This window comes from Cavia porcellus, unplaced genomic scaffold (assembly GCF_034190915.1).
Source record: "Cavia porcellus strain 051 isolate PalLab524CR breed Dunkin Hartley unplaced genomic scaffold, mCavPor4.1 scaffold_17, whole genome shotgun sequence".
Lineage (NCBI taxonomy): Eukaryota > Metazoa > Chordata > Mammalia > Rodentia > Caviidae > Cavia > Cavia porcellus.
The window spans coordinates 30,434,914-30,507,002 of record NW_026947500.1 but is presented as its reverse complement, the minus strand read 5'-3'; the positions used below and the strand labels follow the sequence as shown (position 1 = coordinate 30,507,002).

At 43.9% G+C, this 72,089-nt stretch overlaps 1 pseudogene; it reads left to right on the top strand.

The window, feature by feature from the left end:
* The first annotated feature begins 30,348 nt into the window (after positions 1-30,348).
* Positions 30,349-36,339, top strand: LOC101788830 (eukaryotic initiation factor 4A-II-like; annotated as a pseudogene).
* The last annotated feature ends 35,750 nt before the right edge of the window (positions 36,340-72,089 follow it).

Here is a 72,089-nt window from a genome sequence, read left to right as displayed (position 1 = left end):
ATCTTAGGGGAGCTAAGGTTGGGAGGGCCCACATGCCCGAGTGAGTGGGACCAGGACTGGCTTCTTGGGAGGGGCAGCCCGTGGGCCTCAGAAGGCAGAGCCCAGAGTCTGCTGACTCTGAAAGGGGATGTATAGGTGACGACTGAACCCCTGCCCTTCCTGCTGTGTCTAGGAAATGTGACCACGACCCCTGCCCACAGAGGAACAAGCACAGTCCTAGGCTCCGTGGTGGGCACATGGTCCAAGGGAGCAGCTGAAATCAGGCTCACGCCCACAGACCTGCAGGCAGTTCTGAGGCATGGACGGGATTGGCCCTGCTCCTTGTTGTCCAGTGGCCCTGAAAGGGTAGCACCAGCAGAGAGAAAGGGTCCAGCTTCAGTGCCCCTTCCTGATGGGCCCCAGTGTCTCTACCTGTCCACCAGACATCCTAATGCTGATGTGGCAGGCCGACAGGTTGGGTAATAGGCCTTGCAGGGCCTAGTGAGTGCCAGTCCCAGGCTGTCCTATGTGGTGGGCACATGGCGTCCTCCCAGATGTCCTTCTAGACCTTGCCTGAGGGCTCTGAAGAGCAGCTCTGCTTCTCAGCCTCTCCTGCCACAGGAGCCCTGGTCTATGTCACTCTGACAAGTGGCCTTACTGCTCCACCCGAGGACAGGCAGGGCTCCAGGCAAGGTAAAGACACGGGAAGGCACGAGTGGATGGCTTTCTGGCTGCCTTGAGAGGACAGGGTGCAGGCTAGACAGTACTGGGTCCAAGAGGGTCCAGGAGGAGTCTGGGTGGGCACATCTTGAGCAAAGGTGAGGGAAGGAAGGATTAGAGCAGGGCAGCTTGGGGTGCTCAGGGAAAGGGCAGGGACAGAGTGTGGGCAGGGAGTGGGTAGCACCCAGGATGCCAGCCCACCTGGTCCTCAGAGGTGCTTCAGACTGAGCCACTGACAGAACGATTCACCATCCAGATCCAGTGTCTCCTGGTGAAAGCAACAGTCTGACCCAGGGAAGGAAGGAGCCCTGTGAAACCCCACAGGGTGTCCTGTGTTGCCAGAGCAGCGGCACACACCCAGACCTGGAGCGGACCATGCTGCCCCCACCCTTTGGCTCTGCCCTCTCCTCTGCCTTCCTGTTTCGAGCTTCCTCCTCCCAGACTGCAGCCAGGAGCAGCCAGCCTCTTCCAGGCAATTCTTGTGAGTTGGCGCCCCCATGTGGTCCACTGCAGCATAACCTCACTTCCAGTCCGCTGGCTCAGAAAAAAGGCTTCAAGGCTGGAGAGAGGGACCCAGCAGGTTGCTATGCCAGGCAAACCGTGCATGGTTGTCTGTGGAGGGCTGTCAGTGCCTCTTGGGGACCTGGGACACACTGATATTGGCTAAACTATGGTGGATGCGCACGGCCCCAGTTTCTGTTACACCAGGGCTCTTAGAGAGCTGGCAGATCTTCTCAGTCCTTGGAGGCCCTGACTTTCTTGGCCAGCAGGTGAGGTTTGCTGGGGATTTGCAGGAAACTTCAGAGAGCTCACGGCAGCTCCCAGACAGCAGGTGGAGCAAGGACTTCCTCGGGTCTCCGGAGGCCATGAGAGCCCCAAAGCTCCCCAATGAGGGCTTTTTGGGTCTCCTCAGCCCACCCACATGGACTGGTCATGCAGTAACTCTTAGGTGCTCTGGTCATGGGCTTACCTGCAGAGGCCATGTGGCCATTGAAGCTCCAGATTCAGACTTCAGTCCTTGACAAGGCCACTCCACTGTTCCCACCCTAAGCCACTCTGGCAGCCTCACAGCAATTGAAACAGGCCCGGAACATAGTGGGACCCCACAGGACGTGGCCATCTCTTCCCCTTGGGAAGGGACACTTTGGGGAGGAGGAAAGATGGAGGGGTGTGCCCGCCCTGCCTGCAAGCAGGTAGCAGAGCCAGCTGGAAAAGGCACACAGGGCATCGACTCATCTGGCCTCAGTGGGGCAGGGCCAGGTGGGGCCTGGGCAGGTCTGGGGTCTCGGTGGCTCTGCCACAGCCTAGCAGCTCTGGAGTCTACCACGATGGTCCTCACCATGGTCCCACAGAAACCTGGCGGCGAACGTTTTGGTGGGATGGGAAGGACTGATGTGAGCTGCTCCAGAACTATGCCACCTATGGGGACCTCAGGACAGCAGTCTCCTTCTCTCTGCCTCAACTCTTTTTCTCTCTCTCTCATGTTTCTCCTTCTCTGTTTCTCTGTATCTCTTTCTATCTTTCCTGTCTGTCTATATCTCCTTTATCTTTCTATCTGTCTCTCTGTCTCTGTCACCACCTGTGACTCTATCTTCTCTATCACTATCTTTGTATCTCTCTGTGCCTCGATCTCTCTTTCTCTACCACTGTCTCTGTCTTCCTGTATGTCTCTATCTCTCTGTGTCCCTGCTTCTCACACTTAGGAAGGAGGAGGACACAGTCAGGACACACCTGGCCTGCCGTGTGGCCAGACGGCCACACAGTGGAGCCCGTGCCCCAGTTTCTGAGAGTGGTGCCATGGCAGAGGGATGTTGGCTCCCCAGGGGAAGGGAAAGATGGATCAAGGAGGGGAGCTGTGGAGGACGCAAGACTCTAGCAAGCTGTACTGGATAGCCCAGTCTAGCCTAAGGGAGGGACAGGGCCTTGGGAGGTCCTGCGACTCCTGCAGGATGGTGGAGGCCTAGACTAGCCTGGGACAGGCGGTGGTCTCAAGGTACAGATGCTTCAAGATAGGACCAGTACACTCCCACCCAAGAAAGCCCAAGTTGGGGCCCATGGGGTGTGGTTGGGGGGCAGGTCTCCAGATCTTTCCTGCAGTTTCACCTCAGGTCTGGCTGTGGGACTGCAGCTGAGATGCTGACCACATAAAGCCTGGGTGCTCGAGGCTCCAGAAACACGCACACACACCCCACACACAGATGCACGCACATGTAAGCCACATGTGAAATCCTTGGACCCAGTGCCTCAGCTATGACACACATAGCCACAAACCTGTGTGTCATAGCTTCTGGTGCACACGCAGGTGAGATCATCATAGCACCCGTGTTCCCACGGGGCCAGATCATCATGGAGGGACACCTCCCATGAAGCTACAGCTATCTCTGCACATGTTCCCCTCCCCTCCAGGGAGGAAAAGTGGACCAGAGCCTGATGCAGTGATGGACGCTGCCTGGGTACTGGCACTGGGCCCAGGGCTCTGGCTCCCCAGGGCCAGCTCGGATGTCACTGTTGCACAAACCCCTCATCCCTCACCTGCCTCACACAGGCCACTCTCCTTTTCCTTTTTCCCAGGGCAAAACCTAGCTCAGCAGGAACCCCCATGCCCACAATTGCTGGGCCTGGCCTGCATATCTGGGGGGAGAGCAGTGTGAGTTTTCTATTGGCTTGGCTTCAAGTCCAAGGGGACCCAGAGGGCAGAAGGGGCAGCTTCCTGGGGGCCACCTGGAAGCCAGAGCTGGCCAGAGTCCTCACCGGGGACACAGAGGGTCCTCTTGAAGCCCACTCTGTGCACAGGGGATCCTGTCCTTCCTCCTCACACTACTCTGGAAGAGGTCATGGCTCTCCTTCGTGGTAGTAGGAGAAGTCTATCACGAAGTCACTCAGCTCAGCCTCCAGAGCTTTCCCAGCCAAGAGAATGAGGGGACACTGCACAGAGCCCACAGCCTGTCACTCCTTACCACAGTCACGCAGGGAGCCTGGGGACAGTGGCGAGCATGGGATGGAGCAGTCAGCAGATCCTAGGGCAGAGAGGCCTCGCAGGATAGGTAGGTCCTGGTCCACTGGTCAGGGCATCTTGGCCCATAGTGGTCTCTCTTCCCAAATCTACTATAATGCATGGACAGATGCTTAGAGGCCCCTTCACCCCACATCTGGGATTCTCAAAGCCAGTTCATCTGCCCCTCCTCTGCTTAGTCCTTCCTGCAGAAGGCATGCTCTTACCTGCCGGGTAACCTGTGCCCATCAGGGACTTAGAGGGCTGAGCCTGGAGACAATCCTGCCTGGGCTGAGGGGGACCACTGGATAGGACCTCAAGGCCACTGGGCTGGGCAGATCTCATGGCTGTCACTGGCACAGACTTGCTGCCAGACTATTCTTACAGGCATTCATTGAGCACCTACTGTGTGTTGCCCTCCTCCAAGTTTCTTTTTTTTTTTTTAATTTTTTTATTTAAAGAAAAGGAAACAAAAGAATACATGGAGATTTTAAAAAAGGGTAGAAATGATACAAACTTACAGAAAAACAAACGGTAAGAAATTGCTGGTTGATAAGTTACACATTGTCATCTTAGAAATAGCTGTTCATGTTATAGAATTAAAGCATTTAGAATGACATTCATAAAGTGACACTACAAACCCTTCTGCTCTATGATCGAACAAGAGCTCAGTAAAATGGTTATCAGCCCTACACATTTGTTTTACTTCTCAAAGAGGGTAAGATTAAACATATCAAAACAGAACATAGCAGTTAAAAAAACAATTTAAAGAAATACAGATTTCGTAGCAAGCCCACTGGAGATCTTCATTGTCTATCTAACTGTCTCTAGTTTCTTACAAATAGTTGTCCCCATCTTCACCCACCTTATATACTTATTGTATATTATAGAACTAATCAAATCATTGGAGACTTTTTAGGTCCTCAAGTACCAAATTAGGGAAGACAACAGTAACTACCAACGCATAAAAAAACCCATGTGTGAATTTCTATATATATATATCTATCCTCTCTGTGTTATAGGAATACCAAGTCATAGCAAGACAGCAAAACAATTTCCTAGAAAAACATGCAATGGATAAGACATATAAGACTACTATATAGATGATCTTCTGTAGTTACTATGTTTTCTCTTGTTATTTTCAATAGATTTGACCACCACACTGGCTTATTATAGTTAAATATAGTATCACCTATTTTTATAAAAACTTAACTTTGACAGCATTGTAGGATTTGGAAGCTGTTACTAATTAATACCAGTATGGATATTCTTTACATCTTGTCATCCTCAGAGTAGTTGCCTCTACTTTTAGAGTTGATACTGACAAGCATACCAATTTCAAATAAAATCAGCCATGGCCAACCCATAGTCTTATGATTCAGATTCAATTAAGATCAGTCATAGTACGACAATGTAAGTATTATAGGATTTCAGTTTAAGTTAATAGGAAAGTAAGGATAGTTACCATGGTATAACCTGCTATTTTTTGGGTCAAGATGTCTGTGCCCTCAAATCTGACATGAGTGGATAGACCAGTATATATTAAATTCAAACTAAATATGTCCATAAGACTACTATGTCTTTTAAATCCTTATACACCATTAACAATGACCTCTGCCTTTTTCTTTTTTTTTAAATAGAGTTTCAGCGCTGTCTATACTAAAGACTATAGCTTACCGTCTCTGCCTCATGTCTGCTACTCCACTTTTCTACTATATTTTGTCCACCTTATTCCCTCATTCCACTGTCTGCCCTGTTCACTGAGGCCTCTCTGCCACTGTTGCTGGAATCCTGGTATCTCTTCCTCTTTTTCTCTGTAATGTCCTTCAGCACTCTCTGTAGGGTTGGATTGGTGGCCATGAACTCCCACAGTTCCTCCTTGTCTTGAAAATATCTTATTTCTCCATTAATTTTGAGAGAGAGTTTTGACAGGTATATGAGCTTCGGTTGCATATCATTTTCTTTCAGGACTTGGAATATTTCTCCCCACTCCCTTCTTGACTTAAGAGTTTGTGTTGATAGGTCTGCTGTTATTTTGATAGTTTTCCCATTGTAGGTAATCTGCATCTTTTCTTTGGCTGCTTTTAATATTCTGTTCTTTTGGTGGATTTCTGGAATCTTTATTATTATATGTCTAGGCGTAGATCTGTTTTGGTTGTAGGTAGCTGGTGTTCTGTATGCCTCTTTTATCTGGATATCATTTCTTTTTGCTATATATGGGAAATTTTGCTTTAATATATCTGTGAATATTCTTTGTATTTCATTTTTGGTTGCTCCTGCTTCCTCACTCACATTCTTTATTCTTAAGTTATGTATCTTTTTGTCATCTTCTAGTTTTTGAATTGCTTCATTCTGGTTCCTTATTATTTTTAAGAGGCTTTTTCTTTCACGATCATATGCCATAAATCTCTCTTCAAGTTTCAGTAGGCTGTCTTTAGTTTCTGTCAAGGCATTTTGCCAGTGTTCAATGGAGTTTTTAGTTTCCTGGTATTCTCTTTGGATTTGTTTCATGCATTCTAAGTTATGTTTAAATTCTTCTTCAGAAATTTTTCTTTCTTTTCTGATTTCCTTAGTTCTTCCATCTGTGTTCTCTTGGGCAGGGCTTGTCATTTCTTTAATTAATCTCTTTATATCTTGTCTCACTTGAATCAGGAGTACAGCTTTAAATTCTTCTATGAGATCATGTAGGTACTTTTTAATTTCGGCTGATGCTGTGTTGAGCAATGGATGGTTACTGTGCTTGTTCTCTTTGGTGTTTACTTCTCCTGGGCTTATTTTCTCATGTTGGGCAGCTGGAGATTTTTTTAAATTTTTATCTCTTGTCATGTTTCTTGTTTCTTTCAGACTGTCCTGGGGTTCTCTGGCCCTCTCCGAATTGCTTAGGGCCTTTCAGAAGCGTGCTGACTTGAGTTTTTGCTGTCCTCCCCAATTTGCTGTTATCTGGGGTAGGCTGGGATGCAGGGGCGGTACAGGCTAGTCTCCAGCCTCTGTGCCAGTCAGTCCGTAAATTAGGCTGTACTTTCTGGATGTCACTGAGTTGTGACTATTTTGTATTTGCTTGCTGGGCCCCAAGCAGAGGCTTGGTTTAGCCCCAGTATCTCCTGCCGGTTCTCTTTGTACCAGAAGCAACTGACTAATGTCACTATGGCACAGGGTCCTGCCCAAATCTCAGCTGTTCTTTTCCAGACCTCTCTGTGTCAGGAGCACCAGCACAGCAGAACTGCCCAAACTCAAGATGTCTCCCACCAGTTCTCTGTATGAGGCTGAAGCCAACACGTACTCAGGCTCTGCCCAATTCCAAGATGCCTTCCACTAGCCCTCCCTACAGGGGGCTCAGTGACGCCACTGAGCTGTAGATTCTGCCCAACTGTAAAATGGCTGCCACCAGACTCTGTGTTATTGATGTCCCCGTGGTGGTGGGCACTGTCCCGTTCCAAGATGTTCTCTGGCCAAGCCCAGCAGCCGCGGGGTCCCCAGTACTCACCAGGGTCCATGCCGCCCACCTTTCCCACACTCCCGGTACAGCGTGGATCGGTCAGAAATCCGCGCAGCGTCTGGTACAGTGCGGAGTGGTCAGAAATCCGAGCTGCGTGCACTCCCGGCACAGTGTGGAACCGTCAGAAACCCGCGCGGCGTGCACTCACGGCACGGCACAGAGCGGTCAGAAATCCGCGCTGCGTGCACTCCCGGTACGGCATGGAAGGGTCAGAAATCCGCGCTGCGTGCACTCCCGGTACGGCGTGGAAGGGTCAGAAACCCGCGTGGCGTGCACTCCCGGCACAGTGCGGAACAGCGTTTGGCTTCGGAGCTCGAGTCTTTCACGATCACCTCTGGTGTAGCGGGGCAGTCAAAAGCCAACACAGCTTTTCCTGCTGGGTCCATGGGTTAAATTGTTGATTTAAAGGCGCGGGATTTGCTGCCTCCCGTTTTCAGCCTTCACAGTCTCAGCACGACTTTAAATCCTCCAGCTGCACTGTCTTGGTTAATAAGAATCGCTATCCATTTGTCTGGCCCTCTCCATGTTGTCATATTCTAGCTTCTAATATGATTTCTCCGGAGAGACTCTCCGCCCGATCCTCTAGCAAGCCGCCATTTTCTTCCTCCCCCCTCCTCCAAGTTTCAGATGTGTGAGGTCAATGTACCATGAGTGTCTGGCTTGAGTGGACTGTCCACTCTTCTGTCCACTCCAAGGTGGCCAGCCAAGGTGGTTCCTCAGTCCCCACCGTCCCCAGGCCCAGCAACATCCCCTCCTGAGCAAAGTGGGATCCAGGCTCCCCTGAGAAGCCCAGGATTTCTATCCCTAAGGCAAGCCAATCCCCCCACCCAGCTCCTCTTTGTCTTAGCCCTGCCCTGCCCAGCCTACATCCTGCCCTGGCACCTTGCTGGAGCAGGGTGTGCAGCAAGGTGACTGTTCTGCCTGGAGAAAATGTCCCCTGTGCTAAGCAGTATGGACCCGTGTGGAGGCAAGGTGAGGTGGGGGCAGGGCAGAGTGTTGGTGGGGTACCCATAGTGGTGGGGTGGGCAGGGAAGGAGAGCTGTGGTGGCATGGCTCACCTCCATGGCGGTCTCCAGGAGTGAAGATGCTGTCTGCCCACCTAGGATGCTGAACAAACACCATGGTGCAGCAGCTGGCATTGTTTCTCCAAATCAGGGGCCAGGCGTCTGAGGGCAGGCTGCAGGCAGCTGGTCCTGGTGAAGGACTTACCAACCACCTCTGGCTATACCTTTACTGTGGTCTCTGCCATGCACTCTGGCATCTCTTCTGACAAGGACAGCAATCCTGGGCCACCAGGGTCCACCAGAAGCCCTCACTTTGACCTTGATAACCCTCCTCACACCATGCCATTTCCACTGCACCCCACACTTTTCTGACTGATCAGCTGTTTCCTTACCTCACTCCAGAGGGAGCAGGGTGCAAGGCCCTGAGGCCAGGGAATGGCCACAGGAGTGAGCTCACCCTGTATCCTGTCCTAGACGGTGACCACACACTCCCCCAACACAGCTCTCCAGTCATCTCAGGTGCCCCACACCTGTGTGCTCCTCTTTCCATCCTCAGGTACAAACAGCACCTATCGGACATGGCCACAAGGTGCAAAACAAAAGTGAACTAACAAAAATTAATCCACGGTAAAATGAGAAATATTTCCAAAGCAACTAAATTAGTAAGTGAAAGAGTTGCTGGCCCAGACCAGACACTTTAACCAGGAGAAGCCTCAGCCAAATTAAGGAGCTCCTGCCTCCCCCGCCCCTTAGAGATTTACCTGTAACCCTATACCCCCATCCCTAAGAACCTGCCTCTGGTGCCAAATGTGTGCCAATGGGCTACCTGTGCATCCCTAATGCCCCCTGGGGTCCACCCCAGACAGAGGCTACTTATGGGCCTCACTCCACGTGTTAGTGTGTGTGTGTGTGTGTGTGTGTGTGTGTGTGTGTGTGTGTGAGTATGTGTGTTCCAGAGAGAGACCACCGGCCCCGGGGTGGAGATGCTGCGCCCCAGGGGCCGGGGGGGGGTCTCTCCCTGCATTCCCAAAATAAAGGTTACTTATATTTTATACTTCTTATCTTTGCAGCCACCGCCACCCACTCCTTTCACAGCCGTCCACTCTTACTCCACTCCACTCCACTCCTTCCAGTCCTCCTTCCTTCCTTCTCCTTCCTTCCTCCCTCTCTACCCCCTTCTCAGACCTAACAGTAAGCGTTCAATTGCCTGAGAATGCTTCTCTGTATATGTCTCTTTCAGGCTGGGCATGCGCACTCACACCCCAACAGTTCATAAGAAGCTAGGAGAGAAGCTGTGGCTTGAGTCCTGTCCATACACTCAGCACAAGCCGTCAGACCAAGTGGCTACAGGGATGGAGAGACAGCTAAATGTATCAAGAGGCCAAGTGGACATGGAGGCTTAGGGAAGTAAATACATTCACAGCTGATCAACGGATACATTGAGATGTAGAAGGAGAGATGGATAAAGAGATGGATAAATGAAAGGATGGATGGATGGGTGAGTAAATAAATGAGCGATGGATGAGAGACGGATGGATGGATGGATGGATGGACAAGTGGTGCACAACAAGCCCTCATAAGGGACTCTCAGGGTCCCATCTGGAGGATGTGAGGGACAGTTTGGTATCTGTGTCTTCTTGTCTTCTAGCCAAACTGAAAAGTCACCCTCTCACCGCTGTTAGGAAAGTCCCCTAAAGTGGAGGGGCTCCCCTGCCCTCTGCTCCCCACCCCTCGGGGTAGTTAAAACCTGTGAGTTTTCTATCCCACCATCCTCTATCATATGGTCCGTCTTGTGTGCCCACTAGGCTCTAAAAATTTGTCACCTGCCCAGAGGAGAGGGTGAGACCAGACTATCCTTCCTCAGGGGCTGCACCCTACCTAATGATCCTGCCCTCCTGATGGGGTTCAAAGCTTGTGGAGGGAGCATTCCTAGGCACTGCGGGCAGTGTGGCTATAAACCTACTAGACCCTGGGTGCTTATAGGAGCCGCACAGCCAGCGCAGGCCATGCTCAACCCAGCAGGGGTATGGGAACAAGAGCCCTCGTTTCTGGGGCGCAGGACATGCTAGGGTAAGTGCTGGAGTCCCTCTCAAAGCTCTGGCCCAAGGGCTGCCTAAATCAGAGCAGGTCTTTAGTCCTGAGCCTGTGGGTTCAGTTTGGAAAGGACGGCCTGTCCAGGGCTGGAGGAGTGGGCTCTGGCTCGGTAGAGAAGAGGTGGAGTGTGCAGGAGGCGTGCACAAACCACCCACATGCCCGAAGCCACATTTCAGGCCTGAAGTCCTAGGCATGGGAGGCAGAGCTTGGCAGTAGGAGCTTGGGGACATGTTTGTACCTGGACTGGGCAGGGAGGTCTGGCATCACAGTGCATACTCACAGCACTGGTGATGGGTTCAGGCACGTGTCAGCACTGAGTGTACCCTGTGTGCAAGCTCCCTGATCTGTGTGGGTGTGTGCAGGGGTCTCTGATAAAGCCCAGCCTTCAAGAGTGACTCTCTGGCTGTGAGACACCAAGGGTCCCACCCAACCCACCATAGACTGGTGCCCTCTGGGAGTCTTGGACAATGAAGGAGGAGCCACCTGAGAGGAGGGACTACAGCCAGCCGCGAGGCCTCCTTTCTGGACTCAGATTGCAAGTGCTCATCCAGGGAGAAGATGTCACATTGCCAGAGTCCTGTCCTCCTCGTAGATCAGCCTCCTGCAGGGGTCTATGGTCCCAGCAAATAAAGGCAGGAGGCCTTTTGTAGCCCAAGGACATATTCTCTCAGGTTACTGCCCTGCTGAGGCCAGTCGTGGTGCCATCAGTTTGGAGAGGGGCCAAAGCATGGGGCCGGCCTCACCTTGTCTTGGGAAGCACTTGTGTAGAGTTCTTCACACCCTCTGGGTGGCGCTGGAGTCCAAGAGGGCATCCAAACCCATAGCCCAAGGAACTGCCTTGGGAGGGCCCCCTCCAACCGCCCAGACAGAGGCTGGAGCTCTGTGGCTGGAAGGGCAGAGGGGCTCCTGCAGGGTCAACTGGTATGGAAATATCTAACCCTGAGCCATAAAGAGGCCACCTGCCTTTTTGATTCTGTGATTTTATAGCAAAATGAAGAGATAAGTCAGCTTTGATTCTGGCTCAGTTTTATTAGCTTATGTTTTTATTTCCTCTCTTGTTCGGGGGAACAAAGGGATTTATGGCTGTCTCCCCATCTCTTTGTCAGCTACAGGCGGGGTGGCAGGCGGCAGCTCTGATAAGGGGCCAGTCCCAGCTTCCTGTACCCACTAGGGGTCTCATGCACAAGGGAGTTGGGATAACTGTTGGCTGGTGGGGACAGTCACTGGGGGACACTGGTCCTCCAAGCCGGCTGAGCTCTGGTTTCTCTACGACCCCACTGGTCCTAGACCGAAATGGTTCCCTGACAGAGGCTCTTCCCCACATCCTGTGCCTCTCCTAAGACAAGCGTACCAATGGAGTCAGTGAGACTGTGGGCAGGTCACAGGAGTCGGCATCACCAGCTGCACCATTGCCCTGGAAGTATCATAAATGGCCCCATTGATGCTGCTAGCCCCCTGCCCTCCTAACTGGGGTGACATCCCCACACACCTACAGGTGAGAACACTGAGGCTCAGGGAGGGAGGGTGCTTGTCCAGGGTCTCTGCCCTGGCCGGTCCCAAGGGCTGCAGGCTGACTCAGCTCCAGGAGACCTGGCAGACCCCAGGATGGATGCTAGCTCATTTCAGCTATAAGGGGCTATAGGACTGTGCCCGGCTTCAAAGGCACACCCGCCTGCAGGTCGGGGACATGAAAGTGCCCCACCCAGAGTGGCAGGCAGCAGAGACAGGCACGGATCCGCCCAGGGCTCCAACCCAGGGAGCGGCGGGAGGGCCAGCCCCACCCGCACGAGGCGGAGGTCCCCGCTGTGACTGAGGTACTTCCTAGAGCTTCTGCCCTTGGGCCTCTTTGGGACAGCATGGGTTGCCTCCTTGCTGGGCAAAGGCCTTACTCCCTGAGGGTAGCACCTAAAGCAAGGGCAGAGAAGGCAGGGACACTCCGGGGCCAGGTAGCACCCTTCTTCCTTAGGACCACCAGTTGTGATTAAGACCAAAACTTGTGTGAGAGGCCCCAGGCAGGATGTGAACATAGCCAAAATCCCTGCCACAACACCCTACCCTTCCCAGTCCTACCTTCTGGACAGTGCCCCTGTCCCTTTCACCCCACAGGGGCCCAACTTCACCCCCTGAAGAACAGCAACAGAAATGAGGTGACTGCCAGAGTTCCCCCTGGCCTGACCTCACACTGGACAGATGACAGACCGGGGCTCTGGGCCATCTGCCGGCCTGACTTGCTCTAGCTGGCAAGGGGTGAAGGTGCCTGGGGGTCCAGGCCCCAAGCCTGCCATGCAGAGCATTGCTGTACAGACAGGCCTTGGAGTACCCCAACTGATGCCCAGCACCAGGTGTGACCTATTACAGGGGTCACTGCCCTGCACAGCCCCACCTGATATTAAGGGTGATGAACTCATGAGGTCTCACTGAGAAGGCCAGGCCGTACCCTGCAACATACTGCCTCCGGCCCGCACTGTGCGAAGGACACTCCAGCTTCAATTCTCTCCCTGGGCCAAGGAGGCCTGGGGCTCCTGGACTCCATTCCTAGTGTATCTGATGGAATCCATTGGGGTGGGACCTACAGCTCCGGGGACTCTGGAGATTCCATGACAGGGTCAGCTGACCAGAGGGCAGGCCCAGATGTGGGGGTCTCCCTGGTAGGTGCAAATATAAGCAGGAGGGGCCTCGCTGGAGTCTAGCCAGGAGCAGGGTTCCCTCTGGCAGCCTGATTTTCCAGGGCGGGGGGGGGGACAAATCACTAATTGGCGTCTGGGGTGGTGCTGCACCTGACCCAAGCTGGCCCCAGGGGCTAGTGATTCACCGAGAAGCCCACGCCCTGCTGGCTCAGTCTCCCAACCTCCCTGCCTCCCCACTTCCCAGCTTCCTGCCTCTTCCACAGCTGACACCATCCCTGGAAGCTACCGGTCTCCACAGTCAGACACATTTTGCCACCCTTCCCTGCCCTGAGGTCAGGGCTGGACTGTGTATGCCCACAGTACAAGCAGTCTGGGGACAGCCATGATGTTGGTCCTCAGGGCTGCCTGACAGAAAGGCAGTGGAAGGCTCGCAGCCCCTTCCTGGCACCCTTTTTGCAGCTAGGAAGACTGAGGAAGGGGCTGCCCAGGCTTTGCCAGCACCTCCTGAGCCCCACAGGCATCAGAGATCAGGATCTCCTCCAGAAACACCTCCCGAGGCCACAGGCCCAGACAGGGAGGAGGGCTTGTTGGGAGTCTCCAGAAGCAGGGCTCACTCTGGGTGTAGATCATTGATTTAGCTGAGACTCTTCGCTCATTTGCTGTGTTGGAAGCCAAATTTCATGTTATGCTGCCCTTGGTCAGTGGCCTGACTAGAATTGGGCCACCCATCCTGGAGATGACCCCTCCACATCCCAGCCCCAAGCCTCAAAGAGCCATCGAGGAAAGGGGCGATGTGTCCAGGTGGTGTCTGGAGACCACTGCTGGCACCTGCAGCTGAGAGCCAACAGGCAGACTGGGCAACACCCAGGGTGGGGAGCAGCCGTGGAGACCCCTTCTCTAGGGCATGCAGCATTGTCCAGTCCTGTCCAGGGATTTGATAGCTCTGAACAAAAGGAAATCAAGGAGGCAGGTACTGATGTGGGGATAGTAGCCAAGTCATTTCTTTCTGAAATGTACAAAAAGCAACACATGAAAGTCTGGCATTCAGTCTTGCCGAACACTTCCAATAAGCATGAAAGAAAACTCTGAGCCATAAGAAAGCCCCAGTTCATTGGTTAATTTGTTCCTTTTCTCTCATCAGGACAATAATATCATGATAAAAATGTGAACGTCTTGGGTTTGATGAAATGTGATGTGATTCTTAGCCTCTTGTGAACATCCCACATCTTATACATCTTGTGCTCATAACTGCTTCTGAGGCAGGTCCACCTGCTCTCCCCAGGTCCACATGGTGCCTGTGTGTAGAGAGCTTCCTCACACAATGCTGGAAGTCTCCTAAAATTCTTCCCACCAAAGTCAGAAGCCAGCACTTGGGAAGGGTAGAGATGGGGACTTCCTGAATGTCAGCTCCATGGCTGGGGAAGCATGCACATTCTCTTCTAAAAATGTCACCTGCCGCTGGCATGATGTCACTGTACACCTGTCTGTCAGTCAATGCCTGTGGAGCCCCAGTTCCAATGCCCTGTGGCATCACTGAAGCTCCCCTGCTTACCTGCAGAAGCCTAGGCAGTGCAGGCACACAGCTTCTGTCAGTGGGGGAGGATGGGCTCCCTGTCCCCTTAGAGCGTGAGTAGGGCCATAGCCTCCCAGTGGATACCTAGCACCTACATCCAGGGCCAGGCCTGCTTCTTAAGGGTGTAACTGTGAGCCAGGCTGGTCCTCACAAAGCCACCATCTGATGGAGGGAGCCCAATAACTACCAAGTAAATATTTCTCATACAGAGATGACAAAGTTGGCATACAGATAACATTCAGCAGGGACTGAGGAAAATGCCGGGCTCTGAGATTTCCATGGGATGCTCTCCTTTGGTCCTGGTGTGTGCCTGGCACCTCCTTGCACCAGAAGCAGCAATCCAGAGGCCCTAGGGTGTGAGTGTGATTGTGGCTGGCAGGGAGGATTGAGGAGCAGGTCAATAGGATACAGCCGGGCCAGAGAGGGAGAGCTAGGAGGCCCAGCTACACCCCAGTCAGCTCTTAATTCCCACAGACCCAAAGGAATATCAGGATGGTGCATGAGTTCCGGCACTCCTGGAGGTTCTAAAAAGTACTTGAGGTCTTTCAAAATGCAAATTCTGGGCACCCCTGTCTGCCTCACGATCTGTGATCAGGCCTGGAGACATGTATTTTCCCCTTCCAGGAGTGTCAGAGCTGGAAGGGCAGGTTAAACAGGACCTGGACCTCAGAAGGTCCAGGAACAGCCGTGAGATGGTGGAGGGAGGGATGGAAGGGTGTGCAGGGGCCTCTTAGCCCAGTGGACAGTCCAGCCTCACAGTCCAGCCTCCCTAGTGCTCCTGGCCATGGTGGCAGTGTTCAGAAAGGTCTCAAACTTCTGGAGACTGAGCTGGACTCTGCATGGAACAATCAGCCTGCACAGCGAGTGGGTTACAAACAGAAAGCAAATATCTCCATCTGATAAAAGCCATTTATGACAAGTCTATTGTCAACAATAAATTAAATGGGGGAAAAACTGAAAACCTTACCTGTAAAATCAAGAATGAGACAAAGATATTCACTATCACTACTCGTGTTTAATAGTCCTCAAAACATTAACAAGAGCAATCAAGCAAGAAGAAGAAATAAAAATGAGTATGTATAGGAAAAGAAGAAGTAAAATTAGTGAGATGATTCTCTACATATAAGATCTAAAAACATCCACCAAAAGACTCTTGGAGTTGACAATCAAAGGCAGTCATGTAGCAGGATACATCAGCCCAGGAAAATCAATAGGATTTCTGTATACGAATGAATCACCTGAGGAAAGAAATTAGGAAAAAATACTCAGGAGTTAATCTAATCAAGGAAATGAAACACCTCTACACAAAAACTACAGTATTCTGAAAAAAGGAAATCAAAGAAAACATAAAAAAATAGCAAGATATCCCCTGGTCCTGGATAGGCAGAACCAGTGTGGTTAAAATGACTATACTTCCAAAACTGATAACCAGACTTAATGCAATCCTAATCAAAATACTAAAAGCATTCTTCATAGAATTAGAGAAAACAGTCCTAAGATATGCAGTCAAAGCAGCCCTAGGTAATAAGAGGAAAAAGAAAGGCATAAGAATCCCAGACTTAAAGTTATATTACAAAGCTACTGTGATAAAAACAACATGGTACTGACTCAGAAACACACATGAGACTCAATGGTACAGAATCAAGGATGTAGAAACAACCCCAAGCACATTCAACTATTTGATCTTTGATAAAAGGACCAAAAATATGCACTGGATGAAAGATAACCACTTTAATAAATAGGAAAATTGGCTATCCACAAGCAGAAGACTGAATCTAGCCTCGTACATCTCACCATATATTAAGCTAAAATCAAAATGGCTCTAATAGCTAAATGTCTTTTAAAAAGACACATAATCTCCTGAAAGGTAAAACTCTTGAAGACAGGGCCTAGGCAAGGACTTTCTGAACAAAACCCAGGTTGCGCAGAAATTAGTTCTGAGAATCAACAAATAGGATCAGTTGAAATTAAAAAACTTCTGTACAGCAAAAGAAACAATCAACAGAGTGAAAAGACAACCTACAAAATGAGAAAACAAATTTTTTCTAGGTCTTTCTCAGACAAAGGATAAATATCTAGAATATATAAAGAACTTTAAAAAAATTAGACCTCCCCCAAATAAAAGACTCACTTAAAAAATAGACAAATGAAATGAAAAGACACTTCACAGGAGAAATACAAATGGCCAATAAATACATGAAGAAATGCTCGATCACTGACCATTAGAGAAATGCCAATTAAAACAACACTGAGATTCCATCTTACCCCAGAAAGAACGGCAATCATCAAGAAATCAAGTAATAACAAGTGTAGCCAAGCTGTGGGGTTCTTCTAGGCTGGTGAGAGTGTAAACTACTGCAGCCTCTATGGAAATCAGTATGGAGATTCCTCAAAAAACTAAAGCTAAAAATTCTATTTGACCCAGATAGTCTCTTTCTAACTACCTTTCCAACAGAGTTAAAGGCATCCTATTATAATGACACATTTATGCCCATGTTTATAGCCCAGTAAAATTCATAATAACTAAATCTTGGAAGTGGCCTATAGGTCCATTAACAGATGGATGGATAAAGAAAACATAGTATTTACACACAAGGGTGTACTACTCTGCCCTAAAAAAGGATAACCTTGAATCACTTTTGAAATCATAATAGTAAGCAAAGTAAATAAGTCACATAACCTCAAATATTGTATGATTTCTCTCATATGAGAAACCCAAAATACAAATAAAGAGCAAAATAAAAGATAGGAAATAGGGAGATCTTTCTCAAATGGGAGGGGACTAAGAGATGAAAAGAAGGGAGAAGGATGGGGACAACAGGAGGTGAAAAAAGGAATTAAGATATACATATAAACTTTACACAAAGAATGTAAACATCACGTACTGTAAACATGTACTAATAAAAATATTTTAAAAATCAAAATATCCTGGGATATTTTGAGGAAAGAAAATGGGACCACTGCCCCTGTCCCCCTGCACCACGAGCCACACTGAGGAGAAGCTGACAGTTGGTCGTGCCTCACACCTAGGCTGCCTTCACAATCCAGAAATAATCCACCCTGGGACTGCCCTGGTAGGTGACGTGGAGCTGGGGGCTGCCTGTCTCCGCTTGTCCATCCGGAGCAAAGCTGTGGGCCTGGCCCTTTCTCTTTCTAGAAGAGAGGTCAGCAGACAGCAGAGGGGCAGAAAAAGGCCTGGGGACAGGGAGACAGCCAGCAGACAGGCAGGCTGGCAGCCAGCCCCGGGAAGGGCCAGGACATAGGAAAGGCCGCTGGGAACAGGCCAGGGGTGGGGAGGCAGAGGCCACCCACAGACAAGGAAGGACAGCAGAACCAGGGCACTCTGACAGGTGTGGGGACACAGGTGGGCCAGGATGGGCAGAGGATGAAGTATCAGAGCATCAGTGAGGACAATGGGTGAGTGGAACGGACCCAGAACAGAGATGGAGAGAATACAGATGGTGTTGGATGGATCCTGAAGGACAGGGCTTACTAGGCCCTCAGAGGGCACTGGGCCTGCAGACTGTAGCCTGAAAGAAGCCAGGGACACAGAGGGACAAGGAGGATAAGTGTGAGAACAGAAGGGCAGGGCCAGCTGTGTGGCAGGGGCCAGGCCCGCTTTAGAGGGGAGGGTGCTATGAGACCCCTTGTGCTCTCCAGGCACGGCTGACCCCTCCATGTGCACCTGGACGGCTGCTTCCCAGCGCCCTCAGTCCAGGCAGGGTTTAAGGCCTGGTCACAGCCTCATGTGAGCACGGTCCCTGGTCAGTGGTGACGGAGAGCTGGAGTCCCAGGCAACTGGCCCCAGCCAAAGGCCCAGGCCTTTTCTGGAGTCCCCAGGTGTGACCTTTCGCTGGTGGCCTACCTGCCTCTGCCCACACCCTTCTCACTCTTCTCCTTATCTACACTCAGCTCTGCCCAATGTCCTGGGCATAGCAGGGCCGGCCCTGCGCCGCTCATTCTGTCTCATGTCTAAGACCACAGAGGAAGAAGGGTGCAGAGTCTGTATCCCGGACTCCTTGTGCCAGGAGGTTTCTGAGAGCAAAGGAATGAGTTCTACAGGTAGGTGGAGAGGGGAGCCTGGGCCAGGTCCCCCAAACCAAATCGCCTTCAGAAAAGTGCCAGGCCCTCTGCCAGGGAGTAGGGAGTAGCAGCTACCTGAGGTGGGACAGACACACTCTCTATCCTCATGGTCAGCATTCACGGCCGGCTACAGGTGTTCCATGCCCCTTGATGGGCCACCCTGGCAGGAATGCCAGGCCTGAGCAGGTCTGCTCTCTTGCCATCCCTGTGGCCAGGCCCTGCCCTGGAGACTTTCCAGCCTTACTCCACCAGCAGTGGTCCCAGCTCCAAGGACCCCACTGACACTCCCAACCTAAAGAAAATGAGACCTACTGGCTCACTTCTGACCAACAGACATGGCTGTGACATCACTGCCACATTCAGGGTACAAAAGGACGGCAGCTTTACCTGCTTTCATTTGCCACCCAGAGGCTGGTGTGTTTCATCTGCCTATCCAGGCCCCTCTCTGTGTGTCCCTGCAGTGGCCCCTGAGGGCTGTGGCACCATTTTGTTCATAACCCATGCTTAGAGGTCAAATAAAGGCACATGAGCCAGCACGTGTTCAGTGTATCTGAGAGTCCATGTGAGCAGAACTGGGCTGTCTGCACACCAGGGAGTGTGTCCATTCCATCCAAACACGTTTGGGAGGTAGACAGGAAGGGGTAGCCCCGTAAGAGTCTCAGGACCTCTCAAATCCTAGGGCTAAGATCCCAGACAGTGCAGTCCACAGACTTGCCGTTGCTCAGCTGGCCAAAGGTGCTGGCCCTGCTTGCACCAATGCCCCTGACCTGTGACTGAGGTGCAGGCTTGGGGCCTCAGTGGTGAATCAGGACACAGGGATGAGGCTGAGGTCAGAGTGAGGGCCAGGACAAGTGCCTGGGCAGCCCCATGAAAGGATACTCAGGACACTGCCAGTAAGCGGAAATAACTTTCCTAAGAATTCCTTATTTTTTTTTAAGGGACCTGCTCAGAGCAGGTATACAAGGAGTCACTGTGAATACAAATGTTCCACTCATACTCTCCTCCAAGGGCCTGCTCATGGGGTCCACTTGGGCTCCCAGCAGTCCTGGAGAGACTTGGGTGGGGGAAGCACCCACCTTGGAACACCCAGCACTTGGGCCTCCTGGGAAGACAGTGGGATCTTGGCCAGTGGGCCGCTGGCAGGGAAGGCATGGCCAGCACAGGGTGGTTTATGGCCACCTTGCCAAGTGCCCCCAGTGCCAGCAGCTGGCCTGGCCTCTGCACCTGTCTCTTTGTTTGCACAAATCCTGTCCTTAATAGAGTTAATCATGGAGCTTTGAAGACTGTGCCAGGGCCCTGCAAAGGCCTCCCCAGGCTACCGAAACAAACAGGCCATTGTCTGTGGTCTCGTGGCAGGCTGGCCTGTTAATGGTTAAACCTAGGACAGAGGGTAGTCTCTGTCTGAGGCCAGGGTGGGGTTGAGGGAGGGGGTTGGTGGGTACAGAAGCACCCCCACCCCCAGGAGGCTGCCCTCCTGCCCTGGGGCCCCCAGTGGGCAGCAGAGGGAACTCCTCCATCCCAGAAGTATCCTCCCCGCTCTGCAAGGTGCCTGCCCCTCTTTTCATGGCTGGCTGCAGAGCAGTGGCAAATATTCAGATCCTAGAGACCTGACTTCTTGCTATGCACTCCCAGGCCAAGGGACAGGAGTGGACACATGGTCCAAACCTAGTGGCATCTCTGACTCACAGGGAGGGTGGATATAGAATGTGCAGCCTCTGTGTAAAGCACCCTGCTTTCACCACACAGCACTGCCAACCCCCCAGCCGCTCCCCTGTGGGTGCACAGCCGAAAGACAACAGGGACAACAGACAGTTGCTCACCTGCATTCAGGGCAGTATTAGCCATGAGAACCAGACAGTGGACACCACCCATGGGTGGAAGAATAAACATCCATACTGTGAAATATTACTCTGCCAGCACAAAGCAGCAGCAATGGCACACATGATGATGGGACAGGCCTCAATACATCATCACGCCCGGGCAAAGAACTCAAGCACCAAGACCATTACTGCAGGATTCAGGTGATGCTTCCAGAATGGACAAATCTAGAGGCAGGAACCTGATTAGTGGTTTTAGAGGGGAGCGGCTGCCGATGGTGTTGGAGATTCTTTTGGGGATGATAAAATCTTCTGAAAGGAGACAGAAGTGATGTATGCACTGAGAGGCCAAACCCACAGGCTGGGGACAAGAGCAAGGCAAGAAACAAGGCAGTGGTAGCAGATGCTGGAGCAGGTTTGAGGGGTATCCCTGTCCCAAGCCCCCCACTAACCCCCACTAGAGCAACCTGCTAGCCTATTGGATGCCAGAGTCAGGGAAGAGTGCCTCCTGCCTCACTCTGACCCTCTGTGAAATGGAGACATGGGAGCAACGTCTGGTGCTTCCCAGGGCCCCCACAGTCCTCCCCACTGTGACCTCGGACCACTCAGAATGAAGTTGCTTGTCTGAGGCTCCGTGGCCTCTTCTGCCCCAGGTCAGGGTCCCTGGGTTTTGCTTACGCTTTTCTATGATGTCTGTCATCACAGTCCCTATCTTCCGGTGCCAGCCCCATCCTCTGAGGTCCTACCTGGCTAGACTCTGACCCAGAACTAAGGCTCCCTCAAAGTCCCCAGGCTGCAGCCTGGTTCCTTCCAGCTAGTGGGTCTACTTCTCCCTGAAGGACCTGAATGGAGCCTTCTTGGAACCTCCTGGCATCAACCCCCTCCCCACTTCTCACCCTACACCTTGGCTCCTTTCTTCTCTACCCGAACCCCCCAGGTTCCCCAGCCATTGAGGCCATTACTGGAGAGTGGCACACGGCAGGTGGGCTGGAGGCCACAATGGCCCCTAGCCAGCTCTCCCGCCTTCTCTCTTGTCTCCCTTTGCTGGCCTCCAACCTGCCCTGCCCAGAAGCTGTAGACCCTGGAGCCCAGGACCCTCAGGCACAAGGGGATCTTCCCCCTCTGCAGCCCATGGCCCTCATCTGGCCCAGAGGGGTTTTCTGTTTGTTTTAACCAATACCTTTATGTTCAGAGCACTTTTAAGTTTATTTAGGTTTATGGCAAATGAAACAGAAACTACATTTTCATCCTCCTACCCAGCCATCCCTCTTTCTAACATCCCACAATGGAGGCAATTAATGAACCAATTTGATGCACTTTATATATACATATTTGTTAAATTACTATGGACAAATATACATAATGAACCATTTTCCCTCTTAGCCACTTCATGAAAGAGATGCTGAACCTATCTAAAGAAGACACTGTTAAAAAATTGGAGGAAATAAACAAAATTATAAAATCTCTGGATGAGCAATATACAAAATAGAATACATAAAGCAGATGCAAAGAGATATACAGGAAATAAAAAATTCCATTGAAATTTGTAAAAACTGCCTCAGTGAAAGTGAAGAAAGAATTTCAGACCTCGAAGACAAGATTGCAGCTAGCGAACAGGAAAGGAAAGATCTTCTAAAAATAACAAGGAATCAGGAGATAACAATTCAACAGCTGCAAGTTGATGCAAAGAAAAAACAACATACAATTGATAGGGATAAATGAAAAAGAAGGAGACAACATAATGCCTGTCAACAGGATATTTAGAGAAGTAATGGCTGAAAATTTCCCAAGCATGAGAATGGAAACAGACATCAGGATCAGTGAAGCATATAGAACTCCAAATAGCCATAAGCAAAACAAAACTACACCCAAACATATAATAATCACCATCCCAGAAATCCAATATAAGAATAGAATATTAGAAGCTGTCAGAGAGAAAAGACAGATCACCTATAAAGGAAAACCTATGAGAATCACAGCAGACTTCTCACACAAACAATAAAGTCAAGAAGGGTATGGAGTGAAGGACTTCAGATCCTAAGGGAAAGTGATTTCCAACCTAGACGGATGTACCCTGAAAAACTGTCCTTCAAGATGGATGGAGAAATAAGATACTTTCATGTTAAAGAACAGCTAAAGAACTTCATGATCACCAAGCCAACCCTGCAAAGAATACTGAAAGACAGTTTAGATACACTTAGGGAAAAAACCACTAAGCAAAGCAGACAAACAGAATGGAAAGATAAAGATGCAACAGCAGAAATATAGCATGTCAACAACAAACCAATATATAACAGTTATAACCATTAATGTAAATGGTCTCAATGCACCAATTAAAAGAAACAGAATGGCAGAATGGATCAAGAAAAAACAACCAACCATGTGCTGTCTACAAGAAACCCATCCAACCCAAAGGAATACTCACAGACTGAAAGTCAAAGCATGGAAAACAATACTTCAGGCAACAGGAACCCCCCAAAAAGAGTAGTAGCTATTCTGTTTGCAGACAATGTGAACTTCAAACCAAGAATGATCAGAAGAGATAAAGAAGGTCATTACATACTGGTTAGGGGAAAACTTCAAGAGGAAAAGATAGCAATCTTAAATTTATATGCACCAAATTCCAGAGCACCCAGTTACATAAAGCAAGTATTACCAGAAAGGAAAAACCAAGTTAGCAATAACATAATTGTAACAGGAGACCTTAGCACACCATTGACACCAAGGGACAGAACAACCAGACAGAAAATCAGCAAGAAATAACAGAACTGAATCACACTTGTGAACAAATGGACTTGATAGACATACACAGAGTGTTCAATCCAACAACATCAGAATACACATTCTTCTCAGCAGTACATGGGACATTCTCTAAAACAGACCATATATTAGCCCACAGGACATATTTAAATAAATGCAAAAGAGTTGAAACAATCCCATGCATGTTATCAGATCACAGGGTCATAAAATTAATTAATGATAAAAGATACTACAAAAATCCCAAAAACACAAGGAAACTGAATAACACACTCTTGAGTAATCAGTGGGTTACAGGGGATATTAAAGAAGAAATTAAACAATACCTACAAGCAAATGAAAATACAAATACAACTTACCAGGATCTGTGGGATGCAAGGAAAGCTGTCCTCAGAGGAAAATTTATTGCACTGAGTTCCCACATCAGGAAAACAGAATGAATACAAATAAATCACCTGATGCTACACCTCAAACATCTAGAAAAAGAAGAGCAAGTCAAGCTCAAAGCCGAAAGAAGGGGGGAAATTACAAAAATCAGAGCAGTAATTAATGCAATAGAGACTAAGGAAACAATCCAAAGAATCAATGAATCAAAGAGTTTTTGAAAGAATAAATAAAAGTTTTTGGTTTTTTGAAAGAATAAATAAAATTGATAAGTCCCTAGCCAGCCTTATTAAAACAAAGGGAAGAAAAAGCTCAAATTCATGCAATGAATGAAAAAGGTGAGATCACTATAGATTCTGTAGAAATACAGAAGATCATCAACACCGTTTTTGAAAACCTCTGCTCTCATAGGTTTGATAACACAGAAGAAATAGACAGATTCCTAGAAACATATGAAGTACCAAAGCTAGGTCAAGAAGATGTAAAACTGCTGAATCACCCAATTTCTATTAATGAAATTGAAAATGTAATTAAGTCCTTACCTACAAAGAAAAGCCCAGGCCCAGACAGATTCACTGCAGAATTCTACAAGAAGTACAAAGAAGGCTTAATGCCAACACTCCTCAAACTCTTCAATGAAATTGAAAAGGAAGCAATCCTTCCTAAGTCATTCCTGGAAGCAAATATTACTCTAGTACCAAAACCCAAGGAAGACCCAACTAAAAAAGAGAACTATAGACCGATCTCCCTAATGAACACAGATGCAAAAATCCTCAATAAAATATTGGCAAACAGGATGCAGCAAATCATCAAGAAGATTATACACCATGACCAAGTGGGATTCATCCCAGGCATGCAGGAATGGTTCAACACATGTAAATCAATAAATGTAATCCACCATATCAATAAAGCCAAAAGTAAGAATCACATGATCATTTCCATAGATGCAGAAAAAATTTTGATAAGATCCAACCTTCATTCATGATAAGAACCTTACAGAAAATTGGAATAGATGGAATAGATGGTCTTTACCTCAATATAATAAAGGCCATCTATGACAAACCAACAGCCAGTATCATACTAAATGGCCAACAACTGAAGGCCTTAACCTTAAAATCAGGCACAAGACAAGTATGTCCCTTATCACCACTCCTATTTAATATAGTACTGGAAATACTAGCCAGAGCAATTAGACAAGAGAGAGAAATAAAAGGGGTAAAGATAGGAAAAGAAGTTAAATTATCATTATTTGCAGATGGCACGATACTCTACATAGAAGACCCCCTAAACTCCATTGAAAGACTCCTAGATATAATAAATAAATTCAGTAATGTAGCTGGATACAAAATCAATACTCAAAAATCAATAGCATTCCTATACACTAACAACAAAATTACAGAGAGAGAAATACGAGAAACCACGCCCTTCACACTAGCAACCAAAAAATTGAAATATTTAGGAATTATTCTCATGAAAGAAGTGAATGACCTATACAGGGAAAATTATAATACACTGAAAAAAGAAATTGAAGAGGATCTCAGAAAATAGAAAGACATCTTTTGCTCATGGATAGGAAGAATAAATATTGTGAAAATGGCCATTCTCCCAAAACTGTTATACAGATTCAATGCAATCCCAATAAAAATACCATCAACATACCTCATAGATCTAGAGAAATCACTCCTAAAATTCATCTGGAACCTGAAGAGACCTAGAATAGCAAAGACAGTTCTAAGCAGCAAACAAGGCAGGAGGCTTCACAATCCCTGACCTGAAGTTATAGTACAAAGCAACTGTAGTAAAATCAACATGGTACTGGAATAAAAACAGAGCCGAAGATCAATGGAATAGATTAGAAGATACAACCACAACTACAAACACACTCAACCACCTTATCTTTGATAAAGGGGCCAAACAGGTTCACCGGAAGAACGACAGTCTCTTTAATAAATGGTGCTGGAAAAACTGGCTCTGCATATGTTGCAAACTAAAAATGGACCCATGCCTGTCACCATGTACTAAATTAAAATCTAAATGGATCAAAGATCTGAATATTAAAACAGAAGCTAAATCTATTGGAAGACAAATTGGGTAAAAACAAATTGAAGACATAGGGGTAGGTAGAGAATTCATGAACAGGAATCAAACTGCACGGGAAATACTTCCCAGAATCAATAAGTGGGATCACTTCTTATTAAAAAGTTTCTGCACCTCAAAAGAAATTTCCAGCACAGTGAAAAGAAAACCCACAAACTGGGAAAAAATCTTAGTGAACTGTCCCTCAGACAAAGGACTTCTGTCTAAAATATATAAAGAATTAAAAAATCAGATCACCAAAATTCAAAAATCCAATCCAAAAATGGGCATCTGAGATTAATACAGTTCTCAGATCAAGAAATACAGATGGCAAATAAGTACATAAAAAATGTTCATCATCATTATTCATTAGAGAAATGCAAATTAAAGCCACACTGAGATTCCATCTCACTCCTGAATGAATGGCCAGGATCAAGAAAACTACCAACAACAAATGCTGGAGAGGCTGTGGGGAAAAAGGAACACTTCTGCACTGTTGGTGGGAGTGTAGACTGGTGCAACCATTGTGGAGGTCAGTTTTGAGATTTCTCGAAAAGCTGGGATTGGAAGTCCCATTTGTTCCAGCAATTCCACTTCTAGGCATTTTCCCAGCAGAACTGAAAACATCATACCACAGTGATATATGTGCACCCATATTTATAGAAGCACAATTTGTAATAGCCAGATCTTGGAAGCAACATAAGTGTCCATCAACTGAGGAATGGATAAAAAAAAGATGTGGTATTTTTATACAATGGAGTACTACTCAGCTATAAAGAAGGATCACATTGAGATATTTATAAATAAATGGACACAGCTTGAGACCATACTCATAAGCGAAATAAATGAAACTCACATGTATAAATACTGAATAGTTTCCCTAGTGTAAGAAATGATAAGAATACATAAAAGTATGTGGTAATCATGATTCCCCATTATATTGCTTTGAAGCCTTATAATGTTTTCATTTATTAGTTGGAATGGTTTTATTCTGGGTTGTTTGATTTTATTGTCTGTGATGGTATGAACAGCTATTTTGAAGAAAAAAAGACATTATAAGAGCTAGTGCTGATTTAATAATATCTTGTTTTGAAGTCCCACCAAGCTTTTGTTGTTCTGTCTCCATTGGTTTTATCATGTTGTATCTTATTGGATTTTATTATATGTGATAGTATAAACAAAAATTTTTATGGACAAGAAGATAAAATAGTAACCATTGTTCGTTTTTTGTTAGTTGGTTCTGAATACCCTCTAATACTTTCATTCTCTTGAATGTTTTTACACTGTCTTGTTATGTTTGATACTATAGTATATGAAGGTATACTCAGATATTTCAAGGAAAGAGACACTATGGTAGCTACTATTATGTCGGGTTGTCTTGTGGGAAAACAGTATGTTGCCTAAATTGTTCTGTTCTGACCTGTGTTGTTATGTCCTCTTTTATCTTAATCTTTTTAAAAATAAATAAAAATATAAAATCGAGTTGACATGAGGGCCTTTCGTGGTGTTGTACATTCTGTGGATTTAGACAAATGCACAATGTCCTGTATCTGCCATTGCAGTTCACACAGAACAGTGCCACTGGTCTCGCCCCTGTGCTCTGCCTGTCCATCCTCCCCTCCCACAATTCCGGCAACTCGTCCGGCTTTTTACGGTCCCCATACTCTGGCCTTTGCCAGAATGCCACATGCTTGGGACCACATGGAGTACACCAGTTCCTCCCATTTAGCATATGCAGTGAGGTCCCCCACATTTTCTTCTGGCTCCTCAGCTTGTCTCTTCCCCAAGCTTTTGAACACGCTCAATTCTTTCCCACCCTGGATTCCAAAGGCTGCACCCGTGACCTAAGTGTCTTGACAGTGAAGACTCCCTCACTCCCTTTCACTGCTGGCCGCAGTCCAGCCCAGCCACTTGCCACCCTCCAGCCTGGTCGTGCCAAGGGGACTAAGCACTGGATGTCCAGCCCTGGTGTCAGCTCTGCTCCTCCCTTACCTACCCTCCAGTTTACTGCCTTTCTACCTCTGCAAGCCTCTCAGAAGACACCCTCCACCTGCCATGCCCTGACAGGGCCCCAGGCTGCATCTTCTCACCTCAGCTCTGGCTGCAGCTGGCTTACATCCATTGCTCATCCTGCCACCCCTCTCCTACCCCTAAATTCTGACCCCCAGAAGCCAGCTGTCCCCAACTGCAGCTGCTTTCAGACAAGGCCACAGTGCAATATGGGGCACTTCTGGGACAGTCAGCACCAGCTTTAGGGTCCCTCAGGGAGAGGAGAGGATCCTAGGTGCCACTCCCCTTCCCTCTCTCTTCCCCTAGTTGCTTCCAACCTGCCAGACACTGCTTGTCTTTGAGTTGCGCTCCCTGGGCCAGGCAGACACAGGGAGCCATGAGCACGCACAGCCACATGCAGCCACACGTGGGCACAGAGCCACACACAGGCACGCAGAACACACATGGTCAGGCACAGGCTTGCACAAGCACAAAGAGACACGTGCCCAGACCTCTCGCAGCCACACGCATCTGTACCCACACCCACAGACACACCCGCAGTGACCCAGCAACACCTGGCCACTCCTGTGATAGTTGCCTGGAGGCAGTGACAACCCCACAGATGCCTGAGCACACGTCTCCAACAGTGTCCAGCCAGTCCGACAGGTTGAGACAGATACTACCCCAGGTAGCGAGTGTGCCTGGAGTTGCTTGCCAGGACAAGGAGGCCAGGGGCATGCAGAGGCACCCACCTGCGCCTATCTGCTGTGGCCAGGAAAACCCAATGCCCTACCTCCCATATGCTGGAGGGGGTTTCAGGGCTTCTAAACTGAGGCCTGGGCTCTCAGAAGCACTTCCTGGGATACTGCAGCTTCCCCAGACAAGACCCACACTTGGCACTGCATGGCTTCCTGTGAGCTGACTCTAAGGATCTGGCCTTGGAAGTGTCATGGTCCCCCAGTAAGGGCAGTTAGTAAAAGAGTGGTCTCTGGAGCTGCCTGCCCTGGGGGAGCTATCAATGCCCCAGTAGGTCCCTAAACCTTCTATGTACCTGTCCCTGTACCCTGAGCCCAGGGGTCCTCATATCCTGGGTCCACTTGATCCCTGTTGCCTATGCCTACCTAGTGCCTGTACCTTAAGCCCGCCTAACCCCTTAATCCTTAGCTAGCCTGGTTCCTTTACCCTGAGCCTACCTGGTGCCTATTCCAGGAGCCCTCCTGGTCTCCACACCGTCCCACACATCCATCCCCAGTCACTGTGGTCAGCTGATGCTTGCTTGCAGCTGCCCTTCCACTGTGACTAGATCTTGGGCAAATAGGAAGCTGTGCTCCAGTCCAGGGGCAACCCTCAGCCAGAGAGGGACCACCTTATAAATATTACCCATTTGCCTCAAGGTTGAATCCACTGCAGTACAATCTATGCCCTGACCCTTTCTGGGCTCAGTTGAGGCACTGATAGTGAAATTCCTTGATTCTTCTGATCTTGGCTCCTCAGGGCACCCCTACCCATGTAGCTCATGCTTTGGGATCCCCATCACCAGTTCTACTTTGGGGAACAAGCCTAAGACAGCTGGCACTGGAGATGACAGTGGGAAACCAATTGATGTTAAAGAGTTTGTTGCCCAGCAGACAGGACAAGGCTCTGGTGTTGGGATGGATGGGGAGATTCCAGTGGGCTATGGCCATGCAGTTGCTACTCTGCCTTGATTGACCTGGGATGGGATCTTGGTACCACAACTCCAGGAACAAGTGCTAAACAAGGGTAGGGGAACTCTAACCAGTGTACCATGGGGTGGGTAACTCCACAGCTGCTGAGATTTTGTAGGAGGAAAATACAGGGCAGATATAGAAGTGCACAGTTTAAAACTTGCGGAGAGAGAGCCAAAGAAGTCGGTGGCAGCCTCAGGGTGGAATGTGGGTAGAGGTGCAGGCTGGAGACCATGTCTGAGGCAGGAGCCAAGGGCCAGAACCCCAGTGAAAAGGGACAAGCCCCATGACCCTCTCACTGCAGGTCTCCAAGCCCCAACTCCTTGGAGTCCCCAGAGCTATAGAAGAGACCTGGTCCCCTTTGGAGGGTCAGGTCACACCCTGCTCCCATCCAGGCAGGGAACTCAAATGAAACAAGAGCCCGATGAGGCTGTGTCTGTCCTCTGCAGTATGCAGTCACCTCTCTGCTTGGACTCCAGGTTCTGCAGGGCCAACCTGGGAAGGGCTGACTCTGCAGAGCATGGCAAGAGATTATACACCAGAGCTACAGGGTGCCTATGCCTAGTATCCAGCAGGGATAGGACCAGAGATTATACACCAGAGCTACAGGGTGCCTATGCCTAGTATCCAGTAGGGACAGGACAAGAGTTTCTGTGAGGCCATCCAAAATCCAGGCAAGGGCTTCAGGGCCAGTCCCAGTTTGCTGCTGGGCTGTGTCTCAAAGTGCAGGAAGATTGACAGCCCACAATTAATGCAAAGGGCCAGGGCCGAGGCATGGAAGAGCACAGGAGGACAAAGGCTCAGACAAAAGCCTTCCAGTGGGAGAGAAAACCCTTCAGCTGCACTGCCTGGGAGGACCTTGGAAATGCTTGGGGGTGCTCCTAGAGGAGTTGGTGAAAGCACCAAGATCCCCAAGATGCATGGTAGTCCCCATCCTCTGCAGTGAGGGACAGTGGAGACAGCAGGGTCTATTTTTTTTTTTTTTTGATAGGAGGGACTATTATTGAACTGGGTTTCCTGTCAGTGATGGGAAGAGAGAATTTAAGAAATATACACTTTTTTTCAGTGGAGCACTGAGTGGTTCCTCGGATCATGTCTGGTGGTTCTGCAGATTATAACAGCAGAGAACAGGAAGGCCCAGAGGGAATGGACCCCGATGGTGTCATCGAGAGCAACTGGAATGAGATTGTCGATAACTTTGATGATATGAATTTAAAGGAGTCACTTCTTTGGGGCATCTATGCTTACGGTTTTGAGAAGCATTCAGCTATTCAGCAAAGAGCTATTATTCCTTGTATCAAAGATCTGAAGGTAATTCTGGCACTTGGAGATCATATGGGAGCAACTTGCCATGCTTGCATTGGTGGAACAAATATTCGAAATGGAATGTAAAACTTGCAGGCTGAAGTACCACGCATTGTTGCTGGAACACCAGGGAGAGTATCTGATATGTTACACAGAAGATACCTTTCTCCAAAATGAATCAAAATGTTTGTTTGGGATGAAGCAGATGAAATGTTGAGCTGAGGGTTTAAGGATCAAATCTATGAGATTTTCCAAAAACTAAATACAAGTATTCAGGCTGTGTTGCTTTCTGCACAATGCCAACTGATGTGTTGGAAGTGACCACAAAATTCATGAGCGATTCAATTAAGACTCTGGTAAAAAAAGAAGAATTGATTTCTGAAGGAATCAAACAGTGACCGGAGCCGTGAGTGATAGAGGCGAGACGATAATGGGGTCGGTTCTCAAAGTTTTATTGCGTACAGCTCAGCCAGACCTAACAAGGTCCGCCGCCCTCAAGCCTTCTTCTTCCTCTCCCTCTGGGAGGAGATACATGAGTTTATATGGCGAGAAACAGCCAATCACAGCATAGCAGGAACTCGGATAGCAATTGGTCACAACCGACTGTTGCTAGGAAGATGATCACTCTTGGCGGGTTAATTATGCGGCAACACGGGCCAACAAGAACCAGGAAGCAGGAAGCGGGCGCCATCTTTGGGGAGCGGCTCATGGCCCCTAACATCTCCCCCTTTTTTTATTAAGTTGAAAGATAAATCACGAGGGTCCTCTTCTACTCCCGACCGAGCATCGGGAGGGGAGTCAGGTGGGCCCATTGCTGGGGTGCCGGCCAAACAGGGCAGAAGGCAAGGGAGAATGTAGAGGACTATACCCTGCTGTGCATCATTTTGTTATATGCATATCCTTGCGCCAGGACCATGCTGAAATGAGTTGTTCCTTTTTCGCAGGGCCAGGCATACATCGGAACGGAACCTGGATGCATATAGACATACATTCCTGTCATCCCCGATGGCCTTGCCTAGGCGGATGACACTGCAGTACCCTTGGTCTCGCATCCCATCGCCACATCATCCCTTTCCTGATCTCCCAGGGCATAAAGGATATTGAGGACCCTCGGAAATATCCGGCCAAACTATATCTGGTATTCTGCAATGTGCAGCAGATAGGCCGCCACCCGTCCTCCTGTTAGACCTGGCTCAGTCATCTGCATAGCAGCCAGTGCTGTAAGCCTAACCTGTTGCTGCGTCTGAAGCAAACAGTCAAATAAGCACTTAATGACCACCAGGCCCACCAGAACCAACACAGCAATAATGGCCCTGGTGGTGAGATTGGGCCAGGAAAACCAGGAAGTTACATAATCCCATGCATCTTTCAGAACTGACAGATAACCAGTCAGAAACCTGTTTTGTTTGGGCTGTGATATTAGCACGAGCCGGAGTCACACAAACGTGACGCAGGATCCATCGTTGATCGCAGAGCTGGCCCGCGACGTTCCAGAGGGTGTCTATCTCATGTCCAATTTCCTTGATCTCTCTTTGGATCTGTTGAATTGCCTGTGAATTTAGTTCAACGAGGGACTGCTGACGTCTCAACGTAGCGGCGGTCTGGTTGGCGAGGTTGTTGATGGTATCCATGGTTAGGGCAATTTGGTTAGTGGTCCAAGCCTGTAAAACCGCGTGTCCTGACCTCAAAAGACACAAGAAACAGAAAAGGGGGGGTCTAGACAAACATAGTTGTGAAGAGACATGGAGGAATTAGTTTCCGAGCTAGAGGTGGAGGTGTTAGAGAGCGAACCATTAAGTGTAAGAAACGGTCTAAGATCAAGACAAGCCTTTAGCGGGTTGCAAATTTGGTGTCCAGTAAACAGTCGGGCTCCCCTGAACACCTGACTGTCACAATAGCCAGTATAGTTGAAAAAGGAGTTGTAAGATGCACATCGATCGTGGCGGGGGTTTTTTAAGGTCATATCTGTCCATAAAAGCCAGCCTCCGTCTCGTAGGACGAAGGGCGTGGCAGTGGGTAGGCAGTGACGCCAAAAGAAACTTTGTATAATATGATTCTTTTGCAAGGCAGGATGTTTAGTGGGGACACATGGGTCCATCCATGGGTGTTCTAATGGATGAGAAGACTGGCTGCAGTTTTGAAGATCTATGGAGGGCCATCTAACCTCCAACCGGAGGCAGCGTGTTACATTCTGTCCCCCATTTGCAGAAGTAAGACATTCCCTACGTGTCCAATTGAGGAAGTTAATGAACGGCCGGGAGGCGTTATATAATGTATAGGACTCATTACAGGTGAAGTTAGCATAGGAGAAGACAAGGGTGTCTTCCTCCAACGGAAAGGAAGCATTAAAGCGAAAGGAGCTTACGGTAACCTGTTTAAATGGAAGCGAGATATTAGAATCGTTGGGGACAAACACCAAGGGGGCACCAGGGGACATGGCAGAAAAGGGGGCCAGAGTGGGAGGATGTCTCCAAAGCCCCCATAAATAGGTGGGCTCGGAATCAGAGCCTTCCGTAACAGGGAAGAGGACATACGAGCAGCAAAGGATGAGAATACTTATCCGCATCGATGTACAGTTACTCATCCAGGGCTGTCTCTGCATCCTCTTTGGGTGGATCATGTTCGTCATCTCGATACTTTGGTTGGGGGTTTACTGTCCGCACCAACCTCTCGGGGATCCACCGAGGTTCACTGCCTGGTTCCTGTGGAAAGACACAAACCGCACCTCGGGTCCAGCTGACCACTGGATCCGGGCCCATCCATTGTCCTGTGAGGACATCTTTCCACTTGACCATGCCTTTGTCGGCAGGGGCCGGATCACAATGTTCCATGGAGGGGGAGCGGTTATCAACATTGAGATTCAAGAAATTTATGGTAAATAAGGCAAGGGATAGCCTCCCTTTAGGTGGAAGGCCATGGCCTATCCCCTCCTTTTGTTTTTGTAGAACAGTCTTGAGCGTTCTATGTGATCTCTCAATTATACCTTGTCCTTGTGGATTATAAGGGATACCATATTTGAGTTGGACCTCCATTTTCTGACAAAATGTTTGGAAACTCTTGCTAGTGTAAGCAGGGCCATTGTCTGTTTTCAGCATGGTAGGCTTGCCCCAAGCAGCCCAGGCCGCAAGGCAATGATTAATAACGTGAGTGACCTTTTCTCCAGCTTCTGCAGAGGCAAACATTACCTGCGAGCATGTGTCTCGTCCTTTGATCTTGCCCCCTTTCTTGGGTAGTGCGCCCCCATTATTATTAGCCTGTAGCGCGGCTACCATGGCGGCAGTGAGCCCATGATTAGTCACCGGGCCGCCAAGCTCTCGACACAGACGTGTCCATTCCTCCAAAGGTTTATTTTTATTAGACCTTAAGACATTGCAACACTCCTTAGTGCATTGCTTAAATATCAGTTGTTTGACAAGAGGGTGAGCCACTTCAGCATCTGGGAAGATTCTGCTAGCGGCCTCAAGCATACGGGCCACAAAGTCTGAAAAGGGCTCTCCTTGTCCCTGTATAATTTTGGTGAGATGGCCCATATGTTCTCCTTTCCCCGCTAGCCGTCTCCAGGCCTGAAGGCTGCAACGGCTAATTTGCTCATAGACCTGATGAGGGAATTGGGTCTGGTCCCCCTCAAAGGCTCCTCGCCCTAATAACATATCTCTGCCCCATTCTGCGTGGCCATGTTCTCTATTGCTCTACGCAGAACTCTTCATTCCATGACTTCCAATCTAAGTACTGTCCAGGGGAGAGGCAAGTGCGTGCCAACTGTGTCCAATCCCCTGGGGTTAAAAGCAGACCGGCCAGGGCCTCTAGGAGGGCCATGGTAAAAGGTGCACTAGGCCCATAGGCCGAGACTGCATCTTTAATGGCTTTCAGCTGTTTGATCTCCAGGGGTTCGTAGTACCCTCCTCCCCCTCTGCCTCCTATTTGTACCGGAAAGGCATGGAGGCCAGAACACTCGAAGGGGAGCCGCGACCACACCCTCTGATGGAAGGAATGTCCCCCCCCCGGATGTAGACATGGGAGGTAACCCAGGAAGTAACTCCCCTTCCGGCCAGGGCGGCGCCGAGGGTTGTGGATGCCCTCTAGCGGCCACGGGTGGAGGTGGCAGCCTGGGGAGTAACTCCTCCTCCGGCCAAGGTGGTGCAACAGAGTGCGGTGCCCTGGAGGGGGCAACCGCAGGCTGCGAGGTTGTACAAGGCCGGAAGGACCTGAGTTCCCTCCGCAAGTCAGAGTATCCTGGGCAGGGAGGTGTCCAGTTCCCCTTTTTGTCTTCCTGGGCCCTTAGATTCTCCCCTGTCTGAGCCGGTGGGTCACATTTGTCGAAAACCACTTCTTCCTCAGAACTATCAGACTCTAAGTCGGTATCTCTAGGGCCCTCTTGAGGCCCAAAGTCAGCCGTAACTCCGGGCTCTTGGGAGCATTCGGAGCGGGCTTTATCAAAAACTTGTCGGGCTGAATGGAGCCCAGGAGCATCTTCATCAGTCAGGCATGCCCTGATCATTTCCCATAAGGGTATAACCATCGGATCTAATGGGCCCCTTTCATGAGCACCCCGGAGATCTCCGCCCAATTTTTCCCATGAAGGGAGGGTCAGGGAGCCTGTGGGCCAGAACCAGGGGGCTTGTTCGTTAACGAGATCCAGAAACCGGGCAAGAGTGACCCAATTCATATAAATTCCCCGAGAGTGAAGCAGAACTCCCAAAGAGTCAGCGAGAGGTTTGCGTGCAGCGTTGCCCATATCAGCGAAGCGAAAGTAAAGCAAAGAAACGTAAAAGGGAAGAGAGCGGCGCCAGAGAATGTGGCTCTCGGGAGTGTGTTAGGTGCGTCCACCCAACCCAGGTGACCCGGTACTCACCTGTCCTAGGAAACCTCAGCTGTATCGTTTGTAACTGACCTGGGGCATCGAGAAGAGGCTCTGTCGGTCTTCGGATGTCATTGGACCGAGGTCTCGCCATCACTTGTGTTCGCTGCACACCTTGGCCAGAGTATATGCAGGGTCCCCGTACGGGCCACCAGTTGACCGGAGCCATGAGTGATAAAGGCGAGACGATAATGGGGTCGGTTCTCAAAGTTTTATTGCGTACAGCTCAGCCGGACCTAACAAGGTCCGCCACCCTCAAGCCTTCTTCTTCCTCTCCCTCTGAGAGGAGATACATGAGTTTATATGGCGAGAAGCATAGCATAGCAGGAACTCGGATAGCAATTGGTCACAACCGACTGTTGCTAGGCAGATGATCACTCTTGGCGGGTTAATTATGTGGCAACACGGGCCAACAAGAACCAGGAAGCAGGAAGCGGGCGCCATCTTTGGGGAGCGGCTCATGGCCCCTAACAAAACAGTTCTACATTAATGTTGAAAGAGAGGAATAAAAGTTGGATATGCTTTGTGATTTGCATGAGACACTCACCATTATGCAGGCTGTTCTTTTTCTCAATATGAGGTGCAAGGTGGATTGGCTTACTGAGAAGATCATGCCAGGGACTTCACAGTATCTACTCTGCATGGTTGGTGCTCACAAGTGGCATTGACATAATTTAGGACATGGAGTCATAAGCGAAACAGCACAGTTTGAATAAAGAGCAATTCAAATTGGCAAAGGGGGTCAATTAGGGAGGAAAGGTGTGGCTATAAACTTTGTTACTGAAGAAGACAAGAGGATTCTTCATGACACTGAGACTTTCTCCAATACTACAGTGGAGGAAATGCCTGTGAATGTGGCTGACCTTATTTAATTCCTGGAATGAGAGAGTTTTGAATGCAGTGTTTGCAGGTGCTGAATAGGCAACCACAAAGTGCATTGTGCTGCTTTGGGAATTTTTGAATCTTGTCTCAATGCTCATAATGGATCAGAAATACAGATTTTGATAGCAAAGCGACTTTAGTCGTGAGCTCTTATGAGGAAAGTCATTGGCTTTATCCTCTTTAGAGTTAGATTGTTGGGCTGGGTATAAAAAAAAGATGGGGTCTGTAAAAATCTTTCTTGCTTAGAAATTTATTTCCTAGTTCTGTAGAAATAATTGTAATAGATATTCTCTGTTATTTAAAAATATACTTGTGGACTAGAAGATGTAAGTGCTGGAGCAAAGATGGTCGATAGATAACAGCTGGCTACAGAGGATCCCTGAGATAGTCAATTTAGAATTCAACATAATACAGCGTGGGGAGCCCAGAACAGAGGGAGATGAATTCTCTTGTCCCAAGAAGAAACTAAGGTGAGAAGAACCAATCAAACATACAGTCCTGGTGCTACTATTGGAACAGCTAAAGGATCAGTGCTCCTGACACAGTGGATGGCTTGCCCAGCTGTCCGGGAGCTTTAACTCACTGGAGGCACAGTAACACTAAGGTCGGGGGTCAGCCAGCCAAATGGAGAGCTGAGCTGGCAGGAAGCCTGCATCAACCTGTGGTGAGTGATGGGAGTGGAGCCATTCCACAGAAAGGGGGGCTCCAGTGGACGACATTCTGGGACTGGGAAAGACTGGCAAGTACAAGGGGTAGCAGTGATGTCAGTCAGTTGTTCCCTTCTCAAACGGGATTGGTGGAGTGAGCTTAACCTGGGTCACATGACCTGGCTGAGACCCAATAAGTTATCAGAAATCAGTTCCCTATAGGGGCAGCACACACTAATGCAGTGAAACCTCAGAAGTTTGACTAAAACAGAGGAGACACAGCGCATAGTAATACAGTGCAGGCCTCAGCAGCTTGACTGATCTGGAGGGGAGGTGTCAGCATATGCTGCCCCTGTCTGCAACTCATTAGCACACTGCAGTGGGAAGGGTCACCTAGACAGTGTGCTTCAGAAGAATTGTAACCAACAAAGAAAGAAACTGGGGCCTTCTGGAAGAAACAAAAAAGATGGGAAGAGGAAGCAACAACAAAAAGTCCCCAGGTCTCAACTCTGAGAACATTGACCCAGGACAGGTAAATACAAAGGAGAATGAGAACAGCAAACATGCAATGTCAGAGACGGCACCAGTGGACATAAGGAGATATCTTCGGAACCTCATAGATGAGTACAAAAGTGAAATATTTAGCCAAGTAAAGCAAGATATAAGAAGATTAATAAAAGAGATGCTAAGCACCTCTCAAACAGACACAGACAGATGAAGGGAGGATCTCAAACCAAGGAGAGAACCATTTGATAAAGAATATAAACAAAATATAGAATACATGAAGCAGATTCAAAGAGATTACCAGGAAATTAAAAACTCTATGGAAAGATAGCAAATATGCTTGAAAGAAGCTAAGGATAGATTATCCAAGCTGGAGGACAGTTTTGCAATGTGGGATTATGAAAGGAAAAACTTTTTAAAATAACAAGGAAACAAGCAGTAACAATACAAAGGCTAGCAGTTTAAGATCCTCGCTCTGGCCCTGCCAGGGAACTCCGTGGCTTTCTGTTGCACTGGACCAGCTCAGTGGGTCTTTAGCCAGCCTGCACAAACTTCCCTGCTTCCTGCCATACTTGGCAGACTCTGGGCTTTTGGGCCTGCCAGCACCCTAAATTCTGGAAACTGGGCAGCCTGAGGTGAGTGTCCCTGCACCATCCCCCGAGACAAGGGAGTTTAAAATCCTTGCTCCAGCCCAGACAGGGAACTCTGTGGCTTCCTGCTGCACTAGACCAGCTTAGTGGGACTTGAGCCAGCCTGCACCTATTTCCCCGCTTCCTGCTGTGCTTGGTGGACTCTGGGGGTTTGGGCCTGCCTGCACCTTAAATTCTGGAAACTGGGCAGCCTGAGGTGAGTGTCCTTGCACCATCCCAAACCCAAGAGTTTGGGATCATTGCTCCCACCAAACAAGGCACTTCACAGCTTCCTGCCACACTCGCCTGGCCCTGGTGGGCTTGGGACTGCCTGCCCACCCCCAATGACCCTCTCTCAATCCTGGGAACTGGGTGGCCAGAGTCACAGGAGCTGAAGGCATAGAAGAGGATTTCCAACAGGCCCTGGGGAAGCCTTGGAATGACACTTGAAACACAGAAATATAGGAAAATGACAAAACAAAAGACCAAAATACAATCTCAAACCTCCAGACCATCCCAAAAAACCTTAGGAGCTATGTACATAGAAGAAAATATATGCCATACACTGGAAATACCTGAAATAATAGCAACTGAAATAAAGAAGCAACTCTGGGAAGCTTTAAAGGAATTCAGACTAGAAATAATCTCCCAAGTAAAAAAAGAAATGATAAAAGAAATGAAAGAGATGCTGAATATATCTAAAGAAGACACAGTTAAAAAATTGGAGGAACTAAACAAAAAGATAGAATCCCTGGATATCAATATAAGAAACAAACAGAAAAATAAAGCAGATGCAAAGATATATACAGGAAATCAAAAATTCCATTGAAAGTTGTAAAAACCGAGCGTCTCCTGAGATCCACGCCATGTTGGAACTTAGGACTCTGGGAAGCCAAGCCAGCATCTCCCCTCCCTGGTAAGTGGTGGTAGTGTGGCCCACTGCAGCCCTTCCAGGGGGAGAACTAGCAGTGTCTCCTGAGATCCACGCCATGTTGGAACTTAGGACTCTGGGAAGCCAAGCCAGCACCTCCCCTCTGGTAAGTGGCGGTAGTGTGGCCCACTGCAACCCTTCCAGGGGGAGAACTAGCAGTGTCTCCTGAGATCCACGCCATGTTGGAACTTAGGTCTCTGGAAAGCCAAGCCAGTACCTCTCCTCCCTGGTAAGCGGAGGCAGGGTGGCAGACTGTAGCCCTTCCAGGGGGAGAACTAGCAGTGTCTCCTGAAATCCACGCCATGTTGGAACTGAGGGCGCTGTGAAAACAAATGACCATTCTGCCTCCCTGCTTAGCAATAGTGAACCTACTGCTACATGGCCTAGAGTCAGATATCCCACTTCCCCTGTTCTCCTTCTCCTCCCCCTCCCTGCCCATTAGCAAGTGGGAACCAGAAATCTGAGCATCTCCTGGGAGGTTGACCATAGCAAATAAGGGGGAATTCCTTCTACCATTTCTTTGAAGGCAAATATTTTTATTACTGTTTTGCTCTTTTCTGATTAATGGTACTGCTCTATCCAATATTCTGTTTTGATAAGTTCTATAGTGTTCTATATTTCATCTCATTTTGATATATAGGATTGAAAGAACAACTATTATAAAGATAACAAAATATACTGTGATACCTATTACTGTTATCCCGGTAACCTGCTGTGAAGTTCTGTACCAATTTCACTGTACGATCTTAGTTGGCTTTATTCTGACTTGTTCTGTTGAGAACTTTCAAAATAAAAATTAAAAAAAAAGAAAGTTGTAAAAACCACCTCAATGAAAGTGAAGATAGAATTTCAGACCTCAAAGAAAAGATTGCAGCTAGTGAAAAGGAAAAGAAAGATCTTTTAAAAATAACAAGGAATCAGGAAATAACAATTCAACAGCTGCAAGTTGATGCAAAGAAAAACAACATAACATTGATAGGGATAAATGAAAAAGAAGGGGACAATATAAAGGATGTGAAAAGGATACTTAGAGACGTAATACCTAAAAATTTCCCAAACATGAGAATGGAAACAGACATCAAGATCAGTGAAGCATATAGAACTCCAAATAGCCATAAGCAAAATAAAACTACACCCAGACATATAATAATCACCATCCCAGAAATCCAACATAAGAATAGAATATTAGAAGCTGTCAGAGAGAAAAAGACAGATCAACTATAAAGGAAAACCTATGAGAATCACAGCAGACTTCTCAGCACAAACAATAAAGTCAAGAAGGGCATGGAGTGAAGGACTTCAGATCCTAAGGGAAAATGATTTCCAGCCTAGACTGATGTACCCTGAAAAAGTGTCTTAAAAAATGGATGGAGAAATAAGATACTTTCATGTTAAAGAACAGCTAAAGAACTTCATGATCACCAAGCCAACCCTGCAAAGAATACTGAAAGACAGTTTAGATACAAATAGGAAAAAAACCACTAAGCAAAGCAGACAATTAAACAGAATGGAAAGATAAAGGTGCAACAGCAGAAATATAACATGTCCACAATAAGCCAATATATAACAGTTATAACTATTAATGTAAATGGTCTCAATGCATCAATTAAAAGAAACAGAATGGCAGAATGGATCAAGAAAAAACATTCAACCATGTGCTGTCTACAAGAAACCCGTCCAACCCAAAAGGATACTCACAGACTGAAAGTCAAACAATGAGAAACAATACTTCATTCAACAGGGCCCCTGCCCCCAAAAAAGCAGGGGTAGCTCTTCTGTTTGTAGACAATGTGAACTTCAAACCAAGAATGATCAGAAGAGATAAAGAAGGTCATTACACACTAGTTAGGGGAAAACTTCAAGAGGAAGAGACAACAATCTTAAACATATATGTACCAAATTCCAGAGCACCCAGTTACATAAAACAAGTATTAACAGAAAGGAAAAACCAAATTAACAATAACACAATTGTAACAGGAGACCTTAAAACACCATTGACACCAAGGGACAGAGCAACCAGACAGAAAATCAGCAAAAAAAAACAAAACTGAATCATACCTATGAACAAATGGACTTGATAGACATATACAGGGTGTTCTATCCAACAACATCAGAATACACATTCTTCTCAGCAGTACATGGGACGTTCTCTAAAACATACCATATATTAGCTGACAGAACATATTTAAATAAATGCAAAAATTTGAAATGATCCCATGCATGTTATCAGATCATAGCACCATGAAATTAGAAATTAATGATAAAAGATACTGCAAAAGTCCCACCAACACATGGAAACTGAATAACACACTCTTGAGTAATCAGTAGGTTACAGGGGAAATTAAAGAAGAAATTAAACAATACCTACAAGCAAATGAAAATACAAATACAACTTACCAGAATCTGTGGGATTCAATGAAAGCTGTCCTCAGAGTAAAATTTATTGCACTGAGTTCCCATATCAGGAAAACAGAATGAATTACAAATAAATAACCTGATGCTATACCTCAAACATCTAGAAAAAAAGAGCAAGTCAAGCCCAAAGCCAAAAGAAGGGAGGAAATTACAAAAATCAGAGCAGAAATTAATCCAATAGTGACTAAGAAAATAATCCAAATCAATGAATCAATTGAATCAATGAATCAAAGAGTTGGTTCTTTGAAAGAATAAATAAAATTGATTAGCCCCTAGCCAACCTTATTAAAAAGGGGGAAGAAAAAGTTCAAATTCATGCAATAAGGAATGAAAAAGGCAAAATCACTAAGACTCTGTAGAAATACAGAAGATCATCAACACCTATTTTGAAAACCTCTACTCTCATAGCTTTGATAACACAGAAGAAATAAATATATTCCTAGAAAAATGTGAAGTACCAAAGCTGGGTCAAGAAGATGTAAAACTGCTGAATCATCCAATTTCTATTAATGAAACTGAAAATGTAATTAAGTCCTTACCTACAAAGAAGAGCCCAGACCCAGATGGATTCACTGCAAAATTGTACAAGAAGCACAAAGAAGATTTAATGCCAACACTCCTCAAACTCTTCAATGAAATTGAAAGGGAAGCAATCCTTCCTAAGTCATTCCTGGAAGCAAATATTACTCTGGTACCAAAACCTGAAAAAGACCCAACTAAAGAAGAGAACTACAGGCCAATCTCCCTAATGAACACAGATGCAAAAGTCCTCAATAAAATATTGGCAAATAGGATGCAGCAAATCATCAAGAATATTATGCACCATGACCAAGTGAGATTCATCCCAGGCATGCAGGGATGGTTCAACATATGTAAATCAATAAATGTAATCCACCCTATCAATAAAGCCAAAAGTAAGAATCACATGATCATTTCTATAGATGCAGAAAAAGCTTTTGATAAGGTCCAACATTCATTTATGATAAGAACCTTACAGAAAATTGGAATAGATGGTCTTTACCTCAATATGATAAAGGCCATCTATGACAAACCAACAGCCAATATCCTACTAAATGGCCAAAAATTGAGGGCCTTTACCTTAAAATCAGGCACAAGACAAGGATGTCCTTTATCACCACTCCTATTTAATATAGTACTGGAAATACTTGCCAGAGCAATTAAACAAGAGAGGGAAATAAAAGGGGTAAAGACAGGAAAAGAAGTTAAATTATTACTTGTGGATGACATACTCTACATAGAAGACCCCCAAAACTCCATTGAAAAACTCCTAGATATAATAAATTCAGCAATGTAGCTGGATACAAAATCAATACTCAAAAATCAATAGAATTCCTATACCCTAACAACAAAATCACAGAGAGAGAAATACGAGAAACCACGCCCTTCACACTAGCAACCAAAAAAATTGAAATATTTAGTTATTATTCTCACAAAAGAAGTGAAAGACCTATACAGGGAAATTTATAATACACTGAAAAAAGAAATTGTATAGGTTCTCAGAAAATGGAAAGACATCTCATGGATAGGAAGAATAAATATTGTGAAAATGGCCATTCTCCCAAAACTGTTATACAGATTCAATGTAATCCCAATAAAAATACCATCAACATACCTCATAGATCTAGAGAAATCACTCTTAAAATTCATCTGGAAACAGAAAAGCCCTAGAATAGCAAAGACAGTTCTAAGCAGCAAAGGCAAGGCAGGAGGCATCACAATCCCTGACTTGAAGTTATACTACAAAGCAACTGTAGTAAAATCAGCATGGTGCTGGAATCAAAACAGAGCTGAAGATCAGTGGAATAGATTAGAAGATACAACCACAACTACAGACACACTCAACCACCTTATCTTTGATAAAGGGCCAAACAGGTTCTACCCATTTTCTGTTTTGTTTAGTCTTTCTTTAAATAAAATTAAAAAAAAATAAAAGATGTAAGTGCTGTATAAAATCAGCCAAAAATATTAAATTAGCTTATCTGCTTTATTGTGTTTGTCTTTAGCCTGAATAGAAAGGCCTTTAAAGCTGATTTTTTAAAGAAAGCATTTTGTTTTGGTATTGTATTTATTCAAGAAACTATTTAATTGGGGTTGGGGATTTAGCTCAGCAGCATAAGTGCCTGCCTTGCAAGTGCCCTGTCGTGAGTTTGATCTCTAGTACCGATAATAAAAAATAAATAAATAAATAAAGTATTTAATTAGTGCTAAGTGTGAACTGGACCCTGTTGCTAAACCCCAGAAAGCAATCATATTCTAGGTAGGGTTAAACCTCCAGTAAAATTGCCATATTGCACATGTCTTAATAAAGTTTGAATGCTAAATAAATTGTATATTCACTTAAAAAAAGTAGTACACACACAGGTGCAGCCACAGATGCCTCAAACAGACACAACTGCCACAGCAGGAAGTGTGACAGCTGCAGTGTAGTCTACCAAATCCATTTGTTGAAATCCCAACCCCAGGACCTTAGAAGTGACTGTGTTCAAAGATGGAGCCTTTAAGGAGGTAAGTAAGGTGAAATGAGAGTCTTGAGGCCCTTATTATAGGAGGAGGTAAAGACAAAGCTACATGCAGTACAACCCGGTGAGGACAGCTGGAGGAGACACCACCCTCAAGTCAAGGATGGAGGAGCCAGCCTGGATCTCAGATTCCTTCCAGGCTCCAGGCTTCAGGACAGTGACTGGCTGCTGTTTACATCACTTAGCCTGTGGTTGTCCGTAGTAGTTCACATGGACAGCAGAGTGGAAAGGACCCGGGGATCTGTGAGAAGCATACAGCTCCAGGGTGGTGAGATGAAAGCCAGCCTGGGATCCCTCAGTAAATATATATAAGAGAGAAAGACAGGCTGACTAAGGCTGAGGCTGAGCCTGAGGTCACATTCCAAATGTAGCTGAGTCTGTTTCAGGTCCCCATGAGGCAGGCCTCTGAGACGCAATACCAAATACTTACAGAGAGGCACAGTGATGCATGATAATACCAGGTGTACATAACATTTCACCCTCAGTCCTTTACCAGGAGTCCTACAACCTTTGAGTCAGAAAAGTACACCTGGAGACAAGACACCCCAATCTCTGCAGGGTTGTTACATTGGGACCTGCATTACACTGGTACCAGGTAACACAAGTTTGCCACTCTCGTGCAGTTTCCAGTCTGCATTAGAGGGAGGGAAACAGAGGAACAGTCCACTGAACCCTCAAATTAAGGGTAGGGAACTAGGGTCCTGGAGATACCAAGGGGGCATAGTTGGCAGGATAGAGAACAGAGAGCGGCAGCTAATCCCAGAGGACTGCAGAGGGTCGCCTCAAATATCCAGCATGGTATGACCAGAAGCATGTGCCCAAGAGGGAGAGACCTGAACCCAGGACAGAGCCACCTGAAAGCACAGGGGCTGCAGCACCTGGTGTCCACTGAGCTGGGAGAGGACCAGCGTCTGCTGCCCAGACTAGAAAACCACGACAGAAGCCACATGAGTCACAGGGCATGGGGGAAAGAAAGCAGTGGGAACAGGGTCTTGCCCTGCAGTGGGGAATAATTATGCGTGATCCAGAAATGTTCCAGGCCTGCCTGACAAATCACAAATGCAAGGTCCAAAAGGAACAGATTGTTCTGAAAGGGCTTAAATGCATCCCAGGCCAAAGTGCAGCACATTTATAGGATTGTGAAAAATGTCCAGTGCCCAACAAGACAAAATTCACAATATCTGCATCCAGTGGAGAGTGTGAGGCCCACAAAAAAGCAGGAAATGCAACTCAGGGTAACGGACAGACCCAGATGTTGGAGTCAGCAGGCAAGGACACCAAGACAGTTGTGGTCTCTACAGTCCATACATATATGCAAGGAGTGTAACAGTGATGTAGAAAGTGTAAGAACAAATCAAGTTGAACTTCTAGATAACCCGCCACAACATCTGAGATGAAAAATACACTGCATGAGATTACGAAGATACCAGTGGCATGTGTACCAATGAAACAAAGAAAGAAGTTTTAAAGCTGTAAAGAGTACCAGGAAGGTGTGGGACAACTTTAGCAGCAGAAAGGTCATATATTTACACTCCCCAGTGAAGGGGAGGAGGAGGGACAGAGGGAAATCTTTGAAAAATAAAAAATAGGATTTTCGGGAGAACACGGCAGACAGATAGCAGCAGCTACGGAGGCTCTCTGAAAGACCCAGCTTAGAATCCAGGAATGGTGCGGAGTGAGGAATCCTAAGCAAGAGAGGAGATATGCCCTGCTGATCCAAGAATGAACTGGGCTGAGGGAAACCAACTGGCAATGCAATCCTGGTGCTATAACAGGAACAGATAAAGCCTCAGCATGGAAGCTGGAGCCCGCACCATTGGAAACCGAGATTTGGATTTCCTGCCACTGCAGCTGCGTCTGAATCGGCTCAGCAGGGAGACAGACGCGTGAAAGCTCTGAGAAAGGGAATCAGTGAATGGAGTTGAGAGCAGGATGGGCGGGGAGCTGTGCATCAACCTGCAGTGAGTGAGAGAAACTGGGACTCTTCCACGATCTAGGAGGCTCCAACAGAGGACATTCTGGGACCGGGCAGACTTGCTGGAACAGGGTGCTGTAGTGACTTCAGTCATATATTCCCCTCTCAAGCGGAATTGGTGAGCAGTGCCTACCCTACATGATGCTGCTGGCTGAGACCCAGTAGGCTAGCACAGCCCAGGTCCCAGCACCTGAAGGTGATCTGGGGCGGGCCCTGGATAGGCTGCCTGGTCTGTAACTCCTTGGTGCGCTGTGGTGGGTGGGAATACCTAACCGGCGCAATTCAATCAGACTGTGGCCAACAGGGAAAGAAGCTGGGCCCCTATATATGCTTGCATATATAAGGAATGAAGAATATGGGAAGAGGGAGCAACAAGAAAGGCCCCTCGAACCCCAATCCTGAGAAACAGGCCATAGTGGACACTGCACCAATAGACATAAAGCGCTATCTCCAGAGCCTCATAGAGGAGTTCAGGAATGAAGTTATTAATGACCTGAAGCTAGAAATAAGCAGAATAGTTAGAGAAATGCTAAGCACCACCCAAGAAAAAACAGATGGTGGAAAGAAAGAACAGAAAAAGAGGGGAGAATTGTTTGATGGAGAAAATAGAGGAAACATAGAATACATGAAGAAGGTTCAAAGAGATTACCAGGAAACTAAAAACTCTATCGAAAACTGGCATAACAGCTTGAAAGAAACTAAGGATAGATTATCTGAACTGGAGGGCAGATTTGTAATATAGGAGCATGAAATGAAAAACTTCTTAAAAATAACAAAGAAACAAACAGCAATAATACAAAGACTAGAAGATGATAAGAGGATCTATAACTTAAGAATTAAGAACATAAAAGAAGAGGTAGGGACACAAACAAATGAACTACAAAAGCTACTCGCAGAAATAATCCAGGAGAATTTTCCTAATTTAGCAAAAGGTAAAGATACTCGGATGTATGAAGCATTCAGGACTCCAGCCACCTACAACCCAAACAGAGCTACACCCAGGCATATAATAATCAAAATATCAGAAATCCAATGTAAGAACAGATTATTAAAAGCCATCAGAGACAAGAAACAGATCACTTACAAGGGAACACCCATCAGAATTACAGCAGACTTCTCGGCACAAACCATCAAATCATGAAGAGCATGGGGGGAAATAATTCAAACTTTGAAAGATAATAACCTCCAGCCAAGATTGATATATCCTGCACAACTATCCCTGGAAATCGATAGAAAAACAAGGTGCTTCCAGGATAAAGAGGAACTAGGGGAATATGCAACCACCAATTCAACTCTACAGAGAACACTGCAGGATATTCTAAAAAAGAAAAATACAAAGAACCCAGAAATAGTGGCAGAGAGGCCACAATGAATGGAGCAGAAAACAAAATGAAGAAGACAAACTGACAACTAATGACAGAAAAAGAGCTCAACAGAAATGAGGCAGAGAAGACTGGATAATAGGAACAGCTATTTTGGAGAAAACGATGTCATAATAGGTAATGCTGATTTAGTATCATCTTGTTTTGAAGTCTCATCAAGCTTTTGCTCTTCTGTATCCATTGGTCTTAGCATGTTGTATCTTACTGGCTTTTATTATATGTGATAGTATAAACAAAAACTTTTATAGACAAGGAGATTATACAGAAACCATTGTTCATTTTCTGTTAGTTGATTCTAAATACCCTGTAATACTGTCATTCTCTTGAATGGTTTTACATTGTTTTGATATATTTGATGCTACAGTATACGAAGTTATACTCAAAGATTTCAAGGAAAGAGACAATATGGTAACTACTTTTATGTCGGGATTATCTTGTGGTAAAACACTATTTTGCTTAAATGGTTATGTTTTTTCTGCACTGTTTTGTGGTTATGCCCTCTTTTACCTCAATCTCCATTTTATTAGTTTACTTTTTTATTTTTATCCTTTTAATTAAGGGAAAAATAAATAAAAAATAGCAGGATATATTATAGTAACCCACTTTGATTTACTGTTAACTTGATTTGAAGCCCTGTATTGCTCTCACCATCTTGTTTTGACTGATGTTCCTCTACTCTGTTTTGCTTGATAGTACCAGGTTCGAAAGTTTAGGCAACAGCTGTGGAGATAGTAGGATTCATTATGACGCCCATTCTGGTTGACTATTATCTACTTTTGAAGACCTGCAATGTCTCCAATGTTTTGGTTTTGTTGGTTTCGTTCTTTACTGTTTTGTTCAATTTTATTATAACTGATGATATAGGTGATTCTAGCAGAGATAGCGGGAGGCATTATGGTAACCATTGTTGATCACCTTGTATTATTGTTTTTACATTATCTATTATGTCCACCCTTTTGATTTGACCAACTCTGTTCTGTTATGTCACATTTGGTTTTACTCTCTTCCAAAAAAAGTAATAAGAACTGTGGGAGCAATAAAACCCAAAATGTGTAATAGTCATTCTACAAAAGAGAGGAAAAGAAAGTGCTCTAAACGATATAACTGCATGTATATTTAAGTGTATAAGATAGACAATGATATTACTGAGTTTTGTTGGATCATTGAACAGAACTGTTTGAATGTCTCACTGTTTGAATGTCCACTATATAAGCTTTAATTTTGTAACTTGAACAAATATTTCTAAGATGACAATAGGTAATCCATTAACTAGTGCTTTCCTATTGTTTATTTTTTTTCCTGAAATTCTGTATAACTTGTACCCTTTTTCTGCTTTTTTCTCCTTAAATAAAATTTAAAAAAAGAAAAAGAAAAAAATATTTTTATAGCAGCACAATTTAAAATAGCTAAATCTTGGAAATAACCCAAATGCCCATCAACTGTAAAATGAATGGAAAAGATGTGGGCTTTTTATACTGAGGAGTACTACTCAGCTATAAAGAAGGACAAACCTGAGGCTTTTATAGGTAAATGGATGTGATTTGAGACCATACACATAAGTGAAATAAATCAGACTTGCATGTGTGAATGTTGTATTGTCTGCCTAGTATAAAAAACTGAAAGAGTAAATAAGATTCAAAATGTACAGCGGATATTGTGAAAGTGAGAGGGAAAGAAATTTCTCAAAAGAACACCTGCTATAAGGGAAAAGAGAAAAGAAAGAAGGGAAAAGATTATATATATATATATATATATATATATATATATATATATATAAAATAGATAACTATACTATTAATATCAGTTCATCAAAAAGAATGATTTGTGCTTTGGTTGTTTGTTCAATCATTTTATGCCTATATCTTATAATCTGAAAAACTACATTCAAGATAATATTGCACAATAGATTAGTTATTTTAATCTATTATTTTTTTTTAAATTCTGTATCATGGTTTTCATTTTGTTTTAAAATAAAATAAAATTTTAAAAAATTTTTGTTTTTAATCCATTGTGTAAAGAACTTCCATCCTTACACAAGAAAAAAGCTGAACATACAAAATCATTGACTCCTTATTATTATACTGAAGAGCTGAGTTTAGGGGCCAAGGTGAATTGAAGGAGTCTTGGCTAAAATCTGCTTACCTGGAGTATAAGCCCCTGGAGTTATACCCAATGGTGACTTAAATGGTAATTTTGGGAGGCTGGCTATATTGAGATTAAAGAAATCTGGGCATGTAATCTTGGGGGTATACTTTAAAATTTTTTTGTTTTATGGACAAAAATAGAACAAAATTTCAAAATGAAATAATAGGAGAATAACAATCATTAATACATTGCATATTGTTATACAATGTTACTCAGAGTAAAAAATATGGACATAAAAATTCTACAAAAATATTAACACAAAGCTTTCTTTTTTATTTTTTAAAGAGAATAAAACTAAACATAACAAAACAGAGCAAAGCAGATAGAAGAAAACAATGTAAATGACACAGATTTCAAAGCAAGACAACAGGAGATCTACAGTGGCTACCATAATGTATGTTGTTTTCTTCTAAATAGTTGTCTATATCTTCACACGCAATGAATTCACACAAACCAAAATAGTATTAAACTGATCAGAACAGAGTAATGAAGGCATTACAGGCCTTCAAAAACAGACAATAGGGAAATCAACAATGGCTGCCATAATGTCTCTCATTCTCTTCAAAATAGCTGTCCATACCTTCATGTATGTTGAAATTAAATAATACAAAACAGACTAACACCACTCTAAACAAAGAATAAAAGCATTACTAGATTTCACAGCATGATGATATGGAATCAGCAATGGATACCATGTCTCATTTTCTTCTCATAAACTGTTCAGGAGAAGTTCTAGGCATGTATAAGCCTCTACACATATACCTATCCTTTCTGTATTAGAGGGAAAAACAAAAAAAAAACAGATTACTAGAAAAACAAGAAACAAAAAAGACAAATAAAAATAGCAAAGAGCCCAAAACAATCACTATATAGGCCTTCAAAACAAGGTGATAGCAACACAACTAAGGTTGTTATTTTACATAATGATCTTCAAGAGTTCCTCAGATCACCAGACACAAACACACAAAATTGTTCTAATTCTATAAATGTTAACTGTTTTGTTCAATGAATTTAATAGAATTTGCAGCACATTTACCTTAGCTATTCTAGGCGTGTTTATACAAATTTAGATATTTTTTCTTTCTCTTTTTTTCTTTTTCCTCTTTTTTCCCTGAGATGTTATTTTGTTCTCCTTTAAACAGATTCTTATCTTTATACTGTATTTATTGAGGATTTTGTACCTTATGTGCTTTTACCATCTCTTACACTAGGGAGGCAATATGGTATTTACACATGTGAGTTTGATCCGTTTCACTTATGATTGTAGTCTCAAACTGTATCCATTTACTTATAAATATCTCAATGTGATCATTCTTAATAGCTGAGTAGTACTCCATTGCATAAACATACCACATTTTTTTATCCATTACTTAGTTGATGGGCATTTAGTTTGTTTCCAAGATCTGGTTGTTACAAATTATGTTGCTATAAACATGGGTGCAAACAGTTCTGTTCAATTATCCAACAAATATTTAATAATATGGTTATCAATCTTATACACTTAAACATACATGCAGTTATCCATATCTTCATTTATGTTGAGATTAAACAAACCAAAGCAGGCTAAAATCACTCTGAATGAAGAATAATAGTATTGCTGGATTTCACATCATGGCACTCCCTGATCAGCACTGGGTACTGCAGTGTCATTTTTTCTTCGAAGTATTGGTTTATTTCATCATGTGTCATAAGATCAGTTCTTGAAAACTGTTTATAGGTTCTACACATGCATGGGTCTTAACATATATTTCTACCCTTCCTATATTAGAGGAAGAAGCAAAACAAAGCAGGGCAAAACAAAAACATATTCCTATAAACACATAAAACAAAAAAGACATAAAATCACTGTACAAGGAGTTTTACTATGGTTACTGTGTTGTCTCTTGTTATCTTCAATAGAATTGGCTATATCATCAAACATAGTACAGTTGAATATATCAGTACATAATAGTATTAATAAAAACACAACTTTGTAGACAGTGTAAAACTACAAAAACATGTAGTAATCAAACCAGGATGGGTATCATAGTGAATCTTGTCATCTTCAGTTTAGTTGCCTATATTCTCAGACTTAATACTATCAATCATAACAGTTTTGAATAAAATCTGTCGATACCAAACAGCAGTCAAACAAACCAGATTTAACTAAGATCAGTCATGATAAAACAGTATAAGTTATACAGGGCTCCAGAGCAAATTAATAGGACATTAAAGATGATTACTGTGATATTTTTGGGATATTGTGATATTTTTGGGATAACTGTCTGTGCCTTCAGATCTAGTGCATGTAGACAAACTGGGACAGAATAAATTCTATCTAAGCAGAGTGGTGCGAATAATATGGGTTTTAATTCCCGATACACTGTTAACAATATCTTCTGCTGTCTTTTTATTTTTTTTATTTAAGAGGAAAAAGAGAAAAACACAAAACAAAACAAAGCAGTGTAAGGTTACACATAATACAGAACTACAAAAAAACATAACAGTAAGAAATCACCTGTTGATAGATTACATATTATCATCTTGGAAATAGTTGCTCAAATCACAGTATCAAAGGATACAAAGTAGACATTCAAACAGAGAGACTGCAAACAGCTGTGTTCAGTGATCCAAAAACATTAATATAGTCAGCTATTTAACACCCCTAAACACACTTGCTGTTATATCCATTAGAGCTCTTTTTTTTCCTCCCTCTCTTTTTTACAACAAAATTTACACATTTTGGATTTTATTACTCCTTAGTTCTTATTACTTTTTGGGGGGGAGAGAATAAAGTCAAATATGGCAAAACAAAGCTGTCAGTCAAAACCAAGGATAGACATAGCACATGATGTAGAACAGAGTACAAGGTTATTAACAATGGTTATCAATGTTGTCTCTTGTTTCCTTAAAAAGAATTGTCTATCTCATTAGATATTATAAAGTTGGACAAAACAGTAGAGAACAAGACCAATAAAACTTAGGCATTGTAAACATTACAGGACTTCCAAAGGAGACAATAGTCAAACCAGAATGGGCATCTTAGTGAATCTTATTGCCTTCAAAGTAGTTGCCTATACCCTCAAACTTGATACTATCTCACAGAATGGAACAGAGTCTAATCAGTCAAAACAAGATCATGGGAGTATTACAGGACTTCAAAACAAGTTAATAGGAAATCAAAAAGAGTTACTCTTATATATCCTAATTTTTTAAAAATTTTCCCTTAATTAAAATAAACATAAGAAATAACTAAATAATTTTTTTAAAGAATAGTAGTTACCATAGTGTCTGTCTTTTTCCTTGAAATATTTGGATAAAACTTCATATACTATAGCTTCAAATATTTCCATATCAAGAAGCCCAAAATAAAGCCTTTCTAATTAATAAGTGAAAATTTTATAAGGCTTCAAGGCCACATAATGGGGAATCATGATTACCACATATTTTTATATATTTGAATCATTACTTACATTAGGGAAACTATTCGGTATTCATACATGCGAGATTGATTTATTTCACTTATGAGTATGGTTTCAAGCTGCCCCCATTTATTGATAAATATCTCAATGTGATCCTTCTTTATAGCTGAATAATACTCCATTGTATAGAAATACCACAACTTTTTTATCCATTCCTCAGTTGATGGACACTTGGGTTGTTTCCAAGATCTGGCGATTACAAATTGTGCTGCTATAAACATAGGTGCACATATATCACTGTGGTATGATGCTTTCAGTTCTTCTGGGAATATGCCTAGAAGTGGAATAGCTGGAATAAATGGGATTTCCAATCCCAACTTTTTGAGAAATCTCCAGACAGACCTCCACAAAGGCTGTACCAGTCTACACTCCCACCAACAGTGCAGGAGAGTTCCTTTTTCCCCACAGCCTCTCCAGCATTTGTTGTTGGTTTTCTTGATCCTGGCCATTCTTTCAGGAGTGAGATGGTATCTCAGTGTGGTTTTAATTTGCATTTCTCTAATGACCAATGATGATGAGCATTTTTTCATGTATTTATTTGCCATTTGCATTTCTTCATCTGAGAATTGCGTATTCATCTCAGATGCCCATTTTTGGATTGGATCTTTGAATTTTGGATGTCTGAGATTTTTTAATTCTTTATATGTTTTAGACAAGAGTCCCTTGTCTGAGAGAGAGTTCACTAAAATCTTTTCCCAGTTTGTGGGTTTTCTTTTCACTATGCTGGAGATTTCTTTTGACATGCAGAAACTTTTTAATAAGAAGTGGTCCCAGTTATGGATTCTGGGAAGTATTTCCCGTGCGGTTTAAGTCCTGTTCATGAATTCTCTACCTACTCCTATGTCTCCAAGGTTTCTACCCAATTTGTCTTCCAATAGATTTAGTGTTTCTGTTTTAATATTCAGATCTTTGACCCATTTAGATTTTAATTTAGTACATGGTGATAGATATGGGTCTAGCTTTAGTTTTTGGCAAATGGAGAGCCAGTTCTTCCAGCACCATTTATTAAAGAGACTGTCGTTCTTCCAGTGAACCTGCTTGGCTCCTTTATCAAAGATAAGGTGGTTGAGTGTGTTTGTAGTTGTGGTTGTATCTTCTAATCTATTCCATTGATCTTCAGCTCTGTTTTGATTCCAATACCATGTTGATTTTACTACTGTTGCTTTGTAGTATAATTTCAAGTCAGGGATTGTGATGCCTCCTGCTTTGTCTTTGCTGCTTAGAATTGCCTTTGTGATTCTAGGTCTCTTCTGGTTCCAGATGAAATTTAGGAGTGATTTCTCTAGATCTATAAGGTATGTTGATGGTATTTCTATTGGGATTGCATTGAATCTGTATAAGAGTTTTGGGAGAATAGCCATCTTCACAATGTTTGCTCTTCCTATCCATGAGCAAGGGATGTCTTTCCATTTTCTGAGATCATCTTCAATTTCCTTTTTCAGTGTATTATAGTTTTCACTGTATAAGTCTTTCACTTCTTTCATAAGAGTAATTCCTAAATATTTCATTTTTTTGCTTGCTAATGTGAATAGTCCAGTTTCTCTTATTTCCCTCTCTGTGATTTTGTTGTTTGTGTATAGGAATGCTATTGATTTCTGAGTATTGATTTTGTATCCAGCCACATTACTGAATTTATTTATTGTATCTAAGAGTCTTTCAATGGAGTTTAGGGGGTCTTCTATGTAGAGTATCATGTCGTCTGCAAACAATGATAACTTAACTTCTTCTTTTCCTATCTTTACCCCTTTTATTTCTCTTTCTTGCCTAATTGCTCTGGCTAGTACTTCCAGTACTATATTAAATAGGAGTGGTGATAAAGGACATCCTTGTCTTGTGCCTGATTTTAAAGTAAAGGCTTTCAATTTTTGGCCATTTAGTATGATGCTGGCTGTTGGTTTGTCATAAATGGCCTTTATTATATTGAGGTAAAGACCATCTATTCCAATTTTCTGTAAAGTTTTTATCATGAATAACTGTTGGACCTTATCGAAGGCTTTTTCTGCATCTATAGAAATGATCATGTGATTCTTATTTTTGGCTTTATTGATATGGTGGATTACATTTATTGATTTGCGTATGTTGAACCATCCTTGCATTACTGGGATGAATCTCACTTGGTCATGGTGTATAATCTTCTTGATGATTTGCTGGATCCTATTTGCCAATATTTTATTGAGGATTTTTGCTTCTGTGTTCATTAGGGAGATCGGTCTATAGTTCTCTTTTATAGTTGGGTCTTTCTCAGGTTTTGGTACCAGAGTAATATTTGCTTCCAGGAATGACTTAGGAAGGATTGCTTCCCTTTCAATTTCATTGAATAGTTTGAGGAGTGTCGGCATTAGGTCTTCTTTGTATTTCTTGTAGAATTCTGCAGTGAATCCATCTGGGCCTGGGCTCTTCTTGGTGGGTAAGGACTTAATTACATTTTCAATTTCAGTAACAGAGATTGGGTTATTCAACAGTTTTACATCCTCTTGATCTAGCTTTGGCACTTCATATGCTTCTAAGAATCTGTCTATTTCTTCTGTGTTATCAAACTTTTGAGAGTAGAGGTTTTCGAAATAGGTGTTGATGATCCTCTGTATTTCTATTGGGTCTGTAGTGATTTCTCCTTTTTCATTTCTTATTGCATGAATTTGAGCTTTTTCTTCCCTTTTTAAAATAAGGTTGGCTAGGGGCTTATCGATTTTGTTTATTCTTACAAAGAACCAACTCTTTGATTCGTTGATTCTTTGGATTGTTTTCTTAGTCTCTATTGCATTGATTTCTGCTCTGATTTTTATAATTTCCTCTCTTCTTTTGGCTTTGGGCTTGACTTGCTCTTCTTTTTCTAGCTGTTTGAGGTGTAGCATCAAGTTATTTATTTGTATTCATTCTGTTTTCCTGATGTGGGAACTCGGTGCAATAAATTTTCCTCTCAGGACGGCTTTCATTGCATCCCACAGATTCCGGTAAGTTGTATCTGCATTTTCATTTTCTTTTAGGTATTGTTTAATTTCTTCTTTAATTTCTTCTGTGACCCACTGATTACTCAAGAGTGTGTTATTCAGTTTCCATGTGTTTGTGGGATTTTTGCAGTATCTTTTATCATTAATTTCTAATTTCAGAGCGCTATGATCCGATAACATGCAAGGGATGATTTCAGCTCTTTTACACTTGTTTAAATATGTTCTGTGAGCTAATATATGGTCTATTTTAGAAAATGATCCATGTACTGCTGAGAAGAATGTGTATTCTGATGTTGTTGGGTGGAACATTCTGTATATGTCTATCAAACCCCTTTGTTCACAGGTATGATTCAGTTCTGTTATTTCTTTGCTCATTTTCTGTCTGGTTGATCTGTCCCTTGGTGTCAATGGCGTATTAAGGTCTCCTGTTACAATTGTGTTACTGATAATTTGAGTTTTCATTTCTGTTAATAATTGTTTTATACAACTGGGTGCTCTGGAGTTTGGTGCGTATATATTTAAGATAGTTATCTCTTCCTCTTGGAGTTTTCCCCTTACGAGTATGTAGTGACCTTCTTTATCCTTTATGGTCATTGTTGGTTTAAAGTTCGCGTTGTCTGCAAACAGAATGGCTACTCCTGCCTTTTTTTGGATTCCTGCTGCATGAAGAATTGTTTTCCATCCTTTGATTTTCAGTCTGTGAGTATCCTTCTGGGTTAGATGGGTTTCCTGTAAACAGCATATGGTTGGATTTTGTTTCTTGATCCATTCTGCTAGTCTGTTTCTTTTGATTGGTGCATTGAGACCATTTACATTAATGGTTATTACTGTTAAATGTTGGTTAATTGTAGGAATGTTATCTCTCTGCTGTTGCATCTTTATCTTTCTGTTCTGTTTAATTATTTGCTTTGCTTAGTGGTTTTTTCCTTTGTGTATCTAAACTGTCTTTCAATATTTTTTGCAGGATTGGTTTGGCGTTCATGAAGTTCTTCAGCTGTTCTTTGTCATGGAAGTATCGTATTTCACCATCTATTTTGAATGATAGTTTTGCAGGATATATCAGTCTAGGTTGGAAATCATTTTGCTTTAGGATCTGGAATACTTCACTCCATGCTCTTCTTGACTTTATTGTTTGTGATGAGAAGTCTGCTGTGATTCTGATAGGTTTTCCTTTATAAGTGATCTGTCTTTTCTCTCTGACAGCTTTTAATAATCTATTCTTGTGTTGGATTTCTGGGATGGTGATTATTATATGCCTGGGTGTAGTTTTATTTTGGTTATGACTATTTGGAGTTCTATATGCTTCACTGATCCTGATGTCAGTTTCTGATCTCATGCTTGGGAAATTTTCAGCTATTACTTCTCTAAATATCCTCTTGATATCCTTTATGTTGTCTCCTTCTTTTTCAGTAATCCCTATCATTCTTATGTTATTCTTCTTTGCATCGTCTTGCAGTTGTTGAATTGTTGTTTCCTGATTCCTTGTTATTTTTAAAAGATCTTTCCTTTCCTGTTCACTAGCTGCAATCCTGTCTTCAAGGTCTGAAATTCTATCTTCACTTTCATTAAGGTGGTTTTTACAACTTTCAGTGGAGTTTTTTATTTCCTATATATCTCTGTGCATCTGCATTATGTATTCTGTTTGTTTCTTATATTGCTCGTCTAGGGATTCTATCTTTTTGTTTAGTTCCTCCAATTTTTTATCTGTGTTTTCTTTAGATATATTTAGAATCTCTTTCATTTCTTTTATCATTTCTTCTTTTATCTGGGATATTATTTCGAGTTTGAATTTCTTTAAAGCTTCCTGGAGTTTCTTGTCAACTTCAGTAGCCATTGTGTCTGATATATGAGGTGGATGGGATATATTTTCTTCTAAATACATTCCTCCTAGGGTTTCCTGAGATGGGCTGGAGGTTTGAGGTTGTAATTTGGTCTTTCGTTTTGTCATTTTCCTATATTTCTGTGTTTCAAGTGTTATTTGAAAGCTTCCTCAGGATCTGTTGAAAATCCCCTTCTATGTTTGCAGCTACTGAGACTCTGGCACCACGCTACCCCAAGCCATTGGGCCTGCAGAACCAATGGCCCTCCTCTGCTTGTTCAGAACTCCGCAGTTCCAGACAAGCTGGGCCTCAGGGACACTGTGCGCCCACCTGCCCCTTGGAAGCTCCACAGCTCTTCAATCGCAGCCGGGTAGGGTACTCACCACAGGCCGCAGTGCCTCAGGAGCCTGTGATCCCTCCCTGCTTGCAGAGATATCCACAGTCCTCCTGATAAAGTAAGGGGCTTCTGCAGGCACTCCAGATCCACCCAGCTCCTCCTCTGCACACCGATGGCTAGGCGCGGCTGGGCTCGGGGGATAGTGTAGGCCCGCCCACCCGTCGGGAGCTCAGCAGACCTCCAAGTGTAGCTGGGATGGGGAGGCGGATGTAGTGGCCTCTAACCCACTGCTCCACTTCACTGCACCCAGAAGCCTGGGGGGTCCGGAACAGTCTGAGACTTAGGCAGAGTGTGCTGGGCACTCACCACAGGCCGAGGTGCCTCAGGAACCTGCGATCCCTCCCTGCTTGCAGAGATATTCAGTCCTCCAGACCATTCCGCTGTCTTTTTAAAGACTATTCCTCCCCTTTCACTCCACCAGGGAACTCTGTGGATTTTTGGGTCTCACCAACACCCTCAGTTTTAAATTGAGGGGGCACCCTGCTATTTACTTAAGTGGTTTCAAACCTTCTCCTTCCTGGACTTGACCTCTAATTGTATTCCTTTGCCTATTAAAGCCTGTCTCTTCAACCTGTCACAAATACTGGACTAGTTGCCCCTATTAAAAAGTATAGATTTTCTTTCTTTTTTCTATTTTTCTATTTTCTATTTCTATATTTCTATTTTCTATACCAGGGATCGAACTCATGACTGCGCGCTTGCAAGGCGGGTGCTTATGCTGCTGAGCTAAACCCCCAGCCTTGAAAGTACAGGTTTTCAAAATAGGTCTTGACGAACTTCTATATTTCCCCAGGGTCTGTAATGATTTCACCTTTTTCATTCCTTATTGCATGAATTTGAGTTTGTTCTTTCCCTTTTAAAAATAAGGTTGGCTAGAGGCCTATCAATTTTATTTATTCTTTCAAAGAACCAACATTTGATTCACTGATTCACTGATTCACTGATTCTTTATATTGTTTTCTTAGTCTCTATTACATTGACTTCTGCTCTGATCTTTATAATTTCTTCCCTTCTCTTGGCTTTGGACTTGACTTGCTCTTCTTTTTCCAGATGTTTGAGGTATAACATAGGGTTGTTTATTTGTGTCCATTTTGCCTACCTGATATGGGAGTTCACTGCAATAAATTTTCCTCTGAGGACTGCTTTCATTGTGTCCTACAGGTTACAGTAAGATGTATTTGTATTTTCGTTTGCCTGTGAATGTTGTTTAATTTCTTCTTTAATTTCCTCTGTGAACCACTGACTGCTCAGGAGTGTATTATTTAATTTCCATCTGTTTGTGGGGGTTTTGCAGTTTCTTTTGTCATTACTTTCTAGTTTCATGGCACTATGATCTGATGACATGCATGGGATAATTTCAGTTCTTTTGCATTTTCTCAAGCATGTTCTGTGGGCTAGTACATGGTCTATTTTAGAGAATGTCCCATGTGCTGCTGAGAAGAATGAATATTCTGTTATTGTTGGGTGAAATACTCTGTATACATCTACCAAGTTCGTTTGTTCACAGGTGTGATTCAGTTCTTTATTTCTTTGCTGATTTTCTGTCTAGTTAATCTGTCTCTTTGTGCCAATGGTGTGTTAAGTTCTTCTGCAATAATTATGTTATTGTTTGTTTGATTTTTCATTTCAGTTAATATTTGTTTTGTATAGCTGGGTGCTCCCAAATTTGTTGCACAGATGTATTTAAGATTGTTATCTCTTCCTCTTGAAGTTTTCCCTTAACTAGTAAGTAATGGCCTTCTTTGTCTCTTTGGATCATTCTTGGTTTGAAGTTCACATTGTCTGCAAACAGAATAGCTACCCCCGTTTTTTTTTTTTTTATTCCTGTTGTATAAAGTATTGTTTTCCATCCTTTGACTTTGAGTGTATGAGTTTCCTTTTGGGTTAGATGGGTTTCCTGTATACAGCATATGGTTGGATGTTGTTTCTTGATCCATACTGCCAGTCTGTTTCTTTTAATTGGTGAATTGAGGCCATTTATATTAATGGTTATAACTGATATATATTAGTTTACTTTTGACATGTTATCTTTCTGCTGTTGATTCTTTATCTTTCCACTCTGTTTAATTGTTTGCCTTGATTAGTGGTTTTTTTCCTATGTCTGTCTAGAATGTCTTTCAGTATTCTTTCCAGGGTTGGTTTGGTGGTCATGAAATTCTTTAGCTGTTGTTGTTGTGGAAGTATCTTATTTCTCCATCCATTCTGAAGGACAGTTTTGCAGGGTGTATCAGTCTGGGTTGGAAATCATTTTCCTTTAGGATCTCAAATACTTCACTCAATGCTCTTCTTGACTTCATTGTGTTGAGAAGTCTGCTATGATTCCAATAGGCATTCCTTTATAAAAGGTGATCTGTCTCTTCTCTATAGCAGCTTTTAATGTTGTTCTTATGTTGGATTTTTGGGATGTTGATTATTATATGACTGGATGTAGTTTTATTTTGGTTATGGTTATTTGGAGTTCTATACGCTTCACTGATCTGTATGTCAGTTTCCATTCTCATGTCTGGGAAATTTTCAGCTATTACTTCTGTAAATAGCCTCTTGATATCATTTGTGTTGTCACTTTCTTTTTTGTTTATACCTATCATTATTGTGTTTTTTCTTTACATCATCTTTTTTTGTCTTTTTTCCATTTTTTTTTTTATTGGTACCAGGGATCGAACTCACGACCGCCTGCTTGCAAGGCAGGTGTTTATGCCACTGAGCTAAATCCCCAGCCCCTCTTTACATCATCTTGCAACTGTTGCATTGTTATTTCCTGATTCCTTGTTATTTTTAAAAGATATTTCCCTTCCTATTTACTAGCTGAAATCTTGTCTTTGAGGTCTGAAAGTCTTATTTTAACTTGCACTGAGGTAGTTTTCCCAACTTTTGATGCAATTTTTGATTTCCTGTATATCCCTTTGAATGTGTTTCATGCCTTTTGTTTGTCTCTTATATTGTTCATTCAAGGTTTCCATCTTTTTGCATCCTCAATTTTTTTAACTGTGTCTTCCTTAGATGTGTTCAGCATTTCTTTCATTATATTTATCAATTTTTCTTTTACATGGGAGATTATTTCTGATCTTAGTTCTTTCATAGCTTCCCAGAGTTGTTTATTTACTTTAGTTGCTATCAGTTCAGGAGTTTCAGGTGTATAGTGTACATTTTCTTCTATGTCCATGTCTCCTAGGTTTGCTTGGGATAGGCTTGAGGTTTGAGGTTGCATTTTGTTCTTTTGTTTAGTCATTTTCCTATGTTCCCTTAGGAAAGCTGAAGGCAAGGTCTCAGTTTTTTCTCAGGTTGAGAATATCTATTCCTATTGCAGGGAGTTTCCCCAGTTGAGTGGAAGTACTTAGACAGATCTTACCAGGTGGCTTCTAGCCACTTGGGGTCACTGGAGGGGGCCCTACCAGTCTTGGTGCAATGTGCCAAAGCTTCCCCATGGGATGAAAATCGTCGCACGCCCTTTTGGCTTGCAAGGTGGAATGCAGGCAGCTGCAGACCACTCGGGGGTCGCTGGGTGGGGCCCAAATAGGCCCAGAGGGCCTTCTGGTGCATCCTCCCATGATGTGGGATACTGGGTAGGGCCTATCAGTCTTGAGCAATGCAGCAAAGCTTCCCCATGGGATGAAAATTGCTGCAATGACCTTTCAGTTCATGAAGCAGAATGCAGGTGGCCGTGGACCACTTGGAGGTTGTTGTACTGAAATGTTAAAAAACTAAAATAGTTAGTTAAAAAGATAGTTATTAGCAAAAAAAGTTAGTTAAAAAGATAGTTATTAGCAGTATTGTCATTCTGTACTGTGCTCATTACCCTAGTAAACACGCACCAACCACATAGTTATAGATTAACTGACCGCATCATCATGCTGTTCTGCATGTGTCATCCCCCGAGTAACCTGTTTGCTGTGTCAACCTTTGTTACCTTTGTGAGAGATAAATGATGCTGTGTCAACCACTGTTCCCTTTGTGAGAGACAAATGTTCCTGGAATTGGCAGACCAAGGGCTATAAATTGGCTAACCACCCACTGTGAAATGCCTCTGATCTCAAGCAAAGGGAGAACAAAGGCCCACCTTGTTTCTGTTTCTCATAGCTATGTAATTAATGATCAATGAGCTAATCATAAATGAACTATAAAAATCAGTCAAAATTCTAACTCAGTTGCGCAGCTTTGCAGACTCCATCTGCACTGTGCCCCTGGGTACTAGCTTAGATAAAGTACTCTTTTACACACATCTTTGCCTCCTCTTGTGATTAATATCTTGGGGCCTTGTTTTGGGGTACAACACTTAGGGGCTCGTCCGGGATACTCCTCCACACATTTTTTCACTGATCAGCTTGAACCATCTGTAAGTATTTTTGTCTTTTATTCTTCATAATTTGAGTGCATGTATTTGAAGTTGCAGATAAGCCTGGCTGGTTCCTTCTGCTGCACTGGAGTGGGACACCCTCCAGGAAAGGGCTTCTAGCTCATTTGTGATTTGGGATTTTTGTCTATTTGGTTTTGTGCTTGATATATTTTTTCTGTGGAGTCATTTGCTTGTTTGACTCTGTTAATGTACTGACCTGAATGTACTAACATTCAGGTTTCTTTTATTTGTCTTAAACTACTGTTGCAGGTTCCATGTGGCTTATTGGACTTAAGGGTCATAATGAAAATTTATTTCCCTTTAGGTCGCCCAATTGTGGACAGAAAAACCTTTGTGTCTTTAATGTTGGTCTTGTCTTTTGTGGCGCCTTGTTTAATGTTTTAGTCCTCAACTGTTTACTTACACCTCAGCATGCCTTTAAAGAATATTTTTCTTTCTGGTTAAAATGTACACACACACACACACACACACACACACACACACATATATATATTTACACACACATATATGTATGTTTATGGCTTTAAAAATCATATTAACTTTACCAAGTAAATCCAGGTCATACTGTTATTGAGCCAGTGAAAAAGTTACAGTTTTTAGCTGGGGGTTTAGCTCGGAGGCATAAGGGCCTACTTGGCAACCGCTAGGTCATGGATTTAAGCCCCAGCAACACAAAAAGAGTTACAGTTTTTAAAGTGTAACATTTTAAGGTAGTAAAAAGACATAAAATGATTCATGTATTTTAGACTTCTAAGAAAGTCCCAAATGTGTTCAAAATTTGACAGAATTGGATCAGTAAACCTTTACTGCAAGATGTTTCCATTAAAATAAGATTATATTCCAAAAAAGGTGAGGACAAACTGGAGCCCTTTGTCATCCCAAGTTTATGTAATGATGGTAAGTCAGTGGTTGACCACATACAAAATATATTTGCGAATGAAATAAAAATTAAAAGGGATTATAATTCTCAGTCCCATCCAGACTAGGAGCCATCAGCATTCAGAATTGCTGGACTCCTCTTCCTCAAAGGACCCTCAGGGCCTTATTTATCTTTTGAAATCTGTCTTCTCCAACTCATCACCCCACTTGGGATGACTGCCAGAAGATTTTGCAGGTTTTGTTTACAGCAGAAGAGAGAGAGAACATTCGCACTATGAGATAAAAAAAGGTGTGCATTCCAGATAAAAACTCATCCTCTGATCCCAAATGCCAGCACTGTGTTTTCCCTTTATCCTGCCCCACTGGACAACCAGAGGTAAGGAGGCTCAATCGGTATCACCAGTTGTTCTCAGAAGCCCACCACCAGAAAACTCACCGATTTGTCCAAGGTACCAGAGGTAAGACAATCGGGTTTCTGGAAAGATTGCTAGAGGCCTATTATGTTTATACACCCATGGATCTGGTAGCAACTAAAAAGCAAGGGCCATTAATATTGCTTTTGTAACTGTTGGCCCCAGACATTAAACAAAATTGCAAAGGCTTGAGGGATTTGAGAAAATGTGCCTGAATTAGTTATTAGAGATTGCTTAAAAGATATTTGACAACTGGGAGCACCCTAAGAAGTAGAAAAAGGTGCTGGGAATGCTAGCCAACAAAGTCACCCAGCAGGATGAAAAGTCTCTTCCACCCCTAGATAAAAATCAATATGCTTATCGAAAAGAGGATCTGGCAAAAGGACTTTGCCTTTATCTGGCAAAAGGACTGTCCCAAGCTCTTCCATGGGCTTTAGATCTTTCCAAGGGGCTTGATAATGTGGCAGCCAGATGGCTACCTTGTCTGCAGGTGATTTCCTCAGTGGCTTTCCTAGTAAAGGAGGTTCAAAATTGACTTTTGGATGGAAACTCTTAATTGTCTCCTCCCATTCGCTGGAAATTCTTATTAAGACTCCACCAGATCGATGGCTAATTCCTGAGTTATACACTATCAGGCACTGCTCCTGGGTCCAGCTACTATCAGCTTCAAGGAAACAGCAGCCTTGAATCCTGCTACCCTGCTGCATGATTATGACCCCTCCTTGCCTCTCCACAATTGTATTGAGGTCATTGATCACTTCATGGAACTGTGACCAGATTTGATGGAAGAGCCACTAACCAGAGTTCCATCATATTTCTCTGATGAAAGCAGTTACATCTATCAAGGTAAGTGGGTCTCGGGAACTGCCGTCACTATGGACTTTCAGATTCTATGGGAACAAACCTTGGAGCCAGGAACATCAGCCCAATGGGCTGAACTTATTGCCCTCACTGAGGCCCTCAAGTTATCAGACTGATAGCAGATATGTATTAGCTAGTGCCCATGTTCATGGGGCCATGTATCAGAAATGAGGTTTATTGACTTCAGGGAGCCAAAAGATCAAAAATGCTCCCCAAATTTTGGATTTGTTAGCTGCCATTTGGGTGACAAGGTAGATGACTATTAAATAATCTAGCAGACGCCACTGCCTGAAAAGTGGCCACAAAATCAGTGGGGATTGAGACAGCCCTGGCATTGCTGCTGATTCCACCTATTCTGTTAGAGCCCTTTTGCACTCAAAAAGACTTGCATTTGGCAGCTTAACTCCGAGCAAAGCCTGATATCCCCAGGGGCTGGTACCAACTACCTGATAAGCAAGTCCTCCTCACTGAGGCCTTGGGATGAGAACACATCCAACAAGCTCATCAGTCCACTGACATGGGAGGATCAAAACTCACTATGAAATGACCGATAAAGGTCATTTCTTTATCCCTCAGTTATCGAAGCTTACTCAGTCTGTGAGGCTTAGATGCCCTCAGTGCCAGTTGGTGAACCCAAAGTGACCTCAACAAATGGAAACCACTCATTATCATGGGACTATGCCTGGAATATATTGGGAAATATATTTCACAGAGATGTAAAGCCTGGACTTCAAGGGAATAAGTACTTACTAGCAATAGGTAAATACTTTCACTGGATGGGTTGAAGCTTTTCCTACGAAGTTTGAGTCAGCCTTGATAGTAGTTTCCCCAATTTGGCTTCCCTTTATCCATGGGGTCCAACAATGGCCCCATTTTTATAGTTCAGATAACTCAAAAACTAACCCAAGCTTTGCAGATTGATTGGAAACTCCATTGTGCTTATCAGCTTAAAAATTCAGGACAAATAAAAAGATAAACCAGACCTTAAAAACAGTAATAACTAAGATGGTATTGGAAACTGGAGAGAACTGGGTGAGACTTCTTCCTTTTGCACTCTTGTGTGTGGATGTACCCCCTATGTTGCAGGTGTTTCCCCTTTTGAAGCTCCTCCTCTTATTACTAGGATTTCTGAGGAAAAATTAGCTGATCTGGCTAATCAAGATCTTGTTAAGTTCTTCCAGGCCCTTCAGCTAGCTCTGACTTCCATCCACTGGTTACTCTGACAACAACATCCTCTGCCTGCAGTCCACCTAAAGATAAATGCCCTACAATGGAACCTGGGACATTAGTCCTCATCAAGAGACACCACCGTGAATCCCTTGAACTATGGTGAGAAGGCCCCTACACCATGGTCCTCAGCACTCCAACTGCCATCAAAGTTGCTGGAAAGCCTGCCTGGATTCATCATTCCCACTTCAAGCTGGTTCCAGCCTCCAACAGTGATCAACCTACAGATAAGTGGACTGTTGTTCCCTCCAAGGATTCTTTAAAGCTTAAAGCTTAAAATTGCCAAATGTACCTAGTAGTCTTCCTCTTATGTGTTCTTCTTTATGTAAATCCCAAGGAGATACCTCATAACCCACTGTTTGGAACTTGGAAAATTACTGATTATTTCACTGGTGAATTATTGGTAGCCAATTCTACTGTCCATGGGATAATTAAGATAGATTTATGTGCCCTATTAAATAACATCCCAGCAAAAATTAGGCAAAAGAGAATGTTGTTCTATCTTCACAGCATGCTGCCAGATTGATTGCTAATGGGGTCCCAGCCTTGCAGGGACCTACATAGTCAAAAGAAATTACAGTCCACTGGCTGGTATCTTTGCCCCCAAAAGCAACAGCCAGCCTCTGATTACACTGATCACACTAGTAGGTGTTCACAGTCCATAGAGACAGAAAGAATATTTTTGTAGACTTTGGGGTTGTGAATCTATATCTCCTTGGCAGGGAAACAAAGGGGATCATTACCTTTTCCTTTCACGGGAGATCCCATCTTCCTGCATCCTCAACCAATGTAATCTTATGACTTTCAGGTCCAAAATCCCAACCAATCCTGTTTGGAAAGCAGGATTACATTATGGTATTAGGTTATGGGTCTCCGGATACGACCCAGGAAGGGCCTTTACCATTCAGTTCACTCCTGGACCTTTTTGGAGAGCCCCCACCATGCCCTTAGGCCCAGGCTCCCCAGCCACCTCGATCTCCCCCTGTGACTCATCTTCCACCCTCCTTCACTAGACTTTCTGCTCCTGAGACCTTTTTGCCCCCTGCCATTTCTGTGCCATCCCTAGACCCCTTCTTACCTCTTGGATATTGCTTACCAGTTTCTCAATCTTAGTGCCCCAAAGTTCACTGCTGCTTGCTGGCTATGCCTTCCATCTTGACCTCCCTTCTATACGGGCACCCCTGTGACTATTATGGCAAATCAACTTTTAAATTCCTCTGCAGATGGCACCACTTGTTGGTGGGGTGCTCAGCCCCTGATCACACTGGACAATATACAGAGTACTCCAGGAACCTGTGTTTACTCTGCTCCTACTCCTTGTGCACTTCCCCTTATGCTGCACTCTGTAATCTTACCTCTTCAGTTTTAATTCATAATTTTTCCTATCCTGCTAATCAGCACTTTGTTGCTCCCAATGGAACTTGGTTTGCCTGTACTTCTGGTATAACTCCTTGTTCTACGCATCACCCATTCACCCAGAACCCTGAGCTTTGCATACTAGTCCGTATTTTTCCCCAAGTGTATTGGAACACTGGAGATAATAATAGCAGGAGTCATTTGTTCCCTAGCTTTGACTTAGAGTCTGGTCTGAGTGAAGAGAAATCCTGTACTCTTACCTGTATTACTGGGAATTGGGATGGCAGGGTCAATAGGTTTAGGAGGGTCCAGCCTAATAATTGGAGACCAAAATTATAGACCACTTAAGTGCACTCATTGACCAAGATCTAGCAGCCCTCAGTGACTCTGTCTCCAAATTAGATGATTCTTTAAGTTCACTGGCTGAGATGATTTTGCAAAACCAGTGGGGTCTAGTTCTCCTGTTCCTAAAGGAAGGAGGCTTCTGCCTGGCGTTAAGAGAAAATTGTTGTTTGTATGCCAATCATTCTGGGGTTATCTCACAAAGTATGGCCAGCCTTAAAAGGCAGCTACAGGAACGAGAATAAGCCAGACAAACTAAACAAAATTGGTTTAAACGATGGTTTTCTCTATCTTCCTGGTTGATAATGTTAATCACAGCAGCCTCCAGACCTCTGTTAATCTTACTTACTTGTTTAACAATTGGACATTGCATTATAAACAAATTGGTAAATTGTGTCAAAGATCAGGTTCAAACTATAAAATTCACGGTTTTTAGAATACAAGTTTCTAAACAAATACCTCCGCTCGAAAACTCCATGAGCCAATTATTTCGATCACTGACAAAAATCGATGGGGAATGTTGTACTGAAATGTTAAAAAACTAAAATAGTTAGTTAAAAAGATAGTTATTAGCAAAAAAAGTTAGTTAAAAAGATAGTTATTAGCAGTATTGTCATTCTGTACTGTGCTCATTACCCTAGTAAACACGCAACAACCACATAGTTACAGATTAACTGACCGCATCATCATGCTGTTCCGCATGTGTCATCCCCCGAGTAACCTGTTTGCTGTGTCAACCTTTGTTACCTTTGTAAGAGATAAATGATGCTGTGTCAACCACTGTTCCCTTTGTGAGAGACAAATGTTCCTGGAATTGGCAGACCAAGGGCTATAAATTGGCTAACCACCCACTGTGAAATGCCTCTGATCTCAAGCAAAGGGAGAACAAAGGCCCACCTTGTTCTGTTTCTCATCACTATGTACTTAATGATCAATGAGCTAATCATAAATGAACTATAAAAATCAGTCAAAATTCTAACTCAGTTGCACAGCTTTGCAGACTCCATCTGCAATTCCACTGGGTACCAGCTTAAATAAAGCACTCTTTTATAGATGTCTTGCCCCCCCCCAATTGTGATTAATATCTTGGGGCCTTGTTTTAGGGTACAACAGAGGTCACTGGGAAGGGCCCTAATAGGCCCAAACTTTCTTTTCAATGAACAAAGAGAAACTAATAGTATAATTATTTTGTATTTTTTCCCTTCCGTCTTTCTCCTACCCTAGTTCCTCTTTCTTTTTGAACAAATTCTTCCTGTTTCACAATATCTCTTGTACATGCTGATCTTTATTTACTCTTTCAGTTATTTTACACTAGGAAGACAGTATGATGTTTACAAAAGTTAATCTGCTTTATTTCATTTATATGAGTATACTCTCAAGTTGCATCCATTTACCTATAAATGTCTCAAGTTTATCCTTCTTTATGGCTTGGTAGTATTCTGTTATAGAGAAAGACATCTTTTTAAAAAAAATCTATTCCTCAATGGACATTTGGGGTGTTTCTAAGGTTAGATTAATTGTGTTGCTGTAAATATGGGCACACAAATATTGCTGTGGTATGTTTTTAATTCTTCTGGGAAGATACTCAGAAGGGGAATAGCTGGATTAAATGATAGTTCTAATCCTAGTTTTTTGAGGAATTTCCATACTGATTTTCACAGTGGGTGCACCAGTCTACATTCCCACCAACAATCGAGAAGAGTTCCTTTTTCCCAAAGCCCCTCCAAAACTTGTTATTAGTTGATTTCTTGATAATAGCCATTCTTTCTGGCATGAGATGGAATCTCATTGTTGTTGTAATTTGTATCTTTCAAATGACCAGTGATGTTGAACCTTTTGTCATGTATTTATTTGCCATTGGGATTTACCTCCAGGAAACAGAGCAGTCTAGAACCCACCCCAATTGCATCTGTTATACTAAGATGCTGAAAAATTAAAATAATTGATTAAAACATAATTAGCACTGGGCATGGAGGATCATTGTGAGTTCAAGACCAGCCTGGGCTACAAAGTGAGCTCAAGACCAGCCTGAACTGCATAGCGAGATACTGTCTCAAAAAAAAAGACCAAAAAAAAAAAAAAAGATAATTAGCAAAAATAGTTAGTTAAAAAGATAGTTATTAGCAGTACTGTCATTCTGTACTGAGCTCATTACCCTAGTAACCAGGCATCAACCACATAGTTATAAATTAACTGACTGCATCATTATGCTGTTCTGTATGTGTCTCCCCCCCAAATAACCTGTATGCTATGTCAACCTTTGTTCCCCCTTATAAGAGACAAATGATGCTGTGTCAACTGTTGTCCCCTTTATGAGAGACAAATGTTCCTAGAATTGGCAGACCAAGGGCTATAAATTGGCTAGCCACCCACTGTAAAATGTCTCTGACCTCAAGCAAAGGGGAACAAAGACCCACCTTGTTTCTGTTTCTCATAGCTATGTACTTAATGATCAATGAGCTAATCATAAGTGAACTATGAAAGTCTGTCAAAATTCTAACTCAGTTGCACAGCTTTGCAAATTCCATCTGTGCTGGGTCAGCTAAAATAAAAGCGCTTCTTCTTAAAATGATATCGTTTTGCCCCGTTCATTTTTCATCCCGGGTGCCTTTTTGGGGAGGTACAACACATCTAGTGACTAAGGGTGATGCATAATTATTGAGAAACAGGCCCAGAAGTCTCTCCATAATGAAGGCCCTCAGGACTTCAGAGAGCCACCTATAAAAGGACTTTTCAGCTTCTGAAACCTGGTCTCCTCCAAGGATGAAAAACTATACCACTAGAAAAAAATTTAAGAAGACCTTAGCCCAGCAATAGCTGCCTACTAAAACACTTGGATTTAATCAAAAGATGATAAGTAGTTTCCCTCTACACACCTCCCACACCAACAGTCTCCTCCAAAGTGATGGGGGAGAACAGTTAAGAGCTTCACAGTGCTGACTCCTTCTGAGAAGGACTGGGAGAAGCCAGAAGCAGCAGGATAGGTGGAGACCAGGATCCCAAAGGATGTGAAACCATTTGCACCTACAGCGGCAGGCCTACTTGACCACTACCAACCCTGGCCAGATTGGCATAGACCCTTACACTGAGGCTACGCTCCACAGGTCCTATTTCCCAATGCAACATGCCCAGCTTTCAACAAAAAATTACTTGTTAAAGGGGAAGAAAAAGGCACAATTAGGTAAGACCAAGCAAACACAGAATCTGGGCTCAGGTCTAACACAGTATGATGGATTTTCAGACCAGGAATTCAAAATAACTCTGAATAACTCGTTAAGTGATTTAGTGGAAAAGGCAAGCAATCTGTCAGTACAGATGGGTAAGGGCAGCAGATATATGGATAACCAAAGTCAGGAGGAAAAACTAGAAATCAAAACAAGCCAACAGAGATGAAGAATCCCAGCAATGGGCTCTTGGTTGACTGGGTGTGACTATGAAAAGTGTCACTAATCTTGAAGATAGAGCCATATATACTTCCAAAACTGAACAATAAAGGACAAACAAGGAGTTGGGGAAAGCAAACAGCAAAAACAACATTTTAGAATTATGAGACTGTACAGTGTAATAGTACATCTATAATCCCAGCACTCAGGAGGCAGAGGCAGGACAGTCACAGTGAGTTCAAGGCTAACTTGGACTATATAGCGAGACCCTGTCTCATTTAAATGAAGAAATAAAAAGGAACTATGGACAAAGTTCATAACTGTGACATACTTGAAGTTGGAATACCAGAAAGGAAAGCAGGAAAGAATGGAGCAGAAGAAATGCATGCAGAAAAAAGGGTTTAGAATTTGGCAAAATTAATGACAGACACCAACCACAGAGAATACAAGCCAATTTTTTATTAGAAAAATAAAAACTATAGCTAGGTATACCATATATAATCTGAGAAAGCCTAAAATAACAGGGACATCTTGAAAGACACTGGCAGAAAAAAGTCACCCAGAGAGGACCTTGGATAAGAATTACAATGATTTCTTCACAGAAGCTGTATAAACATCAGAGGAGGAATCAGTGAAGGTGGAATATTTTTCTTATTCTAAACTAACCTAAAGATAGCGATTGGCTTATAGTGATAACAGCAGAAATGCATTGGGTGATTAAAGTGTATGAACAGGTGAAATACATAGAATAGCTCTGTTTAAAGACACACATTACAAACTCTAGGGCAAATTTTTAAAGTATGATTGATATGCTTAGAAGGGAGAGAATATGGAATCTGATTTCATTAAGGTCAGAAAAGGTGAAAAAGCATTTGGCAAAGACTAGAAAACAGTTACAAATGTGAACGATATTAATCTAAATATATCAATCATCACTTTAACTGGTTAAAACACAGATTGTCAGACTAAATAAAAAAGCAAAGCTAAACCACATGGGGTCTATAAGAAATTCACTTTAAATATAATGACCTCAGGTAGATTAAAAGTTTAAAAGTGAAGAAAGATAGCATGCTAGCATTAATCCAATGTGAAATAGGAAAAAAATGGTCAAAGAGAAAGAGAACAAGAGAAAGTGGAG